We start from the raw sequence: 72,089 nt of genomic DNA on the forward strand, positions 1-72,089 counted from the left end.
GAGCAGATAACTGCAGGGCAGGAGACACCTACTCTTGATGTGAGAAATGTAGCAGAATTGCAGCAAGCAGCCCCATAAGTGACCGATCACTGGAGTCAGGAGCTCAGCCCATGCTGCTCTCATGCTGGAGGAGGAACCTGGGGACAGACTTACAATTATTCATAGAATTTATTTTCCCTACAACTCGGGGACTTATCAGTTGCAGTCAGTGGGAGGCGGTTACTCAGTATCTCCACCCACTGGACTCCAAAATAGGAGCAGGAACGTAACGCACTGGTCCTGGCCTCGTATGGATGATGCCAAATCCTGTATTGTCTCGCTCCAGCCCTTTCTCATGATGGCCGGACCCCATCTGTGACCTTTATGCAAGCCACTCCTCGTTTATCACCTCTGCATGTAGCCGCCAGCTGGGGCCGCAGCGGTGACCGATATAAATGCAGCACGGAGCGCAGGCGATGTCAGCAATGTAGAGAAACTGGAACGCGACGTCACTGGGGGGGAAGAAGCCGTAACGTGATGTCACCGGGGGGGGGGGGAGAAGCTGTAACGTGACCACACCGGGGGGAGAAGCCGTAACGTGACCTCACCAGGGGGGGGGGAGAAGCCGTAACGCGACCTCACCGGGGTGGGGGGGGGGAGAAGCCGTAACGTGACCTCACCGGGGGGGGGGGGGGGAGAAGCCGTAACGCGACCTCACCGGGGGGGGGGGGGGGGGAGAAGCCGTAACGTGACCTCACCAGGGGGGGGGAGAAGCCGTAACGTGACCTCACCAGGGGGGGGGGGGAGAAGCCGTAACGTGACCTCACCAGGGGGGGGAGAAGCCGTAACGCGACCTCACCGGGGTGGGGGGGGGGGGGGGGGGGGAGAAGCCGTAACGTGACCTCACCGGGGTGGGGGGGGGGGAGAAGCCGTAACGTGACCTCACCGGGGGGAGAAGCCGTAACGTGACCTCACCAGGGGGGGGGAGAAGCCGTAACGTGACCTCACCGGGGTGGGGGGGGGGGGGGGGGAGAAGCCGTAACGTGACCTCACCGGGGGGAGAAGCCGTAACGTGACCTCACCAGGGGGGGGGAGAAGCCGTAACGTGACCTCACCAGGGGGGGGGAGAAGCCGTAACGTGACCTCACCAGGGGGGGGAGAAGCCATAACGTGACCTCACCAGGGGGAGAAGCCGTAACACGACGTCCCCAGGGAAGGGGACCATAACATATCACCAGAGAGGGGTAACTTATGCAACGTCACCAGGGCTGCCGCTGTCCCAGAATCCTCTCTGCCTCCGGGTGTTGTGTATCAACTGAAAAGTATGAGACCAGTGAAGCCAGCGACCGGCCACTAGGGGGCGACTGTTCCCTGCAATCCTAGGGATCGGCCACATCCTGACATATCCCAGTGCAATCAACCCTGCCACACCTGCCCGCAGTGATGGGACCGCAGATTTGGAGGTGACTGCAGGATAAGACACGATGTAACAGCAGAATAGTGACTGCAGCTCAAGACACAATGTAACCGCAGAATAGTGACTGCAGCTCTGGTGGTGACTGGAGGATGACACAATGTAACAGTAGAATAGTGACTGCAGCTCGAGGTGACTGCAGGATAAGACACGATGTAACAGTAGAATAGTGACTGCAGCTCTGGAGGTGACTGGAGGATAAGACACGATGTAACAGCAGAATAGTGACTGCAGCTCTGGAGGCGACTGCCCGATATAACGTCAGAATAGTGACCGCAGCTCTGGAGGATAAGACATGATGTATCTATAGAATAATGAGTGCAGCTCTGGAGGTGACTGGAGTGTACATTCCTGGTTCGGGTACAGACAGCCTTCCTGTGGTGCGGAGTCTGGTCATCCTCTTCGGCCGCGGTCTGCAGTATTGGGGGTGAGGGTCTCGGTACAGTGGCCTCTGGTAACTTTACTCTGTGGGGTCTGGCCTCATTGTGAGTAGGACGGCGCCTCCTCAGGAGAGACGAGGCATTGCAGGCAGTATGGATGGGCCGGGCGAAGCATCTCTGACCCAGAAACATTTATTAATCCCAGCGTCATTAATCAAGAGAGATAATTGCACGGCCTCCGATGCAGGCGGCGCCACCACACAACAAGGTCAACGACATTTCTGGGCTCCGGTAACCGCACCAACTCTACAGGCATCGAGACGTGGCTCCAGCTGCAGGAGCGCCCCGAACAAGGTCCGAGAGTGCAGCTCCGCACATGGCAGCCGTCACCGGAGTGCCGCACACTGATACTGACCACTACAGGGATCACCGGAGTGCCGCACACTATGATACTGACCGTTACAGCCACCACCGGAGTGCCGCACACTGATACCACTACAGGGATCACCGGAGTGCCGCACACTGTATGATACTGACCGTTACAGCCATCACCGGAGTGCCGCACACTGTATGATACTGACCGTTACAGCCATCACCGGAGTGCCGCACACTGTGATACTGACCATTACAGCCATCACCGGAGTGCCGCACACTGTGATACTGACCATTACAGCCATCACCGGAGTGCCGCACACTGATACTGACCATTACAGCCATCACCGGAGTGCCGCACACTGTATGATACTGACCGTTACAGCCATCACCGGAGTGCCGCGCACTGTGATACTGGCCATTACAGCCATCACCGGAGTGCCGCACACTGTGATACTGACCATTACAGCCATCACCGGAGTGCCGCACACTGATACTGACCATTACAGCCATCACCGGAGTGCCGCACACTGTGATACTGACCATTACAGCCATCACCGGAGTGCCGCACACTGATACTGACCATTACAGCCATCACCGGAGTGCCGCACACTGATACCACTACAGGGATCACCGGAGTGCCGCACACTGTATGATACTGACCGTTACAGCCACCACCGGAGTGCCGCACACTGATACCACTACAGGGATCACCGGAGTGCCGCACACTGTATGATACTGACCGTTACAGCCACCACCGGAGTGCCGCACACTGATACCACTACAGGGATCACCGGAGTGCCGCACACTGTATGATACTGACCGTTACAGCCATCACCGGAGTGCCGCACACTGATACTGACCGTTACAGCCGTCACCGGAGTGTCGCACACTGTGATACTGACCGTTACAGCCGTCACCAGAGTGTCGCACACTGTGATACTGACCGTTACAGCCGTCACCAGAGTGCCGCACACTGTGATACTGACCGTTACAGCCGTCACCAGAGTGCCGCACACAGTGATACTGACCGTTACAGCCGTCACCAGAGTGCCGCACACAGTGATACTGACCGTTACAGCCGTCACCAGAGTGTCGCACACAGTGATACTGACCGTTACAGCCGTCACCAGAGTGCCGCACACTGTGATACTGACCGTTACAGCCGTCACCAGAGTGCCGCACACTGTGATACTGACCGTTACAGCCGTCACCAGAGTGCCGCACACTGTGATACTGACCGTTACAGCCGTCACCGGAGTGCCGCACACTGTGATACTGACCGTTACAGCCGTCACCGGAGTGCCGCACACTGTATGATACTGACCATTACAGCCATCACCGGAGTGCCGCACACCGTGATACTGACCATTACAGCCATCACCGGAGTGCCGCACACCGTGATACTGACCATTACAGCCATCACCGGAGTGCCGCACACTGTATGATACTGACCATTACAGCCATCACCAGAGTGCCGCACACTGTGATACTGACCATTACAGCCATCACCGGAGTGCCGCACACTGTGATACTGACCATTTCAGCCATCACCGGAGTGCCGCACACTGTACGATACTGACCATTACAGCCATCACCGGAGTGCCGCACACTGTGATACTGACCATTACAGCCATCACCGGAGTGCCGCACACTGTATGATACTGACCATTACAGCCATCACCGGAGTGCCGCACACTGTGATACTGACCATTACAGCCATCACCGGAGTGCCGCACACTGTGATACTGACCATTACAGCCATCACCGGAGTGCCGCACACTGCCCGATACTGACGATTGTGACTCTTCAGTGCTGCAGTGGCTGACAGTCTTTATAGGTCACATAAATGGAGCCTCCCAGGTCTGGAATCCTGAAGAGCCGCTCGGTTATTACGGGGAGTGGACATTTATAATCACAGTCTGGACTGTGCACCTCATCAAATGTAAGGAGTGACGTCTGCAGCCGCGCATCAGAGGGTTTATTACTGGAGGTTACGGGCCATACTGCTCTGCGAACACAGAGCCAGACCGCGCCCGAGACATGGCTCTGGTGTCACCGCACAGCTCTGGTGACGGATAGGCGTCGTTCTCTGTGACGGCACCGCCGAGCTCTGGTGATGGATAAGCGGCATCCTCGGTGATGGCAGCGCTGAGCTCTGGTGATGGATAAGCGGCATCCTCGGTGATGGCAGCGCCGAGCTCTGGTGACGGATAAGCGGCATCCTCGGTGACAGCAGCGCCGAGCTCTGGTGACGGATAAGCGGCATCCTCGGTGATGACACTGCCGAGCTCTGGTGATGGATAAGCGGCATCCTCGGTGATGGCAGCGCCGAGCTCTGGTGACGGATAAGCGGCATCCTCGGTGATGACACTGCCGAGCTCTGGTGACGGATAAGCGGCATCCTCGGTGATGGCACCGCTGAGCTCTGGCGACGGATAAGCGGCATCCTCGGTGATGGCACCGCTGAGCTCTGGTGACGGATAAGCGGCATCCTCGGTGATGGCACCGCTGAGCTCTGGCGACGGATAAGCGGCATCCTCAGTGATGACACTGCCGAGCTCTGGTGCCGGATAAGCGGCATCCTCGGTGATGACACTGCCGAGCTCTGGTGATGGATAAGCGGCATCCTCGGTGATGGCAGCGCCGAGCTCTGGTGCCGGATAAGCGGCATCCTCGGTGATGACACTGCCGAGCTCTGGTGATGGATAAGCGGCATCCTCGGTGATGGCAGCGTCGAGCTCTGGTGCCGGATAAGCGGCATCCTCGGTGATGACACTGCCGAGCTCTGGTGATGGATAAGCGGCATCCTCGGTGATGGCAGCGTCGAGCTCTGGTGCCGGATAAGCGGCATCCTCGGTGATGACACTGCCGAGCTCTGGTGATGGATAAGCGGCATCCTCGGTGATGGCAGCGCCGAGCTCTGGTGCCGGATAAGCGGCATCCTTGGTGATGACACTGCCGAGCTCTGGTGATGGATAAGCGGCATCCTCGGTGATGACACTGCCGAGCTCTGGTGACGGATAGGCGTCGTTCTCTGTGACGGCACCGCCGAGCTCTGGTGATGGATAAGCGGCATCCTCGGTGATGACACTGCCGAGCTCTGGTGACGGATAAGCGGCATCCTCTGTGATGACACTGCCGAGCTCTGGTGACGGATAAGCGGCATCCTCGGTGATGGCACCGCCGAGCTCTGGTGACGGATAAGCGGCATCCTCGGTGATGACACTGCCGAGCTCTGGTGATGGATAAGCGGCATCCTCGGTGATGGCACCGCCGAGCTCTGGTGATGGATAAGCGGCATCCTCGGTGATGACACTGCCGAGCTCTGGTGATGGATAAGCGGCATCCTCGGTGATGGCACCGCCGAGCTCTGGTGACGGATAAGCGGCATCCTCGGTGATGACACTGCCGAGCTCTGGCGATGGATAAGCGGCATCCTCGGTGATGGCAGCGCCGAGCTCTGGTGCCGGATAAGCGGCATCCTCGGTGATGACACTGCCGAGCTCTGGTGATGGATAAGCGGCATGCTCGGTGATGGCAGCGCCGAGCTCTGGTGACGGATAAGCGGCATCCTCGGTGATGACACTGCCGAGCTCTGGTGACGGATAAGCGGCATCCTCGGTGATGGCACCGCTGAGCTCTGGCGACGGATAAGCGGCATCCTCGGTGATGGCACCGCTGAGCTCTGGTGACGGATAAGCGGCATCCTCGGTGATGGCACCGCTGAGCTCTGGCGACGGATAAGCGGCATCCTCGGTGATGACACTGCCGAGCTCTGGTGCCGGATAAGCGGCATCCTCGGTGATGACACTGCCGAGCTCTGGTGATGGATAAGCGGCATCCTCGGTGATGGCAGCGCCGAGCTCTGGTGAAGGATAAGCGGCATCCTCGGTGATGGCACCGCTGAGCTCTGGCGACGGATAAGCGGCATCCTCGGTGATGACACTGCCGAGCTCTGGTGCCGGATAAGCGGCATCCTCGGTGATGACACTGCCGAGCTCTGGTGATGGATAAGCGGCATCCTCGGTGATGGCAGCGTCGAGCTCTGGTGCCGGATAAGCGGCATCCTCGGTGATGACACTGCCGAGCTCTGGTGATGGATAAGCGGCATCCTCGGTGATGGCACCGCCGAGCTCTGGTGATGGATAAGCGGCATCCTCGGTGATGACACTGCCGAGCTCTGGTGATGGATAAGCGGCATCCTCGGTGATGGCACCGCCGAGCTCTGGTGATGGATAAGCGGCATCCTCGGTGATGGCACCGCCGAGCTCCGGTGACGGATAAGCGGCATCCTCGGTGATGGCACCGCTGAGCTCTGGTGACGGGTAAGCGGCATCCTCGGTGATGACACTGCCGAGCTCTGGTGATGGATAAGCGGCATTCTCGGTGATGGCACCGCTGAGCTCTGGTGACGGATAAGCGGCATCCTCGGTGATGGCACCGCTGAGCTCTGGCGACGGATAAGCGGCATCCTCGGTGATGGCACCGCTGAGCTCTGGCGACGGATAAGCGGCATCCTCGGTGATGGCACCGCTGAGCTCTGGTGACGGATAAGCGGCATCCTCGGTGATGGCACCACTGAGCTCTGGTGACATATAGGCGGCATCCTCGGTGATGGCAGCGCTGAGCTCTGGTGACGGATAAGCGGCATCCTCGGTGATGGCACCACTGAGCTCTGGTGACATATAGGCGGCATCCTCGGTGATGGCAGCGCTGAGCTCTGGTGACGGATAAGCGGCATCCTCGGTGATGGCACCACTGAGCTCTGGTGACATATAGGCGGCATCCTCGGTGATGGCAGCGCTGAGCTCTGGTGACGGATAAGCGGCATCCTCGGTGATGGCACCGCTGAGCTCTGGTGACGGATAAGCGGCATCCTCGGTAACGGCACCGCCGAGCTCTAGCTATACAGCGCATTGTGAGCATTTACCTTACTTTGAGCTTCTTGGCGCCTTCAGTTCGGTCACACTATTATCGCCCTCGGGGAGTACGTTACATTCAGACCTCCAGAGCTGGAATCTTTTGCCGTTTACACAATTTACTAGTTTTGTAATTTTTTTGGTTGAAATTAAATCTGCAGAAAATGTAAATATTTTGTTTAATAAGAATGAGAAGGTTCCAGTCCAAGATACAAATAAAAAAAAAAAAAAAAAATAAGTTCCTCCTTCAGAGCTGCGCTCAGCTTCTGCCCCTGTGGGAGACAGCGGCCGGATCCACCCTGCAGCCGCCATGCTCCCAGGAGACAGCATAGAGTCCACAGGCGGCGCTCCCGGAGGTCCGCCAGACACAAGTCTCCATTTTACGACGCACCAATGGTCACATCCCCATCACACCTTCTGTATCACCGCAGTTTCTGCTGCCTTCTTCCCCTTCATCTTTATCCTGCCCCGGGCATAGACACGGAGGAATAAGGCAAGAAAAACCACTGCCACACCGACTGCCCCCACTGGGGTGACCGGGTGACCGTAGAGCAAGCAGGACAGCAGGATGGCCAGCGCCTGGCGCAGAGTCATGATGATGGTGAAGATGGCCGCCCCAAACTTGTTTATGGTGTAGAATATGAAGAGCTGGCCGAACGCCGAGCACACGGACAGGAGAGCCGCGTGGAACGCAAAGTCTGGGTGTCGCGACATGAAGCGGATGGCATCTTGCAGACCCCCCTGTTCCAGCAGAGAGAAGACAGTGAAGAGGCAGGAGAAGAGGTTCACCCCGAACATCATCTGCACAGAAGACATCTTGTACTTGAAGAGAGAGTCCTGCCAGTTGGAGGTGAAACTGTCGAACACGATGTACCCTGCCAAGATGACCACCCCTGAAAAGGTGGTGACCCCCGAAGAGCGGTGACCGCCCCCGTTAGACAGTAAGAACATGCTGACCCCCACGGAGATGAGGACGGCGGTGAAATACTCCCAGTACTCGTAGCTCTTGTGGGAGACAAGCTTTCCCATCAGCATGACGGGGATGACCTTGGAGGCCTTGGCCAGGACCTGCGTGGGAAAACTGATGAACTTCAGCGCTTCGTACTGACACCAGCTGCTCAGGATGTTGGAGAGGGAAGCAAACGAGTACTTGTACATGGGTGCCCCATGGCGCGGTTGCTTGGTGAGGGCGCAGTACATGCCGGCCACAGTCAGAGCCAGGATACGGTTCATGAACACCAAGAACTGAGAGTCTCTGAACTTCTCCCCTGGAGACCCGGGTTCGGAGGAGGAGTACGTCCGAGTCATCACCCGCTCTTGTAAGACACCCCAAGTCAGGTACGAGATCTGCGGAGACACAGAGAAGCAAGATCACAATGGGGCGAGGGAGAAATGATTCCAAAAAACAGGCAAGTCCGGAGAAGAGGTCCCGAGGAAGGTCAAACGAGGCCCCGAGGAAGGTCAAGTGATTGTTAAGGAGGGGGGATGGAAGGGAGAGTCGAGCGAGCCCAGAGGATGGGTGGAGCGAGCCGGTGGAGGAGAGGACAAGCGAAGCCGGTGGAGGAGGAGAAGGAAGGAGAGGACGAGCGAGACCGGAGGAGGAGAAGGAAGGAGAGGACGAGCGAGACCGGAGGAGGAGAAGGAAGGAGAGGACGAGCGAGACCGGAGGAGGAGAAGGAAGGAGAGGACGAGCGAGACCGGAGGAGGAGAAGGAAGGAGAGGACGAGCGAGACCGGAGGAGGAGAAGGAAGGAGAGGACGAGCGAGACCGGAGGAGGAGAAGGAAGGAGAGGACGAGCGAGACCGGAGGAGGAGAAGGAAGGAGAGGACGAGCGAGACCGGAGGAGGAGAAGGAAGGAGAGGACGAGCGAGACCGGAGGAGGAGAAGGAAGGAGAGGACGAGCGAGACCGGAGGAGGAGAAGGAAGGAGAGGACGAGCGAGACCGGAGGAGGAGAAGGAAGGAGAGGACGAGCGAGACCGGAGGAGGAGAAGGAAGGAGAGGACGAGCGAGACCGGAGGAGGAGAAGGAAGGAGAGGACGAGCGAGACCGGAGGAGGAGAAGGAAGGAGAGGACGAGCGAGACCGGAGGAGGAGAAGGAAGGGAGGACGAGCGAGGCCGGAGGAAGAGAAGGAGGGGAGGACGAGCGAGGCCGAAGAATACGAGCGAGGCCGGAGGAGAAGAAGACGAGCGAGGCCAGTGGAGGATGAGGAGAAAGAGGAGAGGATGAGCAAGGCCAGAGTAGGAGGATGAGGAGGGGAAGATGAGCAATGTCGGTGGAAGAGGGGAGGACGAGCAAGGTCGGTGGAGGAGGGGAGGACGAGCGAGGCCAGAAGAGGAAGATTAGAAGGAGGGGAGGACGAGCAAGGCCGGAGTAGGAGGATGAGAAGGAGGGGAAGACGAGCAAGGTCGGTGGAGGACGAGTGAGGCCGGAGGAGGAGAAGACAAGCGAGGCCGGTGGAGGATAAGGAGGAGGAAGAGGGGAAGACGAGCAAGGCCGGTGGAAAAGGAGGATGAGGAGGGGTGGACGAGCGAGGTCTGTGATGAAGAAGGGGAGGACGAGCGAGGCCAGAGAAGGAGGGGAGGACAAGGAGAGGAGAACGAGTGAGGCCGGAGAAGGAGGGGAGGCCGGGCGAGCAAGGCAGGAGTAGGGGGGAGGACGAGCGAGGTCGGTGAAGAAGGCGAAGAGCGAGTACTGAGAAAGTGGGGGGCGAGTACTGAGAAATACGGGGATGGCCGAGCGGGCCCGGAGGACAGAGATGAGAGAAGCCCCCCGGTGAGGTGACTGATGAGACGCAGGCACACAGACACTCCCCACAATATGAATCATCGGCACGTCCTGATAATGCCTGGGTGTAGAAGACGCGGCCTGGACACTGGAGCAGCGGCTACATCCCATCGTGGTCAGTGCTGGCACCGTCGGGCCTCTCCTTTATGTCTGCCCATGGACATTAGAGGACACTTGTGGCCTCTCACCTGGAGGCCGGCGGCACAGAAGAGCAGTTTGAAGGCTTGCTGTGTGGTGGAGGGGTCCACATCTACCCGGGCGCTGGATGATGGCTCATCTGCTGCCAGCGACTTCAACTCGTGTCCAAATACACAAGACTTCACCACAGGAAAACAGATACCTCGACCTGCGCCAAACAGGAGACAAATGTGAGGACCACTGAGGTCAGGACCTGAAAACTGGGGGCAACATGAAGCCAGGCCCCATCTGTGGCCGCACACGGCGGATCGGCTGGTAGCGGCACTCACCCGTCTCCAGGTAGTTGTGCCGCTTGAAGTAGTGTATGAGCAGGAAGCCGGGGATCAGGATGGTGCCGTAACCGGCGATATTCACCAGAAAGCGCAGCAGCCAGAAGTCCGTCCATGCGTCCACGGCCGGGGCCACGGGGGGCGGCTCTTCAGCAGAGACCCCCAGGAGGAAAACAAGAAGGAGCAGAGACCTGGGAAAGGAGGTTACACACAAGGTACTACTACCCCCATCATACGCGCTCCATAGACGTTACTACCCCCATCATACGCGCTCCAGAGACGGTGCTGCCCCCATCATACGCGCTCCAGAGACGGTGCTGCCCCTAGAGGACACTGACAACATGTACCGAGTGCCCGGAGAGCGGCCCCCCCGGATAGCACTGGAGCGGGGGCTCATCCGGGGGGCACAGAATTATCGGATGCCATCCTGCAGATAACACGACGGCCGTTACTGCGACTCTGACCACATCTTACCTGCAGCCACAAAGCCGAGAGCGCCCGAGACGGCCCGATACCCAGCACTGCCTCTCCTGCCGACAACCAGCCTGCCGGTGTGTGTGACGGGTTGTCAGCACCCCCCACAATGACATCACTGAGCATTACACGCCAAAATCACCAGCCTCCAGCCAGGATGTGAGGGGCTAATAGCTGACATTACTCCCAAAGTCTCCGCAGACCATGGCGGCGACTGGGGGGTAACAGACCCCCAACCACAGGGAAGGAACCCACTGCTGCGTGCCCTCATAACGCAAGACTCCCCCCCAATGCACAGGCATCATGCAGCGCCCCTCATACATACAGCAGGCCTAAGCATTCTGCCCCCATTCCCTCGCATAGGCACCGGCGCCCTGCTCCCCCCCCCACCAGCTGTACCAGCGACCAGCCCCCCGCCCCCCCCCCCACAACAGAGCGTCAACCCCCCAACACGGCAGACCCCCACAACCCCCCCAACACAGCAGCCCCCAAGAACTGCCCCGCGCCCGAGTTGGCATACTGCCCCTATGTACAAGAATATAACTACTATAATACTGGTTCTATGTACAAGAATATATCTACTATAATACTGCCCCCTATGTACAAGAATATAACTACTATAATACTGCCCCCTATGTACAAGAATATAACTACTATAATACTGCCCCCTATGTACAAGAATATAACTACTATAATACTGCCCCCTATGTACAAGAATATAACTACTATAATACTGCCCCCTATGTACAAGAATATAACTACTATAATACTGCCCCCTATGTACAAGAATATAACTACTATAATACTGCCCCTATGTACAAGAATATAACTACTATAATACTGATCCTATGTACAAGAATATAACTACTATAATACTGCCCCTATGAACAAGAATATAACTACTATAATACTGCTCCCATGTACAAGAATATAACTATTATAATACTGTCCCCTATGTACAAGAATATAACTACTATAATACTGCCCCTTATGTACAAGAATATAACTACTATAATACTGCCCCTATGAACAAGAATATAACTACTATAATACTGCTCCCATGTACAAGAATATAACTACTATAATACTGTCCCCTATGTACAAGAATATAACTACTATAATACTGCCCCCTATGTACAAGAATATAACTACTATAATACTGCTCCTATGTACAAGAATATAACTACTATAATACTGCCCCCTATATACAAGAATATAGCTACTATAATACTGCCCCCTATATACAAGAATATAGCTACTATAATACTGCTCCTATATACAAGAATATAACTACTATAATACTGCCCTCTATGTACAAGAATATAACTACTATAATACTGCTCCTATATACAAGAATATAACTACTATAATACTGCCCCCTATGTACAAGAATATAACTACTATAATACTGCCCTCTATGTACAAGAATATAACTACTATAATACTGCTCCTATATACAAGAATATAACTACTATAATACTGCCCTCTATGTACAAGAATATAACTACTATAATACTGCTCCTATATACAAGAATATAACTACTATAATACTGCTCCTATATACAAGAATATAACTACTATAATACTGCCCTCTATGTACAAGAATATAACTACTATAATACTGCTCCTATATACAAGAATATAACTACTATAATACTGCCCCCTATGTACAAGAATATAACTACTATAATACTGCCCTCTATGTACAAGAATATAACTACTATAATACTGCCCCCTATATACAAGAATATAACTACTATAATACTGCCCTCTATGTACAAGAATATAACTACTATAATACTGCTCCTATATACAAGAATATAACTACTATAATACTGCTCCTATGTACAAGAATATAACTACTATAATACTGTCCCCTATGTACAAGAATATAACTACTATAATACTGCCCTCTATGTACAAGAATATAACTACTATAATACTGCTCCTATATACAAGAATATAACTACTATAATACTGCCCCCTATGTACAAGAATATAACTACTATAATACTGCCCTCTATGTACAAGAATATAACTACTATAATACTGCCCCCTATATACAAGAATATAACTACTATAATACTGCCCTCTATGTACAAGAATATAACTACTATAATACTGCTCCTATATACAAGAATATAACTACTATAATACTGCTCCTATGTACAAGAATATAACTACTATAATACTGCTCCTATATACAAGAATATAACTACTATAATACTGCTCCTATATACAAGAATATAACTACTATAATACTGCTCCTATGTACAAGAATATAACTACTATAATACTGCCCCTATGAACAAGAATATAACTACTATAATACTGCTCCCATGTACAAGAATATAACTATTATAATACTGTCCCCTATGTACAAGAATATAACTACTATAATACTGCCCCTTATGTACAAGAATATAACTACTATAATACTGCCCCTATGAACAAGAATATAACTACTATAATACTGCTCCCATGTACAAGAATATAACTACTATAATACTGTCCCCTATGTACAAGAATATAACTACTATAATACTGCCCCCTATGTACAAGAATATAACTACTATAATACTGCTCCTATGTACAAGAATATAACTACTATAATACTGCCCCCTATATACAAGAATATAGCTACTATAATACTGCCCCCTATATACAAGAATATAGCTACTATAATACTGCTCCTATATACAAGAATATAACTACTATAATACTGCCCTCTATGTACAAGAATATAACTACTATAATACTGCTCCTATATACAAGAATATAACTACTATAATACTGCCCCCTATGTACAAGAATATAACTACTATAATACTGCCCTCTATGTACAAGAATATAACTACTATAATACTGCTCCTATATACAAGAATATAACTACTATAATACTGCCCTCTATGTACAAGAATATAACTACTATAATACTGCTCCTATATACAAGAATATAACTACTATAATACTGCTCCTATATACAAGAATATAACTACTATAATACTGCCCTCTATGTACAAGAATATAACTACTATAATACTGCTCCTATATACAAGAATATAACTACTATAATACTGCCCCCTATGTACAAGAATATAACTACTATAATACTGCCCTCTATGTACAAGAATATAACTACTATAATACTGCCCCCTATATACAAGAATATAACTACTATAATACTGCCCTCTATGTACAAGAATATAACTACTATAATACTGCTCCTATATACAAGAATATAACTACTATAATACTGCTCCTATGTACAAGAATATAACTACTATAATACTGCCCCCTATGTACAAGAATATAACTACTATAATACTGCCCCCTATGTACAAGAATATAACTACTATAATACTGCCCCCTATGTACAAGAATATAACTACTATAATACTGCCCCCTATGTACAAGAATATAACTACTATAATACTGCCCCTATGTACAAGAATATAACTACTATAATACTGATCCTATGTACAAGAATATAACTACTATAATACTGCCCCTATGAACAAGAATATAACTACTATAATACTGCTCCCATGTACAAGAATATAACTACTATAATACTGTCCCCTATGTACAAGAATATAACTACTATAATACTGCCCCTTATGTACAAGAATATAACTACTATAATACTGCCCCTATGAACAAGAATATAACTACTATAATACTGCTCCCATGTACAAGAATATAACTACTATAATACTGTCCCCTATGTACAAGAATATAACTACTATAATACTGCCCCCTATGTACAAGAATATAACTACTATAATACTGCTCCTATGTACAAGAATATAACTACTATAATACTGCCCCCTATATACAAGAATATAGCTACTATAATACTGCTCCTATATACAAGAATATAACTACTATAATACTGCCCTCTATGTACAAGAATATAACTACTATAATACTGCTCCTATATACAAGAATATAACTACTATAATACTGCCCCCTATGTACAAGAATATAACTACTATAATACTGCCCTCTATGTACAAGAATATAACTACTATAATACTGCTCCTATATACAAGAATATAACTACTATAATACTGCCCTCTATGTACAAGAATATAACTACTATAATACTGCTCCTATATACAAGAATATAACTACTATAATACTGCTCCTATGTACAAGAATATAACTACTATAATACTGCCCCCTATATACAAGAATATAACTACTATAATACTGCTCCTATATACAAGAATATAACTACTATAATACTGCCCTCTATGTACAAGAATATAACTACTATAATACTGCTCCTATATACAAGAATATAACTACTATAATACTGCCCCCTATGTACAAGAATATAACTACTATAATACTGCCCTCTATGTACAAGAATATAACTACTATAATACTGCCCCCTATATACAAGAATATAACTACTATAATACTGCCCTCTATGTACAAGAATATAACTACTATAATACTGCTCCTATATACAAGAATATAACTACTATAATACTGCTCCTATGTACAAGAATATAACTACTATAATACTGTCCCCTATGTACAAGAATATAACTACTATAATACTGCCCTCTATGTACAAGAATATAACTACTATAATACTGCTCCTATATACAAGAATATAACTACTATAATACTGCCCCCTATGTACAAGAATATAACTACTATAATACTGCCCTCTATGTACAAGAATATAACTACTATAATACTGCCCCCTATATACAAGAATATAACTACTATAATACTGCCCTCTATGTACAAGAATATAACTACTATAATACTGCTCCTATATACAAGAATATAACTACTATAATACTGCTCCTATGTACAAGAATATAACTACTATAATACTGTCCCCTATGTACAAGAATATAACTACTATAATACTGCCCCCTATGTACAAGAATATAACTACTATAATACTGCTCCTATATACAAGAATATAACTACTATAATACTGCTCCTATGTACAAGAATATAACTACTATAATACTGTCCCCTATGTACAAGAATATAACTGCTATAATACTGCCCCCTATGTACAAGAATATAACTACTATAATACTGCTCCTATGTACAAGAATATAACTACTATAATACTGCCCCCTATATACAAGAATATAACTACTATAATACTGCCTCCTATGTACAAGAAAATAACTACTATAATACTGCCCCTATGTACAAGAATATATCTACTATAATACTGCTCCTATGTACAAGAATATAACTACTATAATACTGCTTCTATGTACAAGAATATATCTACTATAATACTGCTCCTATGTACAAGAATATAACTACTATAATACTGCTCCTATGTACAAGAATATAACTACTATAATACTGCCCCTATGTACAAGAATATAACTACTATAATACTGCCCCTATGTACAAGAATATAACTACTATAATACTGCCCCCTATGTACAAGAATATAACTACTATAATACTGCTTCTATGTACAAGAATATATCTACTATAATACTGCTTCTATGTACAAGAATATAACTACTATAATACTGCTCCTATGTACAAGAATATAACTACTATAATACTGCTCCTATGTACAAGAATATAACTACTATAATACTGCTCCTATGTCCAAGAATATAACTACTATAATACTGCCCCTATGTACAAGAATATAACTACTATAATACTGCCCCTATGTACAAGACTATAACTACTATAATACTGCCCCTATGTACAAGAATATAACTACTATAATACTGCCCCTAAGTACAAGAATATAACTACTATAATACTGCTTCTATGTACAAGAATATAACTACAATAATACTGCCCCTAAGTACAAGAATATAACTACTATAATACTGCCCCCTATATACAAGAATATAACTACTATAATACTGCCCCTATGTACAAGAATATAACTACTATAATACGGCCCCTATGTACAAGAATATAACTACTATAATACTGCCCCTATGTACAAGAATATAACTACTATAATACTGCTCCTATGTACAAGAATATAACTACTATAATACTGCGCCCTATGTACAGGAATATAACTACTATAATACTGATCCTATGTACAGTGTGATGGTGTGATGTGTTATGTGGATGTCATTTTTTGTATATTCCTATTTTTAACAATTCCAGTTATTTTCATAGTGTTTTTCTTATTACATTGTAAGTCTACAGCCTCACTGTATCTGTCTCTTGATGACCCCTTGTAGTGCATTAATCCCTAAGGCCTTTTGTTCTCCTCTGGGAGGCAACTTGTTGGACTACCCCTGGACAAGGAAGGGGTGGGGGAAGAACGGCAGCTGGACCAGTCAGTTCCGGTATAGACATGATGGTGAAAAGGCTGCATTTCAGAGAGAAGGACCCATTTTTATCCTCTGGTGCTAGAGTTGTGGAATCTCGTTTCCCTGGACATTTTATCCTGATACTGGACTGCATTCTTATTCTGGACTATCTTATCCTTTGTGTGGTGGACTGAATATGGACCTTTTCGTATTTTTGCCTGAATAAAGGTCTTGGAATTGTTCACTCTTCGCTTGCTCTGTTGATTGTGTGATACCAGAGAAGGACCCCGTGACAACTGGTGGCAGCAGTGGGATCAACAGAGCGTCACCCAATGGAGAACCACCCACAGAGTGAGTACAGAAATTGGACTGTATGCAGTTTACAGCAGAGAGCCAGAGACCTGGGCCTGAACTACCAGGGACTGACTAAAGAGGCCTTAATCGATCTACTGGTGGGCACTAGCCCGGCCACCTCCTCCCAGATGTCTGAAGGACGAGCACTGGAGACCGGGATCCCCTTCCAGAAAAGCCAGTGGTTGGTGTGGTATGAAGAAGAGATGGCCGTTCTGGGCCCCGGCGTCTCTCAGGAGTACAAGGAGGAGGCTGCCCGCCGGGCACAGCGGAGACAGGAAGCAATGGAGCTTTAAAAAGGGAGTAATGCAATGTGGAGTGTAACCCCAACAATCCGGGAGCCTGTACGGATCACCCGGACAGAGTTTAAGCCATTTGATGAGGCTTCTGGAGATGTGGAGGGGTTCTTCAAAGACTTTGAGCAGCAGTGTGCTGTGATGGAGGTGCCCCACTCTAGCTGGATGCGTTTGTTAGTAGGGCTCCTGAACGGAAGCTTGGCGGAGGCTTACCGAACCATTGATGCACTGCGGAATCGGGATTATAACATTGTAAAGCGGACTATCCTGGATTACCATGCTATCACCCCAGACTCATATAGGGCCAAGTTCCGAGACCTCCCATGCACCAAGGGGGGATCGTTTAGCATGTATGCACATAAGATGTCCGAGGCATGTCGGAGATGGCTGGAAGCAGAAAACGCCTTTACTGTGGAAGATGTTATACAGGCGTTCCTTATAGAACAATTTCTTGCCAAGTGCCCTGCAGAGGTATGGTAATGGGTCCGGGAGCGCACGCCGTGTACCGTGGATAGAGCTGCAGCCCTGGCCGATGAAGCCCTTACTATCCGGCCGCAATGGAGGAGGCTTCTGGACAATGAACCACGGCCTGCTCCCGCGCCCCATCCCCCTCCAATTATATCTGCCCTTCCACCTAGTCGCAAGCCGATGACAATCACGGCTCACAATCCTAGGCCCCACAGTTCCGACCACGACCTGGGGGTATCACAGAGAGGAGGTGTTATGGGTGTGGGCAACCTGGACATTTGCAGTCTGGCTGTCCCTCCAGGCTGTCCCCACCTCGTCCAGTGCATCTTGTACATTCCACCGCACCTGAGGAAGAGCTACCACCACCCCCACCAGAGTGGACCACCGACCACTGCACCATAGATACCCCTCCTGGAGTGTACGGACTCCGGCCTCTGTCCTTTAGCTACTCAGAGCAACGGCAGCGCCACCTGCAGGATGTCTTTATTGATGGATACAAAGTGTCAGGATTTAGAGACACGGGGGCATTCTTGACTATCGCTGACCCCCGTGTGGTTCGACCCGAGGCAATTTACCAGGGTCCGGGAATTCCCATTGTCCTGGCGGGCGGTGCCCGCAAATATATAGAGCGAGCTTCTGTGCGTTTGGATTATGGTTGTGGAGAAAAACTGTTGGATTGGAGTTATGGGAGGACTTCCTGCAGATATCCTCCTTGGGAACGACATTGGGGAGTTACAGTGCCAATACTCATTGTCCCTCAGAAGTACAGGGCACAGCTACTTCAACTGGCCCATGACATCCCCTTGGCTGGGCATCAAGGGAGAAAAAGGACTGAAAAGAGACTCACCCAAAGTTTTTACTGGCCGGGCGTCTCGCAGTCGGTAGCCCATTATTGCCGCACCTGTGATGTGTGCCAGCGAATGCGGCATCCAGGAGCTCGACATAAGGTACCCCTGCAATCCCTGCCCATAATTGAGGAACCATTTCAACGTGTAGCCGTCGACATCATAGGTCCTCTGGCCCACCCCAGCAGGTCAGGGAAAAAATATATCCTGACCGTGGTGGACTATGCCACTAGGTATCCTGAAGCTGTGGCCCTGTCCAGTATTACAGCAGTAAAGGTAGCCGAGGCCCTTGTTACCATCTTTACCCGGGTAGGATTTCCTAGTGAAATATTGTCAGATCAAGGCACTCAGTTCACGTCAGATCTGGTCCAGTCCCTATGGCATACCTGTGGTGTTCGAGCCATTCGCACCACCCCATACCACCCGCAGACCAACGGACTATGTGAACGCTTTAATGGAACCCTAAAAAATATGCTGAGGGCTTTTGTTGACGTTGAGAAAGACTGGGAAAAGTACCTGAAACATCTCCTCTTCGGCTATCGGGAGGTTCCCCAAGAGTCCACAGGGTTCTCTCCCTTCGAACTACTGTTTAGCCGGAAGGTCCGTGGGCCTCTCACTCTTCTGAAAGAACATTTGGAGGGAGACATCTCAGATACCGGAATGCCCATCGTTCCCTATGTTGTAGAGCTCAGAGACCGTCTCGCCCAGCTAGCTACCTTCGCTAAAGAACATCAGCGAATGGCCCAGTCCAGACAAAAAACCTGGTATGACCGTAATGCCAGGAACCGGGAATTTATGGAAGGACAGCAAGTGCTCATGATTACTGCTTCCCCTGCCAACAAGCTTCAAGCAGTATGGGAAGGCCCTTATCAGGTTGTCAAGAAAATTAATGACACTATGTTATTGCCCTGGACTCTAGTGGTCGACGACAGAAAATCGTCCACATTAACATGCTGAAAGACTACCACGACCGATCTCTGCCTGTTCTAGCTGTCTGCCACCCCCCTAGTGATACCGCCGACGACGAGTATCTCCCAGATCTCCTCCAGTTTGCCCAAGCGGGAGGATCACTGGAACAAGTGCCCCTGGGCTCCCATTTATCGGATATACAAAAGGACGATATTGTCGCCGTACTAAGGCCGAGGGCTGCTGCTTTCTCCTCAAAGCCGGGGAAGACTACTCTCACCAGTCACCATGTGGAAACCCCCGGACAATGTCCCATCCAGCAGGCTGCCTACCGGGTTCCAGAGACTCTTCAAGGCATGATAAAGAACAAACTGGAGGAGATGAAACAGCTGGGAGTTATTCAGCCATCTCACAGTTCTTGGGCCTCTCCTGTCGTCCTGGTCCCCAAGAAGGATGGTACAACACGATTCTGCGCTGATTACAGACGACTAAATGATGCCACCAAGAGTGATGCTTATCCCATGCCCAGGATTGATGATCTATTGGATCGTCTGGCCAGTGCCCAATTTGTGACCACGTTAGACTTGAGCAAGGGGTACTGGCAGATACCCCTAACGGAGGACGCTCGGGAGCGCTCAGCCTTCATTACTCCATTTGGGCTTTATGAGTTCCTGGGAATGCCCTTTGGGATGAAAACTGCCCCCGCTACTTTCCAGAGACTTGTGGATCAACTGTTACAACAATGTCAGGACTTTGCCTGTGCTTACTTAGACGACATCGCCATTTTTAGCACAACCTGGGAGGAACATCTTAAACACTTGGGCATAGTGCTGGACTGTATCCTTACCGCAGGACTGACCATTCACCCTGATAAGTGCCAAATAGGGATGGCTGAGGTGCAGTACCTCGGGCATAGAGTAGGGGGTGGGACACTTAGGCCTGAGCCTGCCAAGGTGGAAGCCATTAGTAACTGGTGTAGACCCCAGACTAAAAAGCAGGTACTTGCATTTTTAGGAACTGCTGGTTACTATCGCAAATTTGTTTCTAACTTCAGCACCTTGGCCAAGCCCCTAACCGACCTGACCCGCAAGAACATGCCTAGGAATGTGACGTGGACGACGGCATGCGAGGATGCCTTTTCAGCGTTAAAGACTGCCCTCGTCACTGCTCCTGTCTTGGCTGCCCCGGATTATAAACGCAGGTTCCTCGTGCAGACAGATGCATCCACCTTTGGGATTGGGGCAGTACTTGGCCAAGTGAACGCCGCCGGAGAAGAACATGCTGTTGCTTTTGCCAGTCGGAAACTACTGGATCGGGAAGTTGCCTATGCCACTATTGAAAAGGAGTGCCTTGCCATCGTATGGGCGCTAAAAAAATTGCAGCCCTACTTGTATGGCAGAGACTTTACAATTGTTACAGACCACAACCCCCTCACATGGCTGAATCGCGTATCAGGGGACAATGGAAGATTGCTGCGGTGGAGCTTGTCCTTACAACCCTACAGCTTCTCCATCCAATACAAGCGGGGAAGCCAACACCAGAACGCCGATGGACTGCCTCGACAAGAAGAACCATAGCCTCCCCAGGCCGACCTACCCCTGCCACTGTACAAGGAACTATAAATGACTGAGCAATGTGGACTAAAGTGAGCAGGCCAGAGGTCTGTGTAGATCTCATGGCGTGCTCACTTATTATGAGGGGGGAGGTTGTGATGGTGTGATATGTTATGTGGATGTCATTTTTTGTATATTCCTATTTTTAGAAATTCCAGTTATTTTCATAGTGTTTTTCTTATTACATTGCAAGTCTACAGCCTCACTTTATCTGTCTCTTGATGACCCCCTGTAGTGCATTAATCCCTAAGGCCTTTTGTTCTCCTCTGGGAGGTAACTTGTTTGACTACCCCTGGACAAGGAAGGGGGTGGGGGGAAGAACGGCAGCTGGACGAGTCAGTTCCGGTAGAGACAAGATGGTGAAAAGGCTGCATTTCAGAGAGAAGGACCCATTTTTATCCTCTGGTGCTAGAGTGTTTTGGAATCTCATTTCCCTGGACATTTTATCCTGATACTGGACTGCATTCTTATTCTGGACTATCTTATCCTTTGTGTGGTGGACTGAATATGGACCTTTTCGTATTTTTGCCTGAATAAAGGTCTTGGAATTGTTCACTCTTCGCTTGCTCTGTTGATTGTGTGATATCAGAGAAGGACCCCGTGACATACAGGAATATAACTACTATAATACGGCCCCCTATATACAAGAATATTACTATAATACTGCCCCCTATGTACAAGAATATAACTACTATAATACTGCCCCCTATGTACAAGAATATAACTACTATAATACTGCCCCCTATGTACAAGAATATAACTACTATAATACTGCCCCTATGTACAAGAATATAACTACTATAATACTGCTCCCTATGTACAAGAATATAGCTACTATAATACTGCTCCTATGTACAAGAATATAACTACTATAATACTGCCCCCTATGTACAAGAATATAACTACTATAATACTGCCCCTATGTACAAGAATATAACTACTATAATACTGCACCCTATGTACAAGAATATAGCTACTATAATACTACCCCTATGTACAAGAATATAACTACTATAATACTGCCCCTATGTACAAGAATATAGCTACTACACTGTGGATCATCAGCTCCTCCTCACTATGCTCCGTTCCATTGGCCTCAAGGACACCGTTCTCTCCTGGTTCTCCTCCTATCTCTCTGACCGCTCCTTTACTGTTTCTTTTGCCGGTTCCTCCTCCTCTCACCTTCCCCTTACTGTTGGGGTTCCTCAAGGATCGGTTCTAGGCCCCCTCCTCTTCTCCTTGTACACTGCCCCTATTGGTCATACAATCAGTAGATTTGGTTTCCAGTACCATCTCTATGCTGATGACACCCAATTATACGCTTCTTCTCCTGACATCACGCCAGCCTTTCTAGAAAACACCGGCGATTGTCTAAATGCTGTGTCTAACATCATGTCCTCACTATATCTGAAACTGAACCTGTCAAAGACTGAACTCCTGGTGTTTCCTCCCTCTACTAATGTACCTATACCCGACGTTGCTATTTCTGTGTGTGGTTCCACTATTACTCCCCAGCAACATGCCCGCTGTCTTGGGGTCATACTTGATTCCGAGCTTTCCTTTGCCCCCCACATTCGATCACTGGCTCGCTCTTGTCATCTGCACCTCAAAATCATTTCTAGAATTCGACCTTTTCTTACTTTTGACTCTGCAAAAACTCTTACTGTTTCTCTTATTCATTCTCGTCTCGACTATTGTAACTCTCTTCTAATCGGTCTCCCTCTTACCAAACTCTCCCCTCTCCAATCTGTCTTGAATGCTGCAGCCAGGATCATATTCCTCGCCAATCGTTACACCGATGCCTCTACCTTGTGCCAGTCATTACACTGGCTACCCATCCACTCCAGAATTCAGTATAAACTTATTACCCTCACCCACAAAGCCCTCCATGGCTCAGCACCACCCTACATCTCCTCCCTTGTTTCAGTATACCACCCTACCCGCACCCTCCGTTCTGCTGATGACCTGAGGTTAGCATCCTCAATAGTCAGAACCTCCCACTCCCGTCTCCAAGACTTTACACGTGCCGCGCCAATTCTTTGGAATGCACTTCCCAGGTCAATACGATTAGTCCCCAATCCCCACAATTTTAAGCGTGCCCTGAAAATGCATTTATTCAGACTGGCCTATCGCCTCAACACATTAACCTAACCTATCCCTGTGTGGCAGAGCCAAAAGTTTTACCATAACCAGGTTCCCAGCATCATGTTCCCACATGCTTTATGCCTCCATTAGCCCTCTGTGTCTGTACTGTTACACACTTAACATTATGGCTGGTCCATACAATCAGGGCAACTGTTACCACCCACCTTTCGTGTCTCCCTCTTTCCTCATAGACTGTAAGCTTGCGAGCAGGGCCCTCACTCCTCTTGTTATTTGTTATTATCTACTGTATGTGATTATTGCTATGCTGTAATGTCTATTGTCTGTACAAATCCCCTCTGAAATGTAAAGTGCTGCGGAATATGTCGGCGCTATAAAAATAAAATTTATTATTATTATTATTACTACCCCTATGTACAAGAATATAACTACTATAATACTGCACCCTATGTACAAGAATATAACTACTATTATACTTCCCCCTATGTACAAGAATATAACTACTATAATAGTGCACCCTATGTACAAGAATATAACTACTATAATACTGCTCCCTAAGTACAAGAATATAACTACTATAATACTGCACCCTATGTACAAGAATATAACTACTATAATACTACCCCTATGTACAAGAATATAACTACTATAATACTGCACCCTATGTACAAGAATATAACTACTATTATACTTCCCCCTATGTACAAGAATATAACTAGTATAATACTGCTCCCTATGTACAAGAATATAACTACTATAATACTGCACCCTATGTACAAGAATATAACTACTATTATACTTCCCCCTATGTACAAGAATATAACTACTATAATACTGCTCCCTATGTACAAGAATATAACTACTATAATACTGCACCCTATGTACAAGAATATAACTACTATTATACTTCCCCCTATGTACAAGAATATAACTACTATAATACTGCTCTCTATGTACAAGAATATAACTACTATAATACTGCACCCTATGTACAAGAATATAACTACTATAATACTGCCCCTATGTACAAGAATATAAGTACTATAATACTGCTCCCTATGTACAAGAATATAACTACTATAATACTGCTCCTATGTACAAGAATATAACTACTATAATACTGCCCTTATGTACAAGAACATAATTACTATAATACTGCTCCTATATACAAGAATATAACTACTACAATACTGCTCCTATGTACAAGAATATAACTACTATAATACTGCCCCCTATGTACAAGAATATAACTACTATAATACTGCCCCTATGTACAAGAATATAACTACTATAATACTACCCCCTATGTACAAGAATATAACTACTATAATACTACCCCCTATGTATAAGAATATAACTACTATAATACTGCTCCTATATACAAGAATATAACTACTATAATACTGCTCCTATGTACAAGAATATAACTACTATAATACTGCTCCTATATACAAGAATATAACTACTATAATACTGCCCCCTATGTACAAGAATATAACTACTATAATACTGCCCCCTATGTACAAGAATATAACTACTATAATACTGCTCCTATGTACAAGAATATAACTACTATAATACTGCCCCTATGTACAAGAATATAACTACTATAATACTGCCCCATGTATAAGAATATAACTACTATAATACTGCTCCTATATACAAGAATATAACTACTATAATACTGCTCCTATGTACAAGAATATAACTACTATAATACTGCTCCTATGTACAAGAATATAACTACTATAATACTGCTCCTATGTACAAGAATATAACTACTATAATACTGCTCCTATGTACAAGAATATAACTACTATAATACTGCTCCTATGTACAAGAATATAACTACTATAATACTGCTCCTATGTACAAGAATATAACTACTATAATACTGTCCCCTATGTACAAGAATATAACTACTATAATACTGCCCCCTATGTACAAGAATATAACTACTATAATACTGCCCCTATGTACAAGAATATAACTACTATAATACTGCTCCCTATGTACAAGAATATAACTACTATAATACTGCCCCTATGTACAAGAATATAACTACTATAATACTGCCCCTATGTACAAGAATATAACTACTATAATACTGCTCCCTATGTACAAGAATATAACTACTATAATACTGCCCCTATGTACAAGAATATAACTACTATAATACTGCTCCTATGTACAAGAGTATAACTACTATAATACTGTCCCCTATGTAGAAAAGTATAACTACTATAATACTGCTCCCTATATACAAGAATATAACTACTATAATACTGCCCCTATGTACAAGAATATAGCTACTATAATACTGCTCCTACGTACAAGAATATAACTACTATAATACTGTCCCCTATGTACAAGAATATAACTACTATAATACTGCCCCTATGTACAAGAATATAACTACTATAATACTGCTCCCTATGTACAAGAATATAACTACTATAATACTGCTCCTATGTACAAGAATATAACTACTATAATACTGTCCCTATGTACAAGAATATAACTACTATAATACTGCCCCTATGTACAAGAATATAACTACTATAATACTGCTCCTATGTACAAGAATATAACTACTATAATACTGCTCCTATATACAAGAATATAACTACTATAATACTGCTCCTATGTACAAGAATATAACTACTATAATACTGCCTCCTATGTACAAGAATATAACTACTACAATACTGCTCCTATGTACAAGAATATAACTACTATAATACTGCTCCTATATACAAGAATATAACTACTACAATACTGCTCCTATGTACAAGAATATAACTACTATAATACTGCTCCTATGTACAAGAATATAACTACTATAATACTGCCCCTATGTACAAGAATATAACTACTATAATACTGCCCCTATGTACAAGAATATAACTACTATAATACTACCCCCTATGTACAAGAATATAACTACTATAATACTACCCCCTATGTATAAGAATATAACTACTATAATACTGCTCCTATATACAAGAATATAACTACTATAATACTGCTCCTATGTACAAGAATATAACTACTATAATACTGTTCCCTATGTACAAGAATATAACTACTATAATACTGCCCCTATGTACAAGAATATAACTACTATAATACTGCTCCCTATGTACAAGAATATAACTACTATAATACTGCCCCTATGTACAAGAATATAACTACTATAATACTGCCCCTATGTACAAGAATATAACTACTATAATACTGCCCCCTATGTACAAGAGTATAACTACTATAATACTGTCCCCTATGTAGAAAAGTATAACTACTATAATACTGCTCCCTATATACAAGAATATAACTACTATAATACTGCCCCTATGTACAAGAATATAGCTACTATAATACTGCTCCTATGTACAAGAATATAACTACTATAATACTGCTCCTATGTACAAGAATATAACTACTATAATACTGTCCCCTATGTACAAGAATATAACTACTATAATACTGCCCCTATGTACAAGAATATAACTACTATAATACTGCTCCCTATGTACAAGAATATAACTACTATAATACTGCTCCTATGTACAAGAATATAACTACTATAATACTGTCCCTATGTACAAGAATATAACTACTATAATACTGATCCTATGTACAAGAATATAACTACTATAATACTGTCCCTATGTACAAGAATATAACTACTATAATACTGTCCCTATGTACAAGAATATAACTACTATAATATTGCCCATATGTACAAGAATATAACTACTATAATACTGCTCCTATATACAAGAATATAACTACTATAATACTGCCTCCTATGTACAAGAATATAACTACTACAATACTGCTCCTATGTACAAGAATATAACTACTATAATACTGCTCCTATATACAAGAATATAACTACTATAATACTGCCCCTATGTACAAGAATATAACTACTATAATACTGCTCCTATATACAAGAATATAACTACTATAATACTGCTCCTATGTACAAGAATATAACTACTATAATACTGCCTCCTATGTACAAGAATATAACTACTACAATACTGCTCCTATGTACAAGAATATAACTACTATAATACTGCTCCTATATACAAGAATATAACTACTACAATACTGCTCCTATGTACAATATAACTACTATAATACTGCTCCTATATACAAGAATATAACTACTATAATACTACCCCCTATGTATAAGAATATAACTACTATAATACTGCTCCTATATACAAGAATATAACTACTATAATACTGCCCCTATGTACAAGAATATAACTACTATAATACTGCCCCTATGTACAAGAATATAACTACTATAATACTACCCCCTATGTACAAGAATACAACTACTATAATACTACCCCCTATGTATAAGAATATAACTACTATAATACTGCTCCTATATACAAGAATATAACTACTATAATACTGCTCCTATGTACAAGAATATAACTACTATAATACTGCTCCTATATACAAGAATATAACTACTATAATACTGCCCCCTATGTACAAGAATATAACTACTATAATACTGCCCCCTATGTACAAGAATATAACTACTATAATACTGCTCCTATGTACAAGAATATAACTACTATAATACTGCCCCTATGTACAAGAATATAACTACTATAATACTGCCCCCTATGTACAAGAATATAACTACTATAATACTACCCCCTATGTATAAGAATATAACTACTATAATACTGCTCCTATATACAAGAATATAACTACTATAATACTGCCCCTATGTACAAGAATATAACTACTATAATACTGCTCCTATGTACAAGAATGTAACTACTATAATACTGCTCCTATGTACAAGAATATAACTACTATAATACTGCTCCTATGTACAAGAATATAACTACTATAATACTGTCCCCTATGTACAAGAATATAACTACTATAATACTGCTCCTATGTACAAGAATATAACTACTGTAATACTGCCCCTATGTACAAGAATATAACTACTATAATACTGCCCCTATGTACAAGAATATAACTACTATAATATTGCCCCTATGTACAAGAATATAACTACTATAATACTACCCCCTATGTACAAGAATATAACTACTATAATACTACCCCCTATGTATAAGAATATAACTACTATAATACTGCTCCTATATACAAGAATATAACTACTATAATACTGCTCCTATGTACAAGAATATAACTACTATAATACTGCTCATATGTACAAGAATATAACTACTATAATACTGCTCCTATGTACAAGAATATAACTACTATAATACTGTCCCCTATGTACAAGAATATAACTACTATAATACTGCTCCTATGTACAAGAATATAACTACTATAATACTGCTCCTATGTACAAGAATATAACTACTATAATACTGCTCCTATGTACAAGAATATAACTACTATAATACTGCCCCTATGTACAAGAATATAACTACTATAATACTGTTCCCTATGTACAAGAATATAACTACTATAATACTGCCCCTATGTACAAGAATATAACTACTATAATACTGCCCCTATGTACAAGAATATAACTACTATAATACTGCTCCCTATGTACAAGAATATAACTACTATAATACTGCCCCTATGTACAAGAATATAACTACTATAATACTGCCCCCTATGTAGAAAAGTATAACTACTATAATACTGCTCCCTATATACAAGAATATAACTACTATAATACTGCCCCTATGTACAAGAATATAGCTACTATAATACTGCTCCTATGTACAAGAATATAACTACTATAATACTGCTCCTATGTACAAGAATATAACTACTATAATACTGCTCCCTATGTACAAGAATATAACTACTATAATACTGCCCCTATGTACAAGAATATAACTACTATAATACTGCCCCTATGTACAAGAATATAACTACTATAATACTGCCCCCTATGTACAAGAGTATAACTACTATAATACTGTCCCCTATGTAGAAAAGTATAACTACTATAATACTGCTCCCTATATACAAGAATATAACTACTATAATACTGCCCCTATGTACAAGAATATAGCTACTATAATACTGTCCCCTATGTACAAGAATATAACTACTATAATACTGCCCCTATGTACAAGAATATAACTACTATAATACTGCTCCCTATGTACAAGAATATAACTACTATAATACTGTCCCTATGTACAAGAATATAACTACTATAATACTGCTCCTATGTACAAGAATATAACTACTATAATACTGTCCCTATGTACAAGAATATAACTACTATAATACTGTCCCTATGTACAAGAATATAACTACTATAATACTGCCCATATGTACAAGAATATAACTACTATAATACTGCTCCTATATACAAGAATATAACTACTATAATACTGCCTCCTATGTACAAGAATATAACTACTACAATACTGCTCCTATGTACAAGAATATAACTACTATAATACTGCTCCTATATACAAGAATATAACTACTATAATACTGCCCCTATGTACAAGAATATAACTACTATAATACTGCTCCTATATACAAGAAAATAACTACTATAATACTGCTCCTATGTACAAGAATATAACTACTATAATACTGCTCCTATGTACAGGAATATAACTACTATAATACTGCCTCCTATGTACAAGAATATAACTACTACAATACTGCTCCTATGTACAAGAATATAACTACTATAATACTGCTCCTATATACAAGAATATAACTACTACAATACTGCTCCTATCTACAATATAACTACTATAATACTGCTCCTATATACAAGAATATAACTACTATAATACTGCCCCCTATGTACAAGAATATAACTACTATAATACTACCCCCTATGTATAAGAATATAACTACTATAATACTGCTCCTATATACAAGAATATAACTACTATAATACTGCCCCTATGTACAAGAATATAACTACTATAATACTGCCCCTATGTACAAGAATATAACTACTATAATACTACCCCCTATGTACAAGAATATAACTACTATAATACTACCCCCTATGTATAAGAATATAACTACTATAATACTGCTCCTATATACAAGAATATAACTACTATAATACTGCTCCCATGTACAAGAATATAACTACTATAATACTGCTCCTATATACAAGAATATAACTACTATAATACTGCCCCCTATGTACAAGAATATAACTACTATAATACTGCCCCCTATGCACAAGAATATAACTACTATAATACTGCTCCTATGTACAAGAATATAACTACTATAATACTGCCCCTATGTACAAGAATATAACTACTATAATACTACCCCCTATGTATAAGAATATAACTACTATAATACTGCTCCTATATACAAGAATATAACTACTATAATACTGCTCCTATGTACAAGAATATAACTACTATAATACTGCTCCTATGTACAAGAATGTAACTACTATAATACTGCTCCTATGTACAAGAATATAACTACTATATACTGCCCCTATGTACAAGAATATAACTACTATAATACTGCTCTTATGTACAAGAATATAACTACTATAATACTGCCCCTATGTACAAGAATATAACTACTATAATACTGCCCCTATGTACAAGAATATAACTACTATAATACTGCCCCTATGTACAAGAATATAACTACTATAATACTGCTCCTATGTACAAGAATATAACTACTATAATACTGCTCCTATGTACAAGAATATAACTACTATAATACTGCTCCTATGTACAAGAATATAACTACTATAATACTGTCCCCTATGTACAAGAATATAACTACTATAATACTGCCCCCTATGTACAAGAATATAACTACTATAATACTGCCCCTATGTACAAGAATATAACTACTATAATACTGCTCCCTATGTACAAGAATATAACTACTATAATACTGCCCCTATGTACAAGAATATAACTACTATAATACTGCCCCTATGTACAAGAATATAACTACTATAATACTGCTCCCTATGTACAAGAATATAACTACTATAATACTGCCCCTATGTACAAGAATATAACTACTATAATACTGCTCCTATGTACAAGAGTATAACTACTATAATACTGTCCCCTATGTAGAAAAGTATAACTACTATAATACTGCTCCCTATATACAAGAATATAACTACTATAATACTGCCCCTATGTACAAGAATATAGCTACTATAATACTGCTCCTACGTACAAGAATATAACTACTATAATACTGTCCCCTATGTACAAGAATATAACTACTATAATACTGCCCCTATGTACAAGAATATAACTACTATAATACTGCTCCCTATGTACAAGAATATAACTACTATAATACTGCTCCTATGTACAAGAATATAACTACTATAATACTGTCCCTATGTACAAGAATATAACTACTATAATACTGCCCCTATGTACAAGAATATAACTACTATAATACTGCTCCTATGTACAAGAATATAACTACTATAATACTGCTCCTATATACAAGAATATAACTACTATAATACTGCTCCTATGTACAAGAATATAACTACTATAATACTGCCTCCTATGTACAAGAATATAACTACTACAATACTGCCCCTATGTACAAGAATATAACTACTATAATACTGCTCCTATATACAAGAATATAACTACTATAATACTGCCCCTATGTACAAGAATATAACTACTATAATACTGCCCCTATGTACAAGAATATAACTACTATAATACTACCCCCTATGTACAAGAATATAACTACTATAATACTACCCCCTATGTATAAGAATATAACTACTATAATACTGCTCCTATATACAAGAATATAACTACTATAATACTGCTCCCATGTACAAGAATATAACTACTATAATACTGCTCCTATATACAAGAATATAACTACTATAATACTGCCCCCTATGTACAAGAATATAACTACTATAATACTGCCCCCTATGCACAAGAATATAACTACTATAATACTGCTCCTATGTACAAGAATATAACTACTATAATACTGCCCCTATGTACAAGAATATAACTACTATAATACTACCCCCTATGTATAAGAATATAACTACTATAATACTGCTCCTATATACAAGAATATAACTACTATAATACTGCTCCTATGTACAAGAATATAACTACTATAATACTGCTCCTATGTACAAGAATGTAACTACTATAATACTGCTCCTATGTACAAGAATATAACTACTATATACTGCCCCTATGTACAAGAATATAACTACTATAATACTGCTCTTATGTACAAGAATATAACTACTATAATACTGCCCCTATGTACAAGAATATAACTACTATAATACTGCCCCTATGTACAAGAATATAACTACTATAATACTGCCCCTATGTACAAGAATATAACTACTATAATACTGCTCCTATGTACAAGAATATAACTACTATAATACTGTCCCCTATGTACAAGAATATAACTACTATAATACTGCTCCTATGTACAAGAATATAACTACTATAAGACTGTCCCTATGTACAAGAATATAACTACTATAATACTGCTCCTATGTACAAGAATATAACTACTATAATACTGTCCCCTATGTACAAGAATATAACTACTATAATACTGCTCCTATGTACAAGAATATAACTACTATAATACTGCCCCCTATATACAAGAATATAACTACTACAATACTGCCCCCTATGTACAAGAATATAACTACTATAATACTGCTCCTATGTACAAGAATATAACTACTATAACACTGTCCCTATGTACAAGAATATAACTACTATAATACTGCTCCTATGTACAAGAATATAACTACTATAATACTGCTCTTATGTACAAGAATATAACTACTATAATACTGCCCCTATGTACAAGAATATAACTACTATAATACTGCCCCTATGTACAAGAATATAACTACTATAATACTGCCCCTATGTACAAGAATATAACTACTATAATACTGCTCCTATGTACAAGAATATAACTACTATAACACTGTCCCTATGTACAAGAATATAACTACTATAATACTGCCCCCTATGTACAAGAATATAACTACTACAATACTGCTCCTATATACAAGAATATAACTACTATAATACTGCCCCTATGTACAAGAATATAGCTACTATAATACTGCTCCTACGTACAAGAATATAACTACTATAATACTGTCCCCTATGTACAAGAATATAACTACTATAATACTGCCCCTATGTACAAGAATATAACTACTATAATACTGCTCCCTATGTACAAGAATATAACTACTATAATACTGCTCCTATGTACAAGAATATAACTACTATAATACTGTCCCTATGTACAAGAATATAACTACTATAATACTGCCCCTATGTACAAGAATATAACTACTATAATACTGCTCCTATGTACAAGAATATAACTACTATAATACTGCTCCTATATACAAGAATATAACTACTATAATACTGCTCCTATGTACAAGAATATAACTACTATAATACTGCCTCCTATGTACAAGAATATAACTACTACAATACTGCCCCTATGTACAAGAATATAACTACTATAATACTGCTCCTATATACAAGAATATAACTACTATAATACTGCCCCTATGTACAAGAATATAACTACTATAATACTGCCCCTATGTACAAGAATATAACTACTATAATACTACCCCCTATGTACAAGAATATAACTACTATAATACTACCCCCTATGTATAAGAATATAACTACTATAATACTGCTCCTATATACAAGAATATAACTACTATAATACTGCTCCCATGTACAAGAATATAACTACTATAATACTGCTCCTATATACAAGAATATAACTACTATAATACTGCCCCCTATGTACAAGAATATAACTACTATAATACTGCCCCCTATGCACAAGAATATAACTACTATAATACTGCTCCTATGTACAAGAATATAACTACTATAATACTGCCCCTATGTACAAGAATATAACTACTATAATACTACCCCCTATGTATAAGAATATAACTACTATAATACTGCTCCTATATACAAGAATATAACTACTATAATACTGCTCCTATGTACAAGAATATAACTACTATAATACTGCTCCTATGTACAAGAATGTAACTACTATAATACTGCTCCTATGTACAAGAATATAACTACTATATACTGCCCCTATGTACAAGAATATAACTACTATAATACTGCTCTTATGTACAAGAATATAACTACTATAATACTGCCCCTATGTACAAGAATATAACTACTATAATACTGCCCCTATGTACAAGAATATAACTACTATAATACTGCCCCTATGTACAAGAATATAACTACTATAATACTGCTCCTATGTACAAGAATATAACTACTATAATACTGTCCCCTATGTACAAGAATATAACTACTATAATACTGCTCCTATGTACAAGAATATAACTACTATAAGACTGTCCCTATGTACAAGAATATAACTACTATAATACTGCTCCTATGTACAAGAATATAACTACTATAATACTGTCCCCTATGTACAAGAATATAACTACTATAATACTGCTCCTATGTACAAGAATATAACTACTATAATACTGCCCCTATGTACAAGAATATAACTACCATAATACTGCCCCTATGTACAAGAATATAACTACTATAATACTGCTCCTATGTACAAGAATATAACTACTATAACACTGTCCCTATGTACAAGAATATAACTACTATAATACTGCCCCCATGTACAAGAATATAACTACTATAATACTGCCCCCTATATACAAGAATATAACTACTATAATACTGCTCCTATGTACAAGAATATAACTACTATAACACTGTCCCTATTTACAAGAATATAACTACTATAATACTGCCCCCATGTACAAGAATATAACTACTATAATACTGCCCCCTATATACAAGAATATAACTACTATAATACTGCTCCTATGTACAAGAATATAACTACTATAGCACTGTCCCTATGTACAAGAATATAACTACTATAATACTGCCCCTATGTACAAGAATATAACTACTATAATACTGCCCCCATGTACAAGAATATAACTACTATAATACTGCCCCCTATATACAAGAATATAACTACTACAATACTGCCCCCTATGTACAAGAATATAACTACTATAATACTGCTCCTATGTACAAGAATATAACTACTATAACACTGTCCCTATGTACAAGAATATAACTACTATAATACTGCTCCTATGTACAAGAATATAACTACTATAATACTGCTCTTATGTACAAGAATATAACTACTATAATACTGCCCCTATGTACAAGAATATAACTACTATAATACTGCCCCTATGTACAAGAATATAACTACTATAATACTGCCCCTATGTACAAGAATATAACTACTATAATACTGCTCCTATGTACAAGAATATAACTACTATAACACTGTCCCTATGTACAAGAATATAACTACTATAATACTGCCCCCTATGTACAAGAATATAACTACTACAATACTGCTCCTATGTACAAGAATATAACTACTATAACACTGTCCCTATGTACAAGAATATAACTACTATAATACTGCCCCTATGTACAAGAATATAACTACTATAATACTGCTCCTATGTACAAGAATATAACTACTATAATACTGCTCCTATGTACAAGAATATAACTACTATAATACTGCCTCTATGTACAAGAATATAACTACTATAATACTGCACCTATGTACAAGAATATAACTACTATAATACTGCTCCTATGTACAAGAATATAACTACTATAATACTGCCCCTATGTACAAGAATATAACTACTATAATACTGCTCCTATGTACAAGAATATAACTACTATAATACTGCTCCTATGTACAAGAATATAACTACTATAATACTGTCCCTATGTACAAGAATATAACTACTATAATACTGCACCTATGTACAAGAATATAACTACTATAATACTGCTCCTATGTACAAGAATATAACTACTATAATACTGCCTCTATGTACAAGAATATAACTACTATAATACTGCTCCTATGTACAAGAATATAACTACTATAACACTGTCCCTATGTACAAGAATATAACTACTATAATACTGCCCCCTATGTACAAGAATATAACTACTATAATACTGCCCCTATGTACAAGAATATAACTACTATAATACTGCCCCCTATGTACAAGAATATAACTACTATAATACTGTCCCTATGTACAAGAATATAACTACTATAATACTGTCCCTATGTACAAGAATATAACTACTATAATACTGCTCCTATGTACAAGAATATAAGTACTATAATACTGCCCCCTATGTACAAGAATATAACTACTATAATACTGCCCCTATGTACAAGAATATAACTACTATAATACTGCCCCCTATGTACAAGAATATAACTACTATAATACTGTCCCTATGTACAAGAATATAACTACTATAATACTGTCCCTATGTACAAGAATATAACTACTATAATACTGTCCCTATGTACAAGAATATAACTACTATAACACTGTCCCTATGTACAAGAATATAACTACTATAATACTGCCCCTATGTACAAGAATATAACTACTATAATACTGCTCCTATGTACAAGAATGGGCAACAAACAAGGAGAATTGGAACTACTAACACAGGAAAAGAAATATGATGTAATTGGAATCACTGAAACTTGGTGGGACGATACACATGATTGGAATACAAGACTAGAAGGATACAACTTATTTGCAAGAAACAGACTTGATAAACGAGGAGGGGGTGTCGCATTGTATGTTAGAAACACGTATATCTGCACAGAGATTGAAGCTTCAGAGACTGGGAGTTCTGTGGAAACTGTTTGGGTAAGAATACAAGGACAGAACAATGGAAAGGACACCATTGTAGGCATTTACTACAGGCCGCCTGTGCAAGCTGAAGATATGGATGAACTCTTTATGCATCAAATGGCCAAGTTCTCCAAAAAATATGACATAGTTGTCATGGGAGATTTCAACTATCCAGACATTTGTTGGGAATCTCTCTCAGGCAAAACTAACAGGTCAAGGAAATTCTTATCCTCTCTTGCTGACAACTTTATCTTCCAAAAGGTAAAGGAGAAAACAAGGGGAACTGCTACCTTGGATCTAATCCTTATAAACAGGGAGGAAATGGTTGAGGAGGTAAAAGTGGCTGGGACCCTAGGAGGTAGCGACCATGCTATTTTAGAATTTTGGATAACTAGAGGCGGAAGACCTGTGAAGACTCAGACGTCAAGGTTAGATTTCAGAAAGGCAGATTTTAAGGGATTCAGAAAGAGAATTGGAGGGATCCAATGGCTGGATATCCTTAAAGACAAAAATGTCCAGGAAGGATGGGAAATCTTGAAAAATGAAATTCTCAAAGCACAGTTGTTAACAATTCCGAAAAGAGGGAAGAATAGGAAGCATTTAAGGAAACCAGGATGGATGAACACAGAACTTAAGCACATGCTAAAAAGGAAGCAAAAAATGTTTATAAACTGGAAAGAAGGAGGCATATCTAAAGAAGAATATAATGCTGTCTGCAGAACCTGCAAGGCACAAATCAGATTATCTAAAGCTGAAAATGAATTGAGGCTTGCAAGAGATGTCAAAAGCAATAATAAAGGATTTTGGGGATATGTCAAAAGTAAAAGAAAAGTCAAAGATGCTATAGGATTTTTACAGGATGAAAATGATGAAATGGTAAGACAGGATGTTGAGAAGGCTGAACTTTTAAATTCCTATTTTGCATCTGTTTTCTCTCAGAAAGGAAAAGTAACCAACTGTTATTCACTGTCCTATTAAGGGAATAGAAGAATCCAGGATATCTATAAACAGAATGATAGTGAGGAAACACTTAGCTAACCTAAATGTATTCAAGTCTCCAGGTCCAGATGAATTACACCCCAGAGTACTGAAGGAGATAGCAGAAGAAATTTTTGAACCCCTCTCCATAATCTTTGAAAATTCTTGGAGAACAGGAGAAGTGCCAGAAGACTGGAGAAGAGCAAATGTTGTTCCTATCTTCAAAAAGGGGAAGAAGGTGGACCCAGGCAACTATAGGCCGGTGAGTCTGACTTCTATACCAGGAAAGATCTTTGAACAAATTATTAAACAACATGTATGTCAGTACCTGGATAAGAATGAAGTGATTAAACAGAGTCAGCATGGGTTTGTAACTAATAAGTCATGTCAGACTAATTTAATTTCCTTCTATGATGGTATCACTGATTGGGTGGATCAAGGAAATGCTGTAGATATAGTATATCTTGACTTCAGCAAAGCATTTGACAAAGTCTCTCATACAATCCTTATTGAAAAAATGACTAAGTATGGAATGGACAAGGCAACTGTTAGGTGGATTCATAACTGGCTTAGTGATCGGACCCAAAGAGTGGTCGTAAATGGCTGCACATCCAGTTGGAAGAATGTGTCAAGTGGGGTACCACAGGGCTCTGTCCTGGGCCCTGTATTGTTCAACATCTTTATCAACGATTTAGATGAAGGAATTGAGGGTAAACTGATTAAATTTGCTGATGACACAAAGCTAGGAGGGATAGCTAATACTAGAGAAGAGAGAGAGAGGATTCAAAAAGATTTAAATAAACTGGAGAAGTGGGCAGCAACTAACAGAATGGTTTTTAACAGGGAGAAATGCAAAGTACTACATCTGGGCAATAAAAATGAAAAAAGCATATATAGAATGGGAGGAATAGGGCTAAGTGACAGCACATGTGAAAAAGACTTGGGTATACTAATAGATCACAGACTGAATATGAGTCAACAGTGTGATGCAGCAGCAAAAAAGGCAAATGCAATTCTAGGATGTATTAACAGAAGCATACAGTCTAGATCACGTGAAGTAATTATTTCCCTCTACTCCTCTTTGGTCAGACCTCATCTGGAATATTGTGTCCAATTTTGGGCACCACATTTGAAAAAAGACATCAACAAACTGGAGCAAGTTCAGAAAAGAGCGACCAGAATGGTGACCGGTCTGCAAACCCTGTCTTATGAGGAAAGGTTGCAGGATTTGGGAATGTTTAGTTTGCAAAAGAGAAGACTGAGAGGAGACTTAATAGCTGTCTACAAATATCTAAAGGGCTGTCACATTGTAGAAGGATCAACTTTATTCTCATTTGCACAAGGAAAGACTAGAAGCAATGGGATGAAGCTTTATGGGAGGAGACACAGATTAGATATTAGAAAAAACTTTTTGACAGTTAGAGTGATCAATGAGTGGAACAGGCTGCCACGAGAAGTGGTGAGTTCTCCTTCAATGGAAGTCTTCAAACAGAGGCTGGACAGACATCTAACTGGGATGATTTAGCGAATCCTGCTTTGAGCAGGGGGTTGGACCAGATGGCCCAGGAGGTCCCTTCCAACTCTACGATTCTATGATTCTATGAATATAACTACTATAACACTGTCCCTATGTACAAGAATATAACTACTATAATACTGCCCCTATGTACAAGAATATAACTACTATAATACTGCTCCTATGTACAAGAATATAACTATTATAATACTGCCCCCTATGTACAAGAATATAACTACTATAATACTGCTCCTATGTACAAGAATATAACTACTATAACACTGTCCCTATGTACAAGAATATAACTACTATAACACTGCCTCTATGTACAAGAATATAACTACTATAACACTGCCCCTATGTACAAGAATATAACTACTATAACACTGTCCCTATGTACAAGAATATAACTACTATAATACTGCCTCTATGTACAAGAATATAACTACTATAATACTGCTCCTATGTACAAGAATATAACTACAATAATACTGCTCCTATGTACAAGAATATAACTACTATAATACTGCTCCTATGTACAAGAATATAACTACTATAATACTGCCCCTATATACAAGAATATAACTACTATAATACTGCCCCCTATGTACAAGAATATAACTACTATAACACTGTCCCTATGTACAAGAATATAACTACTATAATACTGCCCCTATGTACAAGAATATAACTACTATAATACTGCTCCTATGTACAAGAATATAACTACTATAATACTGCTCCCTATGTACAAGAATATAACTACTATAATACTGCTCCTATGTACAAGAATATAACTACTATAATACTGCCCCCTATGTACAAGAATATAACTACTATAATACTGCCTCTATGTACAAGAATATAACTACTATAATACTGTCCCTATGTACAAGAATATAACTACTATAATACTGTCCCTATGTACAAGAATATAACTACTATAATACTGTCCCTATGTACAAGAATATAACTACTATAATACTGCTCCTATGTACAAGAATATAACTACTATAACACTGTCCCTATGTACAAGAATATAACTACTATAATACTGCCCCTATGTACAAGAATATAACTACTATAATACTGCCCCTATGTACAAGAATATAACTACTATAATACTGCCCCTATGTACAAGAATATAACTACTATAATACTGCCCCTATGTACAAGAATATAACTACTATAATACTGCTCCTATGTACAAGAATATAACTACTATAATACTGCTCCTATGTACAAGAATATAACTACTATAATACTGCCTCTATGTACAAGAATATAACTACTATAACACTGTCCCTATGTACAAGAATATAACTACTATAATACTGCCCCTATGTACAAGAATATAACTACTATAACACTGTCCCTATGTACAAGAATATAACTACTATAATACTGCCTCTATGTACAAGAATATAACTACTATAATACTGCTCCTATGTACAAGAATATAACTACTATAACACTGTCCCTATGTACAAGAATATAACTACTATAATACTGCCCCTATGTACAAGAATATAACTACTATAATACTGCTCCTATGTACAAGAATATAACTACTATAATACTGCTCCCTATGAACAAGAATATAACTGCTAATATACTGCCCCCTATGTACAAGAATATAACTACTATAATACTGCTCCTATGTACAAGAATATAACTACTATAATACTGCTCCTATGTACAAGAATATAACTACTATAATACTGCCCCTATGTACAAGAATATAACTACTATAATACTGCTCCTATGTACAAGAATATAACTACTATAATACTGCTCCCTATGTACAAGAATATAACTACTATAATACTGCTCCTATGTACAAGAATATAACTACTATAATACTGCTCCCTATGTACAAGAATATAACTGCTATTATACTGCCCCCTATGTACAAGAATATAACTACTATAATACTGCCTCTATGTACAAGAATATAACTACTATAATACTGCTCCTATGTACAAGAATATAACTACTATAATACTGCCCCTATGTACAAGAATATAACTACTATAATACTGCCTCTATGTACAAGAATATAACTACTATAATACTGCTCCTATGTACAAGAATATAACTACTATAATACTGCTCCTATGTACAAGAATATAACTACTATAATACTGCCTCTATGTACAAGAATATAACTACTATAATACTGCTCCTATGTACAAGAATATAACTACTATAATACTGCCCCCTATGTACAAGAATATAACTACTATAATACTGCCCCCTATGTACAAGAATATAACTACTATAATACTGCCCCTATATACAAGAATATAACTACTATAATACTGCCCCCTATGTACAAGAATATAACTACTATAATACTGCTCCTATGTACAAGAATATAACTACTATAATACTGCCCCCTATGTACAAGAATATAACTACTATAATACTGCCCCCTATGTACAAGAATATAACTACTATAATACTGCCTCTATGTACAAGAATATAACTACTATAATACTGCTCCTATGTACAAGAATATAACTACTATAATACTGCCCCCTATGTACAAGAATATAACTACTATAATACTGCCCCTATATACAAGAATATAACTACTATAATACTGCCCCCTATGTACAAGAATATAACTACTATAATACTGCCCCCTATGTACAAGAATATAACTACTATAATACTGCTCCTATGTACAAGAATATAACTACTATAATACTGCCCCCTATGTACAAGAATATAACTACTATAATACTGCTCCTATGTACAAGAATATAACTACTATAATACTGCCCCCTATGTACAAGAATATAACTACTATAATACTGCCCCCTATGTACAAGAATATAACTACTATAATACTGCCCCCTATGTACAAGAATATAACTACTATAATACTGCTCCTATGTACAAGAATATAACTACTATAATACTGCACCCTATGTACAAGAATATAACTACTATAATACTGCCCCCTATGTACAAGAATATAACTACTATAATACTGCTCCTATGTACAAGAATATAACTACTATAAGACTGCTCCTATGTACAAGAATATAACTACTATAATACTGCACCCTATGTACAAGAATATAACTACTATAATACTGCCCCCTATGTACAAGAATATAACTACTATAATACTGCTCCTATGTACAAGAATATAACTACTATAATACTGCACCCTATGTACAAGAATATAACTACTATAATACTGCCCCCTATGTACAAGAATATAACTACTATAATACTGCCCCCTATGTACAAGAATATAACTACTATAATACTGCTCCTATGTACAAGAATATAACTACTATAATACTGCCCCCTATGTACAAGAATATAACTACTATAATACTGCCCCCTATGTACAAGAATATAACTACTATAATACTGCCCCCTATGTACAAGAATATAACTACTATAATACTGCCCCCTATGTACAAGAATATAACTACTATAATACTGCTCCTATGTACAAGAATATAACTACTATAATACTGCTCCTATGTACAGGGTGTGTACATTCATACAGTGATGGTACACAGGTCGCTTCACCTGCTGATGCTCCATCTGAGAATCATCTGGTTCACACCTGACAAAGCAAACACAGGAGACGGCCGGGTGACCGTGAGGAGACGGCCGGGTGACCGTGAGGAGACGGCCGGGTGACCGTGAGGAGACGGCCGGGTGACCGTGAGGAGACGGCCGGGTGACTGTGAGGCCTCTGCACATTGTACCTGGAGACATCACTACAATAAATCAATACCAGGGAGGCGCTGGACACTGATGATGATGATGGGCGCAGTGTGCGGCAGTGCGGGGGTTACAGTCCTCCTGTACAGGAAGCTCCCGAGATAGTTTGTTTAACCCTTCAGGGCCGAGCGCAGGTCACAATGGCCTCTGTGTGCAGCGGAGGAGAGAAGGCAAAGAAAGAGGAATTCAGCCTCATCGCTGGAGGAGGAGGCCACAATCACACACAGAGGCCCGAGGAGTGCGGAGGGGACGCTATTAGGGGGGACACACGGGAGGGGACGCTATTAGGGGGGACACACGCGGGAGGGGACGCTATCAGGGGGGGCACATGGGACGCTGTTAGGGGGGACACACGCGGGAGGGGACGCTGTTAGGGGGGACACACGCGGGAGGGGACGCTGTTAGGGGGGACACACGCGGGAGGGGACGCTGTTAGGGGGGACACACGCGGGAGGGGACGCTGTTAGGGGGGACACAAGCGGGAGGGGACGCTGTTAGGGGGGACACACGCGGGAGGGGACGCTGTTAGGGGGGACACACGGGGAAGGGGACACTATTAGGGGAGATACTATTAGGGGGGACACAGGCGGGAGGGGACGCTATTAGGGGGGACACAGGCGGGAGGGGACGCTATTAGGGGGGACACAGGCGGGAGGGGACGCTATTAGGGGGGACACAGGCGGGAGGGGACGCTATTAGGGGGGACACAGGCGGGAGGGGACGCTATTAGGGGGGACACAGGCGGGAGGGGACGCTATTAGGGGGGACACAGGCGGGAGGGGACGCTATTAGGGGGGACACAGGCGGGAGGGGACGCTATTAGGGGGGACACAGGCGGGAGGGGACGCTATTAGGGGGGACACAGGCGGGAGGGGACGCTATTAGGGGGGACACAGGCGGGAGGGGACGCTATTAGGGGGGACACAGGCGGGAGGGGACGCTATTAGGGGGGACACAGGCGGGAGGGGACGCTATTAGGGGGGACACAGGCGGGAGGGGACGCTATTAGGGGGGACACAGGCGGGAGGGGACGCTATTAGGGGGGACACAGGCGGGAGGGGACGCTATTAGGGGGGACACAGGCGGGAGGGGACGCTATTAGGGGGGACACAGGCGGGAGGGGACGCTATTAGGGGGGACACAGGCGGGAGGGGACGCTATTAGGGGGGACACAGGCGGGAGGGGACGCTATTAGGGGGGACACAGGCGGGAGGGGACGCTATTAGGGGGGACACAGGCGGGAGGGGACGCTATTAGGGGGGACACAGGCGGGAGGGGACGCTATTAGGGGGGACACAGGCGGGAGGGGACGCTATTAGGGGGGACACACGCGGGAGGGGACGCTATTAGGGGGGACACACGCGGGAGGAGACGCTATTAGGGGGGGACACACGCGGGAGGGGACGCTATTAGGGGGGGACACGCGCGGGAGGGGACGCTATTAGGGGGGACACGCGCGGGAGGGGACGCTATTAGGGGGACACACGCGGGAGGGGACGCTATTAGGGGGGACACACGCGGGAGGGGACGCTATTAGGGGGGACACACGCGGGAGGGGACGCTATTAGGGGGGACACACGCGGGAGGGGACGCTATTAGGGGGGACACACGCGGGAGGGGACGCTATTAGGGGGGACACATGCGGGAGGGGACGCTATTAGGGGGGGACACGCGGGAGGGGACGCTATTAGGGGGGGGACACGCGGGAGGGGACGCTATTAAGGGGGGGACACTCGGGAGGGGACGCTATTAAGGGGGGCACACGCGGGAGGGGACGCTATTAGGGGGGCACACGCGGGAGGGGATGCTATTAGGGGGGCACACGCGGGAGGGGACGCTATTAGGGGGGCACACGCGGGAGGGGACGCTATTAGGGGGGGCACACGCGGGAGGGGACGCTATTAGGGGGGACACACAAAACTCTACGGGGGACACTATTAGGGGGGACACACACGGGAGGGGATGCTATTAGGGGGACAGACGCGGGAGGGGACGCCATTAGGGGGGCACACGGGACGCTATGGGGGGGGCACACGCGGGAGGGGACGCTATTGGGGGGACACATGGGACGCTATTAGGGGGACACACTCGGGAGGGGACGCTATTAGGGGGGACACACGCCGGAGGGGATGCTGTTAGAGGGGACACACGGGGGGAGGGGACGCTGTTAGGGGAGACACACGGGGGGAGGGGACGCTGTTAGGGGGACACACGTGGGAGGGGACGCTATTAGGGGGGACACGCGGGAGGGACACACACGGGAGGGGACGCTATTAGGGGGGACACACAGAACTCTACGGGGGGACTCTATTAGGGGGGACACGCGGGAGGGGACGCTATTGGGGGGACACACGCGGGAGGGGACGCTATTAGGGGGGACACACGCGGGAGGGGACGCTATTAGGGGGGACACACGCGGGAGGGACACACACGGGAGGGGACGCTATTAGGGGGGACACACAGAACTCTATGGGGGACACTATTAGGGGGGACACACACGGGAGGGGACGCTATTAGGGGGGACACACAGGACTCTACTGGGGACGCTATTAGGGGGGACACACACGGGAAGGGACGCTGTTAGGGGGGGGACACACAAAACTCTACGGGGGACACACGCAGGAGGGGACGCTATTAAGGAGGACACACACGGGAGGGGACGCTATTAAGGAGGACACACACGGGAGGGGACGCTATTTGGGGGGACACACAGGACTCTACGGGGGAAGCTATTAGGAGGGACACACAGGACTCTACGGGGGAAGCTATTAGGAGGGACACACGACTCTACGGGGGACGCTATTAGGGGGGGACACAGGACTCTACGGGGACGCTATTGGGGGGACACACACGGGAGGGGACGCTATTAGGGGGGACACAGGACTCTACGGGGGACGCTATTAGGGGGGACACAGGACTCTACGGGGGACGCTATTAGGGGGGACACAGGACTCTACGGGGACGCTATTGGGGGGACACACACGGGAGGGGACGCTATTAGGGGGGACACAGGACTCTACGGGGGACGCTACTAGGGGGGGGACAGACTGAGTTTGGTCTCCAGTTCTCTCCTCATATGGGGTCACGTGTCTCCGCTCTGACGTAACGCCTGCACGGCACACACCACTCACCGGCTCCGGGCTGCGCTCCTCATCTCTCCGGTTCCGCTCACTAATGATTCCCGGCCACCAGCGTCTACTGCTGACAGAGAACAGCGACACTCCGCCCCGCGGGACAGCGACACCTGGCGGCGAGGAGGAGCGGAGTGACGGGGAATGTGCGCCACCTGCTGGCAGCAGCGGGAAGTGTCCAAACGGCAACACCGAACAGAAATCTATGGACGCTCCTCTCTCTCCTGCACTCGGTATAATCTATGGACGCTCCTCTCTCTCCTGCACTCGGTATAATCTATGGACGCTCCTCTCTCTCCTGCACTCGGTATAATCTATGGACGCTCCTCTCTCTCCTGTACTCGGTATAATCTATGGACGCTCCTCTCTCTCCTGCACTCGGTATAATCTATGGACGCTCCTCTCTCTCCTGCACTCGGTATAATCTATGGACGCTCCTCTCTCTCCTGCACTCGGTATAATCTATGGACGCTCCTCTCTCTCCTGCACTCGGTATAATCTATGGACGCTCCCCTCTCTCCTGCACTCGGTATAATCTATGGACGCTCCTCTCTCTCCTGTACTCGGTATAATCTATGGACGCTCCCCTCTCCCCTGTACTCGGTATAATCTATGGACGCTCCTCTCTCTCCTGCACTCGGTATAATCTATGGACGCTCCTCTCTCTCCTGCACTCGGTATAATCTATGGACGCTCCCCTCTCCCCTGTACTCGGTATAATCTATGGACGCTCCCCTCTCCCCTGTACTCGGTATAATCTATGGACGCTCCTCTCTCTCCTGCACTCGGTATAATCTATGGACGCTCCTCTCTCTCCTGCACTCGGTATAATCTATGGACGCTCCCCTCTCCCCTGTACTCGGTATAATCTATGGACGCTCCTCTCTCTCCTGTACTCGGTATAATCTATGGACGCTCCCCTCTCCCCTGTACTCGGTATAATCTATGGACGCTCCTCTCTCTCCTGCACTCGGTATAATCTATGGACGCTCCTCTCTCTCCTGTACTCGGTATAATCTATGGACGCTCCTCTCTCTCCTGCACTCGGTATAATCTATGGACGCTCCTCTCTCTCCTGCACTCGGTATAATCTATGGACGCTCCTCTCTCTCCTGCACTCGGTATAATCTATGGACGCTCCTCTCTCTCCTGCACTCGGTATAATCTATGGACGCTCCTCTCTCTCCTGCACTCGGTATAATCTATGGACGCTCCTCTCTCTCCTGCACTCGGTATAATCTATGGACGCTCCTCTCTCTCCTGTACTCGGTATAATCTATGGACGCTCCTCTCTCTCCTGCACTCGGTATAATCTATGGACGCTCCTCTCTCTCCTGTACTCGGTATAATCTATGGACGCTCCTCTCTCTCCTGTACTCGGTATAATCTATGGACGCTCCTCTGTCTCCTGCACTCGGTATAATCTATGGACGCTCCTCTCTCTCCTGCACTCGGTATAATCTATGGACGCTCCTCTCTCTCCTGCACTCGGTATAATCTATGGACGCTCCTCTCTCTCCTGCACTCGGTATAATCTATGGACGCTCCTCTCTCTCCTGCACTCGGTATAATCTATGGACGCTCCTCTCTCCTGTACTCGGTATAATCTATGGACGCTCCTCTCTCTCCTGCACTCGGTATAATCTATGGACGCTCCTCTCTCTCCTGCACTCGGTATAATCTATGGACGCTCCTCTCTCTCCTGTACCCGGTATAATCTATGGATGCTCCGCTCTCTCCTGTACCCGGTATAATCTATGGACGCTCCTGTTGTGAGTTCATTCTCTGGTTCACCAGTTGTGAGTTCTCCTTCCAGACTCCCTCTGGTGGTAACAGGAGGTAGTGAGGCTGATTTGATCGGTGGAGATCTGCCACCTGAGAATGAGCATGACGATTGGACCTCAGGAGTCTCAGATTGGATTTAAGACAGCCGACGCCCTATTCAGCTGCTGGTGATTCCTTTTGGCTTGTCAGCTCTTGGTTTTCAGCTCTGTTCCAGTCATCTAAAGCTAAGTTTTTCTGCTAATGTTCACATTTGATTTTGTTGGTCTATTCAGTTTTTTGTGTGGTCAGCCACTCTTATTTATCAGGATTTTGCCAATTTTCTTTTTGTCCCTTACTAGTTTGGTCTCTTTTTGCTCTGTCTCAGAATATTCCAGAGTGCTGATATAGTGGGATAAGTCTAGTGACTTCAGGGTTAATTTTGCTATCAGAAGTGTTGGACATTATTTTTGTAGGGTTTCTTGCAGGTTGCAGACACTGTCTTTCCTTTCCTGTCTAATTAGTTTGGGCCCCATCATTTGCTCAGCCTATTTTCCTGCCTGTGTTTGTGCCTTCAATACATGTGTGGGGGCTGTCTTTCCTTTGGGGTCTGCTCTGGGGCAGTTAGTTTTCCCCTTTTCTTGCTTTAAGCTTTAGTCCTCCGGCCGTGACGAGGCGTCTAGGATCATCGTAGGCACGCTCCATGGCTGCTGCTAGTTGTGTGGTAACATCAGGGATCTGCAATCTGCATAGTTACCAACCTCTCCGGTTTTCTGGACTTAGCTTGTTTGCTTTTTTCTCCTCGGTGACCCATTCATAACAGAATCACCAGCCATACCGCAGATTCTAGGGTACTCAAAAGCAGGAAAAAATTGTTAAAAAAAAAAAAGTGTCAATTTTTTTTTTTATGTATTTTTTCCTCTTTTTCTCTGGGGCCGTAGGAAGATTTTTTTTTTCCTAATGGAGATTAAGCAGTTGTCTGATTGTGTGGAGCAGCTGGCTGCTGAAGTGCAGGGAATTTCCACCTACCTCATTCAGTCACATGCTGCTGAACCCAAGATCCCTACTCCTGATGTGTTTTCTGGGGATCGGTCTAAATCGGGGATAATTCTGGGTGCTGAGTGGTTCTGTAACAGGTAACACGGCTCCCCTTTTCAGCGACGCGATTGGCATACACAGCCTGATCCTCAACGGATCGGTTTGGGGATGACCGAAGTTTATGGGGTTGGTACAAGTTCCGTTTGTCGACTTAGTCCATCGGCGTTACCGTTTTGTTTGCTGGGTCTGTGGTGGATGGTGAAGTCCAGAGGTTGTAGGGCTAAACTCCACCGCAGCAATCTGGCGTTGTCTCCGGAGACCCGATTAAGCCAGACTAGGGGATTATGGTCCGTTAGGAGGGAAAACTGTCGTCCATACAAATATGGTTGCAACATCTTGAGTGCCCATACTACCGCCAGGCACTCCTTCTCGATGGCCGCATAGCTTACTTCACAGGGCAGTAGTTTCCGACTCAGGTAAGCTACCGGGTGTTCTTGGCCGTTCGGCCCGACTTGGCTCAGTACTGCCCCCAATCCAAACATAGAAGCGTCTGTGTGAACCAGGAAACGTTTAGTTGGATCGGGTGCGGCCAATACAGGGGTATTGGTGAGGGCGTCCTTTAGTTGGCGGAAGGCTTCCTCACACTCTGAGGTCCAGGTTACCTGGCGGGGTTGGTTCTTACGGGTCAGATCAGTGAGGGACTTGGCTACGCTGCTGTAATTGGGAACAAATTTCCTGTAATACCCCGCTGTCCCTAGAAACGCCATGACCTGGGTTTTAGTGCGTGGGATGGGCCATTTGGCTATGGTCTCAATCTTGGCTGGTTCTGGTCGCTGTTTCCCACTTCCCACCCAATGCCCTAAATACTGAACCTCTGCTTTGCCCACGTGACACTTGTTTGGGTTCATGGTGATTCCGGCCTGGTGGATCCTGTCCAATACTGTCTCTAGGTGATGTAGATGCTCTTCCCATGTCGCACTGTAGATGGCGATGTCGTCCAGGTAGGCACAAGCATAGTCCTGGAGACCATCCAGAAGCCGGTCAGCCAGCCTTTGGAAGGTCGCCGGGGCATTCTTCATCCCGAATGGCATAACTCGAAACTGGAATAAGCCGAACGGGGTGACAAATGCCGACTTGGGAATAGCGTCAGGACTAAGGGGAATCTGCCAGTAGCCTTTGCATAGATCGATGGTGGTCAAATACTTTGCCCCCGCCAGCCGGTCTAACAACTCATCCACACGCGGCATGGGATATGCATCCGTCACTGTTTTCATAGAATCGTAGCGTTGGAAGGGACCTCCTGGGCTATCTGGTCCAACCCCCTGCTCAAAGCAGGATTCGCAGGCTTCTCATTGAGCTTACGATAGTCTACACAAAACCGAGTAGTCCCATTCTTCTTGGGCACTAACACTACGGGGGATGCCCAGGGACTATCTGACTCTTCAATGACCCCTAAACGCAGCATCTCTTGTATCTCTTGTCGCATCCCCTCTTGTACAGACTCAGGGACGCGGAAGGGGTTTTGTTGTAGGGGGGTCTGATCCTGGGTCTCAACCTTGTGTTGTGCCAGGCGAGTGGACCCCGGTCTCTCTGAAAACATCCTCTGTCGCAGCCTCAACAACGCCTCCGCCTGCTGTCTCTCCCGGGGGCCTAGGTCTTCGCCCAAGTGTACCTGGTCCCATGTTTTAAACTGAGTCCTTTCCCCTAAGACATCCGGCAAGGTAAGTCCGGCTAAATCCTCTGCTTCAGGTGCACAGATGGCCACTACCTCTTCAGGGCGCTCCCGGTAGGGCTTCAGCATATTCACGTGGAACATGCGGATAACCCTGGGGTCATCACAATCGGCGACATTATAGGTTGTGTCGGCTATTTTCCCCACTACCTGGTAGGGCCCCTGCCATGCAGCTTGAAACTTATTCTGCTTAGTGGGCTCTAACACCAGGACCTTCTGTCCTATTTCCAAAGTGCGCTCTCTGGCCCTCCGATCGTACCATACGCGCTGGCGCCGCTGGGTCGCCTGCATGTTCTCACGTACAACCTGGGTCAGCACCTATAGGCGGTCCCGGAATTCCAGCACATAGGGTACAATAGGTACCCCTTCTATGAGGCCCTTCCCAGTGTTCCAGCACTAAGTCTAGGGGTCCCCTTACCAGTCTCCCGTATACCAGCTCGAACAGGGAGAACCCCGTGGATTCTTGGGGCACCTCCCAATAGGCAAACAGGAGGTGTGGCAAGAATTTCTCCCAGTCCCTGTAGGTCCTGGAAAAAGTCCCAATGAGCTGTTTTAATATCCCGTTAAAGCGTTCACACAACCCATTGGTTTGCGGGTGGTACGGGGCGCTTCTAATGGACTTTACGCCGCACAGCTTCCACAGTTGGTTGGTCACCTCTGCTGTAAACTGGGTACCCTGGTCCGAGATAATCTCCCGGGGAAATCCAACCCGTGAGAAAACCTGGAGCAGGGCGGCCGCCACCGTCTCTGCCAGTATGTTAGGTAACGCAACCGCCTCTGGATACCGTGTGGCATAATCTCCCACTGTCAATATATACTTTTTCCCTGACGGACTGGGTTTGGCCAACGGCCCTATCAGATCGACCGCTACTCGGCTAAATGGTTCCTCCACAATGGGGAGGGGGCGTAATTTGGCCTTGCATCGATCCCCCCTCTTGCCAATGTGCTGACAACTGTCACAGGTCTGGCAGTACTGACGAAAATCATAGGTTACCCCCGGCCAAAAGAAGTTTTGTGTCAGACGATGCCTGGTGCGACTGACGCCGAAGTGCCCGGCCCAGGGTATATCATGAGAGATTCGCAGTAACTCCTGCCTATACTTCTTGGGAACTACCAGCTGTTTTATAGTGGGGCTCGTCCCTGTGTGGTGCTGCTCTGTGATCCGGTAGAGGAGTCCCTGCTTCCATACAAACTGTTCCCCTTCTAGTACTCCTCTCCCCTCCTGTGCCTTCCCACGATATCCCTCTAATGAAGGATCCTCAAGTAACTCCCTCTTAAATTCATCTGGGGTGGCCCAGCTGACGACATGTGTGGCATCGCGCCCCAGGGGGACTGTGGTAGGCCGGGTATCTAGCTGGTCCCCCTACAATCTTCGGTGGTTTGGGGCCCTCCAGGTCCATGGGCGGGCCCCTAGTGACCACCTTTGATCTGGACAACTGCGGCCTCCTGGCATCATGATGTTCATCGGCCAGACGAACAGCTTCCTCAAGAGTCGTTGGCAGCCTGTCCCGAAGCCATTCCTGTGTCTCGGGGTTTAGTCCATTAAAGAATCGTTCTAACAGGAAGAGTTGGAGGACGTCCTCCTTAGTGGTTGCTTGGCTCCCTTGTACCCACTGTAGCAGTGACCGCCGTAATTTACAGGCCCATTCAGCGTAGGTATCGGTTATGCGTTTTATAAGTCCGCAGAACTTTTGGCGGTAAGCCTGTGGTGTCAACGCATACCGGGCCAAGATCACTTGTTTAATCCACTCATAGTCCATACAGTCCTCAACAGGTACCGTGCGATAGGCGTCCGCTGCCCGGCCTGTCAGCTTGCTGGCCAGAATCTGAACCCGTTCCTCCGGCTTCACTTGATGAAAGGCACACTGCCGCTCAAAATCCTGCAGAAAGCCATCAATGTCTTCCTCTGCCTCCCCCAACTGTCGGAAGGCATTATACTGGATCTTTTTGTGGCTTACTGTTGAAGGTACCTGGTCGAAGGCCAGAGCTCCCCCTGCTCGCTGACTCTCCTCTCTCCGCTCTGCCATCTCCATCTTGGCCAGCTCCACTTTGGTCCGCTCTGCCATCTCCATCTTGGCTAGCTCTATCCTGGTCCGCTCGGCCATCTTTTCCTTCAGATCAGTACGCACATCAGCCATCACCTCTCGTATGATCTCTACCGCAGGGTTTGGGCCTTAGAACGCCAGTCTGTTCTTAACCTCCGTCTGGAATTCGGGCTCCTCCACGTTCACATTGGGGGGCGCTGCACTGTCGTGTTCCATGATGGCTGCTATCAAATCCGCTTTTGTTTTGTTGCTGGCGATCAACCCACGGGCTTCCACCAGATCTTTTAATGTAGTCCTCTTAAACTTCTGGTAGTTGTTTTCCATTCATTCCTTTCCTCCTGTAGAAGGGGTATCATATCCCGCCGCTGCCACCAGTGTAACGGGGTCTACCAAGCTGGGGTACCTCTTTCAGTACCACCCCGTGTTTTCGGAGGTCCGCTCTGCGTTGGCTGGAGTCTGAATGAATGACGCTGGCTGGAATTCCTTGGTTACATGGGCGCATATAAAAGATCACTGCTTCTCCACGTATTTCCAGTCTGACAACACTTTACTCACATGACACAGAATATATCACACAGATACAGAGGGCAGGCCAATAGAAAAGCGGCAGGCCAGACAAGCATTACAAAAGCCGCAGGTGGCCAGAGCCTGCCGATGTTTACTGTGGGAATTACAAAGGTGGGGGGAGGGCGGACAAAAGGAGAATATCGTGTCCCCTCTGCCCAGGGGCGCAGCCTGTGGGCTGATGCATTAGGGACATGCATCTCACATAGAACGTATTATATATACATATAACTGCACAACATATTCTGGGTGCTAAGTGGTTCTGTAACACGTAACACTCGGTATAATCTATGGACGCTCCTCTCTCCTGTACTCGGTATAATCTATGGACGCTCCTCTCTCTCCTGCACTCGGTATAATCTGTGGACGCTCCTCTCTCTCCTACACTCGGTATAATCTATGGACGCTCCTCCCTCCTGTACTCTGAATAATTTATGGACGCTCCTCTCTCTCCTGTACTCGGTATAATCTATGGACGCTCCTCTCTCTCCTATACTCGGTATAATCTATGGACGCTCCTCTCTCCTGTACTCGGTATAATCTATGGACGCTCCGAGTGCAGGAGAGAGCAGTCTGTATCTATAATATATACCTGACAGGAGCCCGTACAGTCTGTACCTACAATAATATATACCTGACAGGAGCCCGTACAGTCTATATCTACAATAATATATACCTGACAGGAGCCCGTACAGTCTATATCTACAATAATATATACCTGACAGGAGCCCGTACAGTCTATATCTACAATAATATATACCTGACAGGAGCCCGTACAGTCTGTATCTACAATAATATATACCTGACAGGAGCCCGTACAGTCTGTATCTACAATAATATATACCTGACAGGAGCCCGTACATTCTATATCTACAATAATATACACCTGACAGGAGCCCGTACAGTCTGTATCTACAATAATATATACCTGACAGGAGCCCGTACAGTCTATATCTACAATAATATAAACCTGACAGGAGCCAGTACAGTCTAAATCTACAATAATATATACCTGACAGGATCCCGTACAGTCTATATCTACAATAATATATACCTGACAGGATCCCGTACAGTCTATACAATAATATATACCTGACAGGAGCCCGTACAGTCTATATCTACAATAATATATACCTGATAGGATCCCGTACAGTCTATATCTACAATAATATATACCTGACAGGAGCCCGTACAGTCTGTATCTACAATAATATATACCTGACAGGAGCCCATACAGTCTGTATATAATATATAAATGACAGGAGCCCGTACAGTCTATATCTACAATTATATATACCTGACAGGAGCCCATACAGTCTATATCTACAATAATATATACCTGACAGGAGCCCGTACAGTCTATATCTACAATAATATATACCTGACAGGAGCCCGTACAGTCTATATCTACAATTATGTATACCTGACAGGAGCCCGTACAGTCTATATCTACAATAATATATACCTGACAGGAGCCCATACAGTCTATATCTACAATAATATATACCTGACAGGAGCCCGTACAGTCTATATCTACAATTATATATACCTGACAGGAGCCCGTACAGTCTATATCTACAATTATATATACCTGACAGGAGCCCATACAGTCTATATCTACAATAATATATACCTGACAGGAGCCCGTACAGTCTGTATCTACAATAATATATACCTGACAGGAGCCCGTACAGTCTATATCTACAATAATATATACCTGACAGGAGCCTGTACAGTCTGTATCTACAATAATATATACCTGACAGGAGCCCATACAGTCTATATCTACAATAATATATACCTGACAGGAGCCCGTACAGTCTGTATCTACAATAATATATACCTGACAGGAGCCCATACAGTCTGTATCTACAATAATATATACCTGACAGGAGCCCGTACAGTCTATATCTACAATAATATATACCTGACAGGAGCCTGTACAGTCTGTATCTACAATAATATATACCTGACAGGAGCCCATACAGTCTATATCTACAATAATATATACCTGACAGGAGCCCGTACAGTCTATATCTACAATAATATATACCTGACAGGAGCCCATACAGTCTGTATCTACAATAATATATACCTGACAGGAGCCCGTACAGTCTATATCTACAATAATATATACCTGACAGGAGCCTGTACAGTCTGTATCTACAATAATATATACCTGACAGGAGCCCATACAGTCTATATCTACAATAATATATACCTGACAGGAGCCCGTACAGTCTATATCTACAATAATATATACCTGACAGGAGCCCATACAGTCTATATCTACAATAATATATACCTGACAGGAGCCTGTACAGTCTGTATCTACAATAATATATACCTGACAGGAGCCCATACAGTCTATATCTACAATAATATATACCTGACAGGAGCCCATACAGTCTATATCTACAATAATATATACCTGACAGGAGCCCATACAGTCTGTATATAATATATACCTGACAGGAGCCCATACAGTCTATATCTACAATAATATATACCTGACAGGAGCCCATACAGTCTGTATATAATATATACCTGACAGGAGCCCGTACAGTCTATATCTACAGTAATATATCATAGAATCATAGAATCGTAGAGTTGGAAGGGACCTCCTGGGCCATCTGGTCCAACCCCCTGCTCAAAGCAGGATTCGCTAAATCATCCCAGTCAGATGTCTGTCCAGCCTCTGTTTGAAGACTTCCATTGAAGGAGAACTCACCACTTCTCGTGGCAGCCTGTTCCACTCATTGATCACTCTGTCAAAAAGTTTTTTCTAATATCTAATCTGTGTCTCCTCCCATTCAGTTTCATCCCATTGCTTCTAGTCTTTCCTTGTGCAAATGAGAATAAAGTTGATCCTTCTACGATGTGACAGCCCTTTAGATATTTGTAGACAGCTATTAAGTCTCCTCTCAGTCTTCTCTTTTGCAAACTAAACATTCCCAAATCCTGCAACCTTTCCTCATAAGACAGGGTTTGCAGACCGGTCACCATTCTGGTCGCTCTTTTCTGAACTTGCTCCAGTTTGTTGATGTCTTTTTTAAAATGTGGTGCCCAAAACTGGACACAATATTCCAGATGAGGTCTGACCAAAGAGGAGTAGAGGGAAATAATGACTTCACGTGATCTAGACTGTATGCTTCTGTTAATACATCCTAGAATTGCATTTGCCTTTTTTGCTGCTGCATCACACTGTTGACTCATATTCAGTCTGTGATCTATTAGTATACCCAAGTCTTTTTCACATGTGCTGTCACTTAGCCCTATTCCTCCCATTCTATATATGCTTTTTCCATTTTTATTGCCCAGATGTAGTACTTTGCATTTCTCCCTGTTAAAAACCATTCTGTTAGTTGCTGCCCACTTCTCCAGTTTATTTAAATCTTTTTGAATCCTCTCTCTCTCTTCTCTAGTATTAGCTATCCCTCCTAGCTTTGTGTCATCAGCAAATGTAATCGGTTTACCCTCAATTCCTTCATCTAAATCGTTGATAAAGATGTTGAACAATACAGGGCCCAGGACAGAGCCCTGTGGTACCCCACTTGAGACATTCTTCCAACTGGATGTGCAGCCATTTACGACCACTCTTTGGGTCCGATCACTAAGCCAGTTATGAATCCACCTAACAGTTGCCTTGTCCATTCCATACTTAATCATTTTTTCAATAAGGATTGTATGAGAGACTTTGTCAAATGCTTTGCTGAAGTCAAGATATACTATATCTACAGCATTTCCTTGATCCAACCAATCAGTGATACCGTCATAGAAGGAAATTAAGTTAGTCTGACATGACTTATTAATTACAAACCCATGCTGATTCTGTTTAATCACTTCATTCTTATCCAGGTATTGACATACATGTTGTTTAATAATTTGTTCAAAGATCTTTCCTGGTATAGAAGTCAGACTCACCGGCCTATAGTTACCTGGGTCCACCTTCTTCCCCTTTTTGAAGATAGGAACAACATTTGCTCTTCTCCAGTCTTCTGGCACTTCTCCTGTTCTCCAAGAATTTTCAAAGATTATAGAGAGGGGTTCAAAAATTTCTTCTGCTATCTCCTTCAGTACTCTGGGGTGTAATTCATCTGGACCTGGAGACTTGAATTCATTTAGGCTAGCTAAGTGTTTCCTCACTATCTTTCTGTTTATAGATATCCTGGATTCTTCTATTCCCTTAATAGGACAGTGAATAACAGTTGATGTTACATTTCCTTTCTGAGAGAAAACAGATGCAAAATAGGAATTTAAAAGTTCAGCCTTCTCAACATCCTGTCTTACCATTTCATCATTTTCATCCTGTAAAAATCCTATAGCATCTTTGACTTTTCTTTTACTTTTGACATATCCCCAAAATCCTTTATTATTGCTTTTGACATCTCTTGCAAGCCTCAATTCATTTTCAGCTTTAGATAATCTGATTTGTGCCCTGCAGGTTCTGCAGACAGCATTATATTCTTCTTTAGATATGCCTCCCTCTTTCCATTTTATAAACATTTTTTTCTTCATTTTTAGCATGTGCTTAAGTTCTGTGTTCATCCATCCTGGTTTCCTTAACTGCTTCCTATTCTTCCCTCTTTTCGGAATTGTTAACAACTGTGCTTTGAGAATTTCATTTTTCAAGATTTCCCATCCTTCCTGGACATTTTTGTCTTTAAGGATATCCAGCCATTGGATCCCTCCAATTCTCTTTATGAATCCCTTAAAATCTGCCTTTCTGAAATCTAACCTTGACGTCTGAGTCTTCACAGGTCTTCCGCCTCTAGTTATCCAAAATTCTAAAATAGCATGGTCGCTACCTCCTAGGGTCCCAGCCACTTTTACCTCCTCAACCATTTCCTCCCTGTTTATAAGGATTAGATCCAAGGTAGCAGTTCCCCTTGTTTTCTCCCTTACCTTTTGGAAGATAAAGTTGTCAGCAAGAGAGGATAAGAATTTCCTTGACCTGTTAGTTTTGCCTGAGAGAGATTCCCAACAAATGTCTGGATAGTTGAAATCTCCCATGACAACTATGTCATATTTTTTGGAGAACTTGGCCATTTGATGCATAAAGAGTTCATCCATATCTTCAGCTTGCACAGGCGGCCTGTAGTAAATGCCTACAATGGTGTCCTTTCCATTGTTCTGTCCTTGTATTCTTACCCAAACAGTTTCCACAGAACTCCCAGTCTCTGAAGCTTCAATCTCTGTGCAGATATACGCGTTTCTAACATACAATGCGACACCCCCTCCTCGTTTATCAAGTCTGTTTCTTGCAAATAAGTTGTATCCTTCTAGTCTTGTATTCCAATCATGTGTATTGTCCCACCAAGTTTCAGTGATTCCAATGACATCATATTTCTTTTCCTGTGTTAGTAGTTCCAATTCTCCTTGTTTGTTGCCCATGCTTTGTGCATTAGTATAGAAACATTTTAGTTTGTGATTGGTTTCTCTTTCTCCAAAATTTTTTTTAATTAGATTCTTTCGTCTTTGTTCTTCCTTTCCACTTCTAATAGCAGAGTTCTCAATAGCATTTGTCAGGTGTATGGCTTTTTCTGGTCTTTTGCTTCCCTTCCCATGTTCTAGTTTAAAGCTCTCCTTACAAGTGTAGCAAGGCGACTTCCAAATACATGTTTTCCAGTCTTCGTAAGGTGCACCCCATCTCTAGCAAGTAGTCCATCGTATAAGTAGTTCACTCCGTGATCCAGAAATCCAAATCGTTGCTGACGGCACCATCGACGTAGCCAGTTGTTCACCTGCAGAATCTTATTCCACCTCCTTGTTCCATGGCCATCCACTGGGAGGATGGAAGAGAAGACCACCTGCGCTCCCAGTTCTTTCACTTTCTTGCCTAAGTCTTCAAAGTCTTCTCTATACAATAATATATACCTGACAGGAGCCAGTACAGTCTGTATCTACAATAATATATACCTGACAGGAGCCCGTACATTCTATATCTACAATAATATACACCTGACAGGAGCCCGTACAGTCTATATCTACAATAATATATACCTGACAGGAGCCCGTACAGTCTATATCTACAGTAATATATACCTGACAGGAGCTCGTACAGTCTATATCTACAATAATATATACCTGACAGGAGCCCGTACAGTCTATATCTACAATAATATATACCTGACAGGAGCCCGTACAGACTACATCTACAATAATATATACCTGACAGGAGCCCGTACAGTCTATATCTACAATAATATATACCTGACAGGAGCCCGTACAGCCTATATCTACAGTAATATATACCTGACAGGAGCCCATACAGTCTACATCTACAATAATATATACCTGACAGGAGCCCGTACAGTCTATATCTACAATTATACCTGACAGGAGCCCGTACAGTCTGTATCTACAATAATATATACCTGACAGGAGCCCGTACAGTCTGTATCTACAATAATATACACCTGACAGGAGCCCGTACAGTCTATATCTACAATAATATACACCTGACAGGATCCCGTACAGTCTATATCTACAATAATATATACCTGACAGGATCCCGTACAGTCTATATCTACAATAATATATACCTGACAGGATCCCGTACAGTCTGTATCTACAATATTATATACCTGACAGGATCCCGTACAGTCTATATCTACAATAATATATACCTGACAGGATCCCGTACAGTCTATATCTACAATAATATATACCTGACAAGATCCCGTACAGTCTATATCTACAATAATATATACCTGACAGGATCCCGTACAGTCTATATCTACAATAATATATACCTGACAGGATCCCGTACAGTCTGTATCTACAATAATATATACCTGACAGGATCCCGTACAGTCTATATCTACAATAATATATACCTGACAGGAGCCCGTACAGTCTATATCTACAATAATATATACCTGACAGGAGCCCATACAGTCTATATCTACAATAATATACACCTGACCGGAGCCCATACAGTCTATATCTACAATAATATATACCTGACAGGAGCCCGTACAGTCTATCTACAATAATATATACCTGACAGGATCCCGTACAGTCTATATCTACAATAATATATACCTGACAGGATCCCGTACAGTCTGTATCTACAATAATATATACCTGACAGGAGCCCGTACAGTCTACATCTACAATAATATATACCTGACAGGAGCCCATACAGTCTATATCTACAATAATATATACCTGACAGGAGCCCGTACAGTCTGTATCTACAATAATATATACTTGACAGGAGCCCATACAGTCTATATCTACAATAATATATACCTGACAGGAGCCCGTACATTCTATATCTACAATAATATACACCTGACAGGAGCCCGTACAGTCTGTATCTACAATAATATATACCTGACAGGAGCCCGTACAGTCTATATCTACAATAATATAAACCTGACAGGAGCCCGTACAGTCTATATCTACAATAATATATACCTGACAGGAGCCCGTACAGTCTATATCTACAATAATATATACCTGACAGGATCCCGTACAGTCTATATCTACAATAATATATACCTGACAGGAGCCCGTACAGTCTATATCTACAATAATAAATACCTGACAGGAGCCCGTACAGTCTGTATCTACAATAATATATACCTGACAGGAGCCCATACAGTCTGTATATAATATATAAATGACAGGAGCCCGTACAGTCTGTATCTACAATAATATATACCTGACAGGATCCCATACAGTCTATATCTACAATAATATATACCTGACAGGATCCCGTACAGTCTATATCTACAATAATATATACCTGACAGGATCCCGTACAGTCTGTATCTACAATAATATATACCTGACAGGATCCCGTACAGTCTATATCTACAATAATATATACCTGACAGGAGCCCGTACAGTCTGTATCTACAATAATATATACCTGACAGGAGCCCGTACAGTCTATATCTACAATGATATATACCTGACAGGAGCCCGTACAGTCTGTATCTACAATAATATATACCTGACAGGAGCCCGTACAGTCTATAATTACAAAAATATATACCTGACAGGAGCCCATACAGTCTATATCTACAATAATATACACCTGACCGGAGCCCATACAGTCTATATCTACAATAATATATACCTGACAGGAGCCCGTACAGTCTACATCTACAATAATATATACCTGACAGGAGCCCGTACAGTCTATATCTACAATAATATATACCTGACAGGAGCCCGTACAGTCTACATCTACAATAATATATACCTGACAGGAGCCCGTACAGTCTATATCTACAATAATATATACCTGACAGGAGCCCGTACAGTCTATATCTACAGTAATATATACCTGACAGGAGCTCGTACAGTCTATATCTACAATAATATATACCTGACAGGAGCCCGTACAGTCTATATCTACAATAATATATACCTGACAGGAGCCTGTACAGTCTACATCTACAATAATATATACCTGACAGGAGCCCGTACAGTCTATATCTACAATAATATATACCTGACAGGAGCCCGTACAGCCTATATCTACAGTAATATATACCTGACAGGAGCCCGTACAGTCTATATCTACAATTATACCTGACAGGAGCCCGTACAGTCTGTATCTACAATAATATATACCTGACAGGATCCCGTACAGTCAGTATCTACAATAATATACACCTGACAGGAGCCCGTACAGTCTATATCTACAATAATATATACCTGACAGGATCCCGTACAGTCTATATCTACAATAATATATACCTGACAGGATCCCGTACAGTCTATATCTACAATAATATATACCTTACAGGATCCCGTACAGTCTATATCTACAATAATATATACCTGACAGGATTCCGTACAGTCTGTATCTACAATAATATATACCTGACAGGATCCCGTACAGTCTATATCTACAATAATATATACCTGACAGGAGCCCGTACAGTCTACATCTACAATAATATATACCTGACAGGAGCCCGTACAGTCTATATCTACATTAATATATACCTGACAGGAGCCCGTACAGTCTATATCTACAGTAATATATACCTGACAGGAGCTCGTACAGTCTATATCTACAATAATATATACCTGACAGGAGCCCGTACAGTCTATATCTACAATAATATATACCTGACCGGAGCCCCTATAGTCTATATCTACAATAATATACACCTGACAGGAGGCCGTACAGTCTATATCTACAATAATATATACCTGACAGGAGCCCGTACAGTCTATATCTACAATAATATATACCTGACAGGAGCCCGTACAGTCTATATCTACAATAATATATACCTGACAGGAGCCCGTACAGTCTACATCTACAATAATATATACCTGACAGGAGCCCGTACAGTCTATATCTACAATAATATATACCTGACAGGAGCCCGTACAGTCTATATCTACAATAATATATACCTGACAGGAGCCCGTAAGTCTATATCTACAATTATACTTGACAGGAGCCCGTAGTCTGTATCTACAATAATATATACCTGACAGGAGCCCGTACAGTCTGTATCTACAATAATATACACCTGACAGGAGCCCGTACAGTCTGTATCTACAATAATATATACCTGACAGGAACCCGTACAGTCTATATCTACAATAATATACACCTGACAGGAGGCCGTACAGTCTATATCTACAATAATATATACCTGACAGGAGCCCGTACAGTCTGTATCTACAATAATATATACCTGACAGGAGCCCGTACAGTCTATATCTACAATAATATATACCTGACAGGAGCCAATACAGTCTATATCTACAATAATATATACCTGACAGGAGCCCGTACATTGTATATCTACAATATTATACACCTGACAGGAGCCCATACAGTCTGTATCTACAATTATATATACCTGACAGGAGCCTGTACAGTCTATATCTACAATATTATACACCTGACAGGAGCCCATACAGTCTGTATCTACAATAATATATACCTGACAGGAGCCCATACAGTCTGTATATAATATATACCTGACAGGAGGCCGTACAGTCTATATCTACAATAATATATACCTGACAGGAGCCCGTACAGTCTGTATCTACAATAATATATACTTGACAGGAGCCCATACAGTCTATATCTACAATAATATATACCTGACAGGAGCCCGTACATTCTATATCTACAATAATATATACCTGACAGGAGCCCGTACAGTCTATATCTACAATAATATAAACCTGACAGGAGCCCGTACAGTCTATATCTACAATAATATATACCTGACAGGAGCCCGTACAGTCTATATCTACAATAATATATACCTGACAGGATCCCGTACAGTCTATATCTACAATAATATATACCTGACAGGAGCCCGTACAGTCTATCTACAATAATAAATACCTGACAGGATCCCGTACAGTCTATATCTACAATAATATATACCTGACAGGAGCCCGTACAGTCTGTATCTACAATAATATATACCTGACAGGAGCCCATACAGTCTGTATATAATATATATATGACAGGAGCCCGTACAGTCTATATCTACAATTATATATACCTGACAGGAGCCCATACAGTCTATATCTACAATAATATATACCTGACAGGAGCCTGTACAGTCTACATCTACAATAATATATACCTGACAGGAGCCCGTACAGTCTATATCTACAATAATATATACCTGACAGGAGCCCGTACAGTCTATATCTACAGTAATATATACCTGACAGGAGCCCGTACAGTCTATATCTACAATTATACCTGACAGGAGCCCGTAGTCTGTATCTACAATAATATATACCTGACAGGAGCCCGTACAGTCTGTATCTACAATAATATACACCTGACAGGAGCCCGTACAGTCTGTATCTACAATAATATATACCTGACAGGAGCCCGTACAGTCTATATCTACAATAATATACACCTGACAGGAGGCCGTACAGTCTATATCTACAATAATATATACCTGACAGGAGCCCGTACAGTCTGTATCTACAATAATATATACCTGACAGGAGCCCGTACAGTCTATATCTACAATAATATACACCTGACAGGAGCCTGTACAGTCTATATCTACAATATTATACACCTGACAGGAGCCCATACAGTCTGTATCTACAATAATATATACCTGACAGGAGCCCATACAGTCTGTATATAATATATACCTGACAGGAGGCCGTACAGTCTATATCTACAATAATATATACCTGACAGGAGCCCGTACAGTCTGTATCTACAATAATATATACTTGACAGGAGCCCATACAGTCTATATCTACAATAATATATACCTGACAGGAGCCCGTACATTCTATATCTACAATAATATACACCTGACAGGAGCCCGTACAGTCTGTATCTACAATAATATATACCTGACAGGAGCCCGTACAGTCTATATCTACAATAATATAAACCTGACAGGAGCCCGTACAGTTTATATCTACAATAATATATACCTGACAGGAGCCCGTACAGTCTATATCTACAATAATATATACCTGACAGGATCCCGTACAGTCTATATCTACAATAATATATACCTGACAGGAGCCCGTACAGTCTATATCTACAATAATAAATACCTGACAGGATCCCGTACAGTCTATATCTACAATAATATATACCTGACAGGAGCCCGTACAGTCTGTATCTACAATAATATATACCTGACAGGAGCCCAGTCTGTATATAATATATAAATGACAGGAGCCCGTACAGTCTATATCTACAATTATATATACCTGACAGGAGCCCATAATATATACCTGACAGGAGCCCGTACAGTCTATATCTACAATAATATATACCTGACAGGAGCCCATACAGTCTATATCTACAATAATATATACCTGACAGGAGCCCGTACAGTCTGTATCTACAATAATATATACCTGACAGGAGCCCGTACAGTCTATATCTACAATAATATATACCTGACAGGAGCCCATACAGTCTATATCTACAATAATATATACCTGACAGGAGCCCATACAGTCTATATCTACAATAATATATACCTGACAGGAGCCCATACAGTCTGTATCTACAATAATATATACCTGACAGGAGCCCGTACAGTCTATCTACAATAATATATACCTGACAGGAGCCCGTACAGTCTGTACCTACAATAATATACACCTGACAGGAGCCCATACAGTCTGTATCTACAATAATATATACCTGACAGGAGCCCGTACAGTCTGTATCTACAATAATATATACCTGACAGGAGCCCGTACAGTCTATATCTACAATAATATATACAGTGGGGAAAAAAAGTATTTAGTCAGTCAGCAATAGTGCAAGTTCCACCACTTAAAAAGATGAGAGGCGTCTGTAATTTACATCATAGGTAGACCTCATCTATGGGAGACAAACTGAGAAAAAAAAATCCTGAAAATCACATTGTCTGTTTTTTTTCATTTTATTTGCATATTATGGTGGAAAATAAGTATTTGGTCAGAAACAAGCAATCAAGATTTCTGGCTCTCACAGACCTGTAACTTCTTCTTTAAGAGTCTCCTCTTTCCTCCACTCATTACCTGTAGTAATGGCACCTGTTTAAACTTGTTATCAGTATAAAAAGACACCTGTGCACACCCTCAAACAGTCTGACTCCAAACTCCACTATGGTGAAGACCAAAGAGCTGTCAAAGGACACCAGAAACAAAATTGTAGCCCTGCACCAGCCTGGGAAGACTGAATCTGCAATAGCCAACCAGCTTGGAGTGAAGAAATCAACTGTGGGAGCAATAATTAGAAAATGGAAGACATACAAGACCACTGATAATCTCCCTCGATCTGGTGCTCCACGCAAAATCCCACCCCGTGGGGTCAGAATGATCACAAGAACGGTGAGCAAAAATCCCAGAACCACGCGGGGGGACCTAGTGAATGAACTGCAGAGAGCTGGGACCAATGTAACAAGGCCTACCATAAGTAACACACTACGCCACCATGGACACAGATCCTGCAGTGCTAGACGTGTCCCACTGCTTAAGCCTGTACATGTCCGGGCCCGTCTGAAGTTTGCTAGAGAGCATTTGGATGATCCAGAGGAGTTTTGGGAGAATGTCCTATGGTCTGATGAAACCAAACTGGAACTGTTTGGTAGAAACACAACTTGTCGTGTTTGGAGGAAAAAGAATACTGAGTTGCATCCATCAAACACCATACCTACTGTAAAGCATGGTGGTGGAAACATCATGCTTTGGGGCTGTTTCTCTGCAAAGGGGCCAGGACGACTGATCCGGGTACATGAAAGAATGAATGGGGCCATGTATCGTGAGATTTTGAGTGCAAACCTCCTTCCATCAGCAAGGGCATTGAAGATGAAACGTGGCTGGGTCTTTCAACATGACAATGATCCAAAGCACACTGCCAGGGCAACGAAGGAGTGGCTTCGTAAGAAGCATTTCAAGGTCCTGGAGTGGCCTAGCCAGTCTCCAGATCTCAACCCTATAGAAAACCTTTGGAGGGAGTTGAAAGTCCGTGTTGCCAAGCGAAAAGCCAAAAACATCACTGCTCTAGAGGAGATCTGCATGGAGGAATGGGCCAACATACCAACAACAGTGTGTGGCAACCTTGTGAAGACTTACAGAAAACGTTTGACCTCTGTCATTGCCAACAAAGGATATATCACAAAGTATTGAGATGAAATTTTGTTTCTGACCAAATACTTATTTTCCACCATAATATGCAAATAAAATGAAAAAAAAAACAGACAATGTGATTTTCTGGATTTTTTTTTCTCAGTTTGTCTCCCATAGTTGAGGTCTACCTATGATGTAAATTACAGACGCCTCTCATCTTTTTAAGTGGTGGAACTTGCACTATTGCTGACTGACTAAATACTTTTTTTCCCCACTGTACCTGACAGGAGCCCGTACAGTCTATATCTACAATAATATATACCTGACAGGAGCCCGTACAGTCTATATCTACAATAATATATACCTGACAGGAGCCCGTACAGTCTATATCTACAATAATATACACCTGACAGGAGCCCATACAGTCTATATCTACAATAATATACACCTGACAGGAGCCCGTACAGTCTATATCTACAATAATATATACATGACAGGAGCTCGTACAGTCTATATCTACAATAATATATACCTGACAGGAGCCCGTACAGTCTATATCTACAATAATATATACCTGACAGGAGCCTGTACAGTCTACATCTACAATAATAAATACCTGACAGGAGCCCGTACAGTCTATATCTACAATAATATATACCTGACAGGAGCCCGTACAGTCTATATCTACAGTAATATATACCTGACAGGAGCCCGTACAGTCTATATCTACAATTATACCTGACAGGAGCCCGTACAGTCTGTATCTACAATAATATATACCTGACAGGAGCCCGTACAGTCTGTATCTACAATAATATACACCTGACAGGATCCCGTAGTCTATATCTACAATAATATATACCTGACAGGATCCCGTACAGTCTATATCTACAATAATATATACCTGACAGGATCCCGTACAGTCTATATCTACAATAATATATACCTGACAGGAGCCCGTACAGTCTGTATCTACAATAATATATACCTGACAGGAGCCCGTACAGTCTGTATCTACAATAATATATACCTGACAGGAGCTCGTACAGTCTATATCTACAATAATATATACCTGACAGGAGCCCGTACAGTCTATATCTACAATAATATATACCTGACAGGAGCCTGTACAGTCTACATCTACAATAATATATACCTGACAGGATCCCGTAGTCTATATCTACAATAATATATACCTGACAGGATCCCGTACAGTCTATATCTACAATAATATATACCTGACAGGAGCCCGTACAGTCTGTATCTACAATAATATATACCTGACAGGAGCCCGTACAGTCTGTATCTACAATAATATATACCTGACAGGAGCTCGTACAGTCTATATCTACAATAATATATACCTGACAGGAGCCCGTACAGTCTATATCTACAATAATATATACCTGACAGGAGCCTGTACAGTCTACATCTACAATAATATATACCTGACAGGAGCCCGTACAGTCTATATCTACAATAATATATACCTGACAGGAGCCCGTACAGTCTATATCTACAGTAATATATACCTCACAGGAGCCCGTACAGTCTATATCTACAATTATACCTGACAGGAGCCCGTACAGTCTGTATATACAATAATATATACCTGACAGGAGCCCGTACAGTCTGTATCTACAATAATATACACCTGACAGGAGCCCGTACAGTCTGTATCTACAATAATATATACCTGACAGGAGCCCGTACAGTCTATATCTACAATAATATATACCTGACAGGAGGCCGTACAGTCTATATCTACAATAATATATACCTGACAGGAGCCCGTACAGTCTGTATCTACAATAATATATACTTGACAGGAGCCCATACAGTCTATATCTACAATAATATATACCTGACAGGAGCCCGTACATTCTATATCTACAATAATATACACCTGACAGGAGCCCGTACAGTCTGTATCTACAATAATATATACCTGACAGGAGCCCGTACAGTCTATATCTACAATAATATAAACCTGACAGGAGCCCGTACAGTCTATATCTACAATAATATATACCTGACAGGATCCCGTACAGTCTATATCTACAATAATATATACCTGACAGGAGCCCGTACAGTCTATATCTACAATAATATATACCTGACAGGATCCCGTACAGTCTATATCTACAATAATATATACCTGACAGGAGCCCATACAGTCTGTATATAATATATAAATGACAGGAGCCCGTACAGTCTATATCTACAATTATATATACCTGACAGGAGCCCATACAGTCTATATCTACAATAATATATACCTGACAGGAGCCCGTACAGTCTATATCTACAATTATATATACCTGACAGGAGCCCATACAGTCTATATCTACAATAATATATACCTGACAGGAGCCCGTACAGTCTGTATCTACAATAATATATACCTGACAGGAGCCCGTACAGTCTATATCTACAATAATATATACCTGACAGGAGCCCATACAGTCTATATCTACAATAATATATACCTGACAGGAGCCCGTACAGTCTATATCTACAATAATATATACCTGACAGGAGCCCGTACAGTCTATATCTACAATAATATATACCTGACAGGAGCCCGTACAGTCTATATCTACAATAATATATACCTGACAGGAGCCCATACAGTCTATATCTACAATAATATATACCTGACAGGAGCCCGTACAGTCTATATCTACAATAATATATACCTGACAGGAGCCCGTACAGTCTGTATCTACAATAATATATACCTGACAGGAGCCCGTACAGTCTATCTACAATAATATATACCTGACAGGAGCCCGTACAGTCTGTACCTACAATAATATACACCTGACAGGAGCCCGTACAGTCTGTATCTACAATAATATATACCTGACAGGAGCCCGTACAGTCTGTATCTACAATAATATATACCTGACAGGAGCCCGTACAGTCTGTATCTACAATAATATATACCTGACAGGAGCCCGTACAGTCTATATCTACAATAATATATACCTGACAGGAGCCCGTACAGTCTATATCTACAATAATATATACCTGACAGGAGCCCATACAGTCTGTATATAATATATACCTGACAGGAGCCCGTACAGTCTATATCTACAATGATATATACCTGACAAGAGCCCGTACAGTCTATATCTACAATAATATATACCTGACAGGAGCCCATACAGTCTGTATATAATATATACCTGACAGGAGCCCGTACAGTCTATATCTACAATAATATATACCTGACAGGAGCCCATACAGTCTATATCTACAATAATATATACCTGACAGGAGCCCGTACAGTCTGTATCTACAATAATATATATCTGACAGGAGCCCGTACAGTCTATCTACAATAATATATACCTGACTGGAGCCCGTACAGTCTGTACCTACAATAATATACACCTGACAGGAGCCCGTACAGTCTGTATCTACAATAATATATACCTGACAGGAGCCAGTACAGTCTATATCTACAATAATATATACCTGACAGGAGCCCGTACAGTCTGTATCTACAATAATATATACCTGACAGGAGCCCGTACAGTCTATATCTACAATAATATATACCTGACGGGAGCCCGTACAGTCTATATCTACAATAATATATACCTGACAGGAGCCCGTACAGTCTATATCTACAATAATATATACCTGACAGGAGCCCATACAGTCTGTATATAATATATACCTGACAGGAGCCCGTACAGTCTATATCTACAATAATATATGCCTGACAAGAGCCCGTACAGTCTATATCTACAATAATATATACCTGACAGGAGCCCATACAGTCTGTATATAATATATACCTGACAGGAGCCCGTACAGTCTATATCTACAATAATATATACCTGACAGGAGCTCGTACAGTCTATATCTACAATAATATATACATGACAGGAGCCCATACAGTCTGTATCTACAATAATATATACCTGACAGGAGCCCATACAGTCTGTATCTACAATAATATATACCTGACAGGAGCCCATACAGTCTGTATCTACAATAATACATACCTGACAGGAGCCCATACAGTCTATATCTACAATAATATATACCTGACAGGAGCCCGTACAGTCTATATCTACAATAATATATACCTGACAGGAGCCCGTACAGTCTGTATCTACAATAATATATACCTGACAGGAGCCCGTACAGTCTATATCTACAATAATATATACCTGACAGGAGCCCGTACAGTCTATATCTACAATAATATATACCTGACAGGAGCCCGTACAGTTTATATCTACAATAATATATACCTGACAGGAGCCCGTACAGTCTATATCTACAATTATATATACATGACAGGAGCCCATACAGTCTATATCTACAATAATATATACCTGACAGGAGCCCGTACAGTCTGTATCTACAATAATATATACCTGACAGGAGCCCGTACAGTCTGTATATAATATATACCTGACAGGAGCCCGTACAGTCTATATCTACAATAATATATACCTGACAGGAGCCCA

At 42.9% G+C, this 72,089-nt stretch overlaps 1 protein-coding gene across 1 annotated transcript; it reads right to left on the reverse strand.

Moving 5' to 3' along the window:
- Positions 1-7,292: 7,292 nt before the first annotated feature.
- Positions 7,293-47,056, reverse strand: SLC35B2 (solute carrier family 35 member B2). Its single transcript, XM_073564916.1, has 4 exons — positions 46,903-47,056; positions 10,381-10,571; positions 10,102-10,259; positions 7,293-8,474 (listed from the first exon to the last, which is right to left on the reverse strand). Exons 1-4 carry the CDS (start codon positions 46,923-46,925, stop codon positions 7,536-7,538), a joined length of 1,311 nt encoding a protein of 436 aa, XP_073421017.1. The 5' UTR covers positions 46,926-47,056; the 3' UTR covers positions 7,293-7,535.
- Between the last annotated feature and the right edge of the window lie 25,033 nt (positions 47,057-72,089).

Source organism: Dendrobates tinctorius, unplaced genomic scaffold (genome assembly GCF_039654945.1).
Source record: "Dendrobates tinctorius isolate UK_male_01 unplaced genomic scaffold, ASM3965494v1 ptg000501l, whole genome shotgun sequence".
Lineage (NCBI taxonomy): Eukaryota > Metazoa > Chordata > Amphibia > Anura > Dendrobatidae > Dendrobates > Dendrobates tinctorius.

Coding starts and splice junctions, on each gene's coding strand:
- SLC35B2 (XM_073564916.1), bottom strand. CDS start 46,925: ATGAGGAGCGCAGCCCGGAGCCG. Junction 10,260..10,380: donor GCACAACTACCTGGAGACGG/GTGAGTGCCGCT, acceptor TGTTTGGCGCAG/GTCGAGGTATCTGTTTTCCT. Junction 8,475..10,101: donor TCTGTGCCGCCGGCCTCCAG/GTGAGAGGCCAC, acceptor GTGTCTCCGCAG/ATCTCGTACCTGACTTGGGG.